This window comes from Aulonocara sp. 'chitande type north' Nkhata Bay, linkage group LG15 (genome assembly GCF_057382095.1).
Source record: "Aulonocara sp. 'chitande type north' Nkhata Bay isolate Kocher_YH1m ecotype deep benthic linkage group LG15, A_spYH_male_GT1.1, whole genome shotgun sequence".
Classification (NCBI taxonomy): Eukaryota; Metazoa; Chordata; class Actinopteri; order Cichliformes; family Cichlidae; genus Aulonocara; species Aulonocara sp. 'chitande type north' Nkhata Bay.
Window position 1 is genome coordinate 40,911,111 of NC_141358.1, and position 55,860 is coordinate 40,966,970.

General features: G+C 41.9%; 3 protein-coding genes across 3 annotated transcripts; all 3 read left to right on the forward strand.

The window, feature by feature from the left end:
• The first annotated feature begins 6,853 nt into the window (after positions 1-6,853).
• On the forward strand, positions 6,854-10,341 carry LOC147313702 (uncharacterized). Its single transcript, XM_086263454.1, has 3 exons — positions 6,854-7,005; positions 8,373-8,417; positions 8,500-10,341. The coding sequence occupies exons 2-3, from the start codon at positions 8,378-8,380 to the stop codon at positions 9,357-9,359; spliced, it is 900 nt and encodes a 299-aa protein (XP_086119580.1). The 5' UTR covers positions 6,854-7,005; positions 8,373-8,377; the 3' UTR covers positions 9,360-10,341.
• Positions 10,342-29,500: 19,159 nt separating this feature from the next.
• LOC147313703 (uncharacterized) lies at positions 29,501-32,987 on the forward strand. Its single transcript, XM_086263455.1, has 3 exons — positions 29,501-29,652; positions 31,022-31,066; positions 31,149-32,987. The coding sequence occupies exons 2-3, from the start codon at positions 31,027-31,029 to the stop codon at positions 32,006-32,008; spliced, it is 900 nt and encodes a 299-aa protein (XP_086119581.1). The 5' UTR covers positions 29,501-29,652; positions 31,022-31,026; the 3' UTR covers positions 32,009-32,987.
• A 17,527-nt stretch (positions 32,988-50,514) lies between these two features.
• On the forward strand, positions 50,515-53,876 carry LOC147313704 (uncharacterized). The gene is made up of 3 exons (XM_086263456.1): positions 50,515-50,666; positions 52,036-52,080; positions 52,173-53,876. The coding sequence occupies exons 2-3, from the start codon at positions 52,041-52,043 to the stop codon at positions 53,030-53,032; spliced, it is 900 nt and encodes a 299-aa protein (XP_086119582.1). The 5' UTR covers positions 50,515-50,666; positions 52,036-52,040; the 3' UTR covers positions 53,033-53,876.
• The last annotated feature ends 1,984 nt before the right edge of the window (positions 53,877-55,860 follow it).

Below are 55,860 nucleotides of genomic sequence, written 5' to 3' on the forward strand. Positions count from 1 at the left end.
AATGAATAGAATGAATGAAAGCAGATAATTCACACGAAGACATATTAAATGAAATAGAGAGATGCATAAGGTATATTAAGGTTGTGTCATTGTTCAGCCAAGGAAAGTGTGTGAAAAGGAAAATGTCTCCAGCTTGGGAAAGGGTGAAACTGCAGATCACCCGAAGCCCTTGATGGATACAAAATAAAATATCAATAAAATATTGTAATTTACTGTTGGGTCTGTGTTTCCACAAGCCCCGCTAATTCTAGAGACTTATTCATCATGAAGAAAACAAGACAGTCGATCGATCTATTATTTGCGCAAGGGAGGCCTCGTCTGTGTCTACCACGAAAATGACCCCCAGCTCTGACCTCCTCCTCGTCAGAACAAAGCCACGCCCCCTTGGTTCTAAGACAAAGCATTGTATGTATATGTGTAAGAGTGTGTGTGTGTGTGTGCGTGTGTGTGTGTGATCCTGCTGATCAAAGGGTCATATAACATAAAAGCACAGGAGGAACATCCTTGGTCATAAAGAGGGTAGTCTCCCCCACACCCTAGATGGTTCACCCTAGATAGCACAGTGAAGCCATACAAAGGGGAGGAATTTTCCCCACATCAAACAGACCTTCACAAGGGTGTTCCTGTGATAATAAACACTACCGCCCCCCTCCCAGAATCTTAAGGATCTGGGGGGGGGAGGACAGAAATAATTCCTTAAAACTATGTACAAATGGTAAACATAAAAATGACAAACATTTAACAATTCAGCTTAACATTTACCATTGCTGTTATATGTAAAAAAAAAAAAAAGATAATAACATTAATAATGACATAATATTAATATGAAGAGGCACCTTAGTCAGTTATGATGTGAGGTGGATAATTGTTAGAAGTAGTCTGCATCAAGCTTAAGGTTGCTCAAATTCAGTACAACGACATATGAGATGAAGAAAATATCTAAACTAATTAAGTGCATAGTGTCACGACCTGCGGGATCAGCATCTCTCCACTCCTAGCCCCCCTTCTCTTCTCTTTTTCCTCTCTCTCCCTCTCCCCTGTTTTGCCGGGGCGGAACTCATGGCGGGTTCACGCCCTCGGTCCACGCCTTCCCGGATCGTGCACACCTGGGCCTCATCAGACCAGCTGGTATATTAGAAGGAGGAGATCAGCTGTTCAACGCTGGATTGTTGTGAAGGCTCTTGTCAGTACACACCTAGCTCAAGTTTCCCGTGCCTCTGTCTCAGAGACTTAACGTGTTCTTTTGTTCCTAGATTCCCCGGACCCGTCCCCGTGTTTCCCCGTGTGGAGTGTGGAAGGAGTGGCAGGTCGCTAGCGGAGTGGAGAGAGGCTGTTCTGAGCGCGTGTGTGATTTCCCCATTTTCCCTGGAGCCCTGGACCCCTGCCCCTCACGTCTTGTATATAGCACTAACCTCGCACTGTCTGTACATACACTTGGTGAAGATCTGTAATAAACTATCTCTGTTTGAACGCTACCCAGGAGTCCTGCGAGTGGATCCTCTAAGCAACCCGTGACACAGAGGCATTTGACCTGCTTGAAAACCTGTCATCCTAGATGAGACTTTGCTGAGATATAGAGCACACCTATACTAACAACTAATAAGCTAAACCCTGTATGCAACAGCTAAAGCTACAAGATTAAGAAGCTGAATTAAATATGTGGACACTGCTAAGCTTTTTTTTAGAGCAGGAGCTGCATGATATTAAAGCTCACACATGCAGCTGTCTGTGAGCTCAGTTTTTTCCTCACACTTCTGATTTGTTTTTGGCAGCAGCTTTTTTCTTTTTGTGTCCTGACTCATGTGTGTAAAGCGTTCATGCCATCAGCAACTTGTTTTTGTTTGTTTGTGTTGTTGGTTTGAAAAATAAATAAATTTGTGATCATACTTGTGGATCACAGTGACACATAATGATTAGGCATATGATTTACTAATGTCTAGTTTTAGAGCTGTGAGCAATGCATCCACATTGAGATTAAAAGCCTGGTGCAGACTTTATATGAAGCTGCTATAGAAAGAATGGAACCTTGTGGGAAAAGTTCAAATAAAGAAGTTTTTTAAATCCTAACTTAAAAGTTTGAAATATGTAAGATGTGTGAATTCTTTGAAAAAAATAGAAATGATCTAAAATGCCTTAAATATCATCATCAGTGGCACACCAGTGGAGAGAGTGGACAGTTTCCGATACCTGGGTGTCCACATCACTCAGGACCTGTCATGGTCCTGCCACATCAACTCCCTGGTTAAGAAAGCCCGTCAGCGTCTCTTCTTCCTCAGAAGACTTAGAGACTTCCATCTGCCACTGAAGGTGCTCAAGAACTTCTACTCCTGCACCATCGAGAGCGTCCTGACGGCAAACATCTGCACCAAGCAGGACAGACGAGATCTGCAAAGAGAGGTGCGCTCAGCCGAACGCATCATTCAATCAGAGCTCCCTGACCTGCTGTCCATCTACACCAAGCGGTGCAAGTCCAAAGGTAGGAAGACTATGATGGACCTCTCCCATCCCAACAATGGACTCTTCTCACTGTTGAGGTCTGGGAAGCGCTTCCGCTCCTTTAAGGCCAAAACAGAGAGAATGAGGAGGAGCTTCTTCCCCCAGGCTATTCGGGCCCTGAACCAGGTGTAGGACTGGACTCTCCCAAACACGTCACTATAAGACTGGACTCTCACACACGTCACCACACATTTCCTATAATCCTATAATTCCTATAATTTATAATCTTTATAATCTTTATAATCTCTTCTGCTATTTGCACGTTCTTTACTGTAAATTCCTAAGTTAATTTGTAAATTTTGTAGTAACCTGTAAATTGTAAATATTGTAAAACTTTTCTTCTGTCATTTAATGGTCGGGCATTGTACAGCTGCAAGCCTTTCACCCCCATGTCATACTGTGTATGGTTGTGTGTGTGTGACAAATAAAATTTGAATTTGAATTTGAAATAAAAATGTAGTGTCGCATCTACAAAAAAAAAGAAGAAGAAGCATACAGTAACTTAAAACTAGCATTACAGACAAATACAGTTTTAGCATTGCCTGACTATGATAAGCCCTTCTACCTGCATGTAGCGAGTCATAGAAGCGAAACCGCTCACATCCTCATACTCAGCTCAAAGTGCAGAACTCACAGCAGTAATACGTGCATGTGAATTACACGAAGGGTAAGACATAAACATACACACAGACAGTCAGTATGTTTTTTCAGCAGTACATCACTTTGCAAAAATTTGGCAGAACAGAGGAATGATTACACTGGACACCCAGTACAAACACTATTAGAAGTAATAATATTGCCAAAACAGTTAGGGTTGTGTAAATGTGCTGCACATCAAAAAGATAAATCAGAAATAACTAAAGGCAATAACTTTGCAGATAAAGCAGCTAAGTTAGCCGCACAACAAACTGTAGACACATTAATGTCTGCATCCGCTATGCAAATACCATTTGACGTCCTTAAAGACGAACAAAGCGCAGCACCAACCACAGAACAAAAGAAATGGTTAAAGTGTGGAGCACAACTAAAAGATGATCTGTGAAGGAAAACCAATACTTCCTAAGTCCCTACACAGAACAGCAGCATTAGTGACCCATGGGGTAACCCATGTGTCATCAGGAGGGAGGCTCCAGATCATTATTACACACTTTTACACTCTAAATGTCGAAACTTCAGCAAAAGAATTTGTGAGAACATGCATGATCTGTCAAAAACACAATTCACGAGGCAGTCTGAGGACAAAAAGAGGACATTTCCCCACACCACCTCATCCATTTCACACCATTCATATGGACTTCATTGAATTAAGTGAAAGTCAAGGCTCAACATATGCTCTAGTGATTATAGACGTATTCTCAAAATGGCCAGTGAAAAAAAGCAGATGCAATCTCAGTTGCAAAATGCCTATGTAACCATTTCATTCCAACATATGGCATCCCTACTCTGATAAGATCAGATAATGGGACACATATTTTGTCAATGATGCGATCAGTAAAGTCTCTGAAGCACTAGGATTCAGCATAAGAAACCATTGTGCTTCTCACCCACAGAGTCCAGGCTTAGGCTTTGTGGGGATGAACAAAAGTATTTTACCAGCATAATATAATCTGCAGTATGATCATTGCTTTAACAATGTAACAGATAGCTTTAAGATGGCCTTAAGATGTTTATGCATACTGTTATCATATTAACTTTGTATTTCAGATGCAGTTATAATTATGTTATACACATTGCATATCTGCGCTTATTTTGAGTTGATGTTTGGTTCATTAAGGGTCTTAAGCTTCACTGGCGTGACTGTCCAGGTGATACATGCTGAGGGAAACTAGAACATAGAAGAAATTGCAATACATGCTTACAAAACACTTATATCAGGTTATTTTTATTATCATTGATAAGTTCATATTTTTGTATTAAGCTTTTAGTAGAGGTGCTTGATTAAAACATTTATTTAGTAGATGATATATACATAGTTTCAGTTCAGGTTAGTACATACATGAGAGTGGCTTCTGTCTCTCTGTCTGGTGAGAGGTCAGGAGCTAGTCGGCGAGGTGAAGTAGGGTGCAATTGTGGTTAGCACACACACACACACACACACACACACACACACACACACACACACACACACACACACACACACACACACACACACACTCAGTTAGAGAGAATCATTTATAGGTGAAAGTTTAAGCATGTTTTGCTTGGGGTTGCAAAAGGAGCAGTTTGTCGCAGAACTGCTGCTGATGTGTCTGGATGACAAGCGAGCATCCGGCAGTAACAGGATGTACCTGTTATGATGACGACGGCGGCGTTCTTTTTAAATTGTGTTAAAAGTCATTGTGGTTTTGACCTGATCTATGTATAAAATGTATCTGTGACGTTGAAGGGGCGTCATTAAATTTAAGCCCAGGTGATGTAAAATATCTGTTTATGCTTTGATTAAGTCGAAGATCAATTGCTGTCTGTGGTGATCTTCCCACGCGTGTTTTAAAATCATCGTTTGACTTCACCCGGCCGGATCAGTGTGGTTATTCTTCGATCCCCTCTTGTACCCTTCCTCAATATTGAACCCTTAACAGCTTAAAACAGAGACTCAGAAAATGCATGGAAGAGACAGGAAGACCATGGCCTGAATGCACAGGCCTAGTAAAAATGTGGATGAGATTAACACAAGGCTCTCAAAAACTTACACCATTTGAGGTTGTTCATGGGAGACCTTTTCCACTATCCTTAGACAAATCTGTCAGAGAAGCAACTCTGGCAGAATGGATGGCAAAACTATTAGAATTTGAATGTTATGTTTCTTTCCACTGTGTTCCTGTTAATGATAGACTACAGATTTACCCTAAATTACTAAAATATCAACATTTTAATGTGAGAATCAATTCTAGAACATAAATGACTGTATCGGAGGAATCAATATTTCAGTATTGATCCGCACATCACTAGTACAGGGCTCTGTGCTGGAAAGCTAGCCAGATGCACGTGTACAGAAACCGTGTGTGAAAAGTGGTCAATAAAGAGAAGCCGTAAAGCATTGTGGCGGAGGTGTGGTCCTGGGTGCGGCTGCAGGGGAGGAGTGGTGCAGTGGGCTCAACGGGGCGGTGCTGGAGATGCCGGTGAGAACAGCTGATGGCGATTTGGACTGATAATGGTTTCCCTCCCTTTTTATAGTGAGACGGAGAGGAGCGGAGAGAGAGGGAAATCAGCTGGGACCGACAGCTGTCAGACTGTGTTCAGTCATAACCTGGGAAAATTGTAAATAAATGTGGAACCTGGTGATAAAGACCTGTGTGTGTGTGTGTGTGTGTGTGTGTGTGTGTGTGTGTGTGTGTGTGTGTGTGTGTGTGTGTGTGTGTACCTGTGTATAGTGCATTTCACAAGCATGTTCATGCAAACATCGTCGGGTCTGCCGTGATATGTTTAACATGGGACTTTTGCTCCTGAACTTCTGCAGACCGGAGCTGTACGAAGTCACTTTCCTCTTTACGCAGGACTGTAAGCTGTCATCTGTGAGGTGTGAGCGGTGTTTGTTTTTATCATAGTTCAAGGTGTGGGATAGCTACTCAAATACATATGTGGAAGATCGACAATCAACAAATTAGGCATACTGGTAGACCGCTCTCATCAGAAACGCAAATAAATCTGCTCAGACATCATTAAATGTTCTGTTTTCTTCAGATATTTTTTTTCTTGCGTTTCTCCATACTTGGCCTACCTGGGGTTGAAAGTCTCGACAGGGGCGGATCTAGAAAAATCTTCTTATGGCGGCATGAGGGTGGCAAAGAAATCAAATGGAGGGGAAAAATCAAAGCCTTTTTTTTCAAAGACATACGCAGGTGGTTACATATGGTTAAAATGATTCAACTGCAGTAAGTGTGCACGTTTCTCATATCAATATAGTCCATTAGTTGATTATTGTCTGTAGCCCACATGATTAAACACTTTAGTTACATAAAACATGTGAGTTTAGATTTTATCTGCTGTATAGCCTGTATAATAAATTAATATGTAGCCCAATAAGCATAAAATCCAGAAAGCTACACAACATGGGGCGGTTCATTTACAAACACAGGTCTAACTTGAGTTTCACACAGTTTTTATTAGAAAACAGTCAAATTGTTAAATGTTTAAAGTACACAAAATGTCAGAAATCTGCACCGTCATGAACACAAATTTAAACCTAATTTTTCGTGAGTTGTTGATTAACCCTCCGAGGTCTAAATCCCACGTTGTGCACATCAACATCACACATTTGTACAAATAAAGACATGTTAAATATTAAGCTCTGGAAACAGCTTGGTTGTTTTTGTTTGGAACATGTTGTTTTGTTGCCATAGCGATGCCTCCAGGGAAAAGTTAGGGATTTAAGCATGTTTTGAACGAAAACATCAGCATATGAACACAAAACTGAAGAGACACTGCAACCGTATGAAAGCAGACCACTATTTAGTGACATTTCGACGTTTCCCTGAGGATTAACTGCTCTGTAATTTACCAAGAACTAAAGTAAGCTCAAATTTCACTTTACAAACTTAAGATCATTTACTTCAATATAAAGCCTGATTTTCCTGCCTGCCAGGACAGTATTTATGTACTTTACATTGTGCAAGACTAGACTATATTTTCCATCATAGAGAGGATGATGTGGATCTATTATTCAGGAAAACAAATGAAGACTTAACTATTTGTCAGCTGATGTAATATTTGACAAATTATACATAAATGAGAAAATGTTCTTAATCATATCTGAGTGACAGAAGCTCTTTTTAACACGATTATTTTCTTAATTTAGGAAAATAGAGAAGACTTAAGTTTTCAAATTCAAATTTTATTTGTCACACACACACAACCATACACAGTATGACATGGGGGTGAAATGCTTGTAGCTGTGCAATGCCCGACCATTTTGTTCTCCAACAAACTATTAGAATTTCTGAGAAACTGAGGCTGCGTCCACATGTACACGGCTGTTTCTGAAAGCGCAGCTTTGTCTCTGCATTTGGGCCTTTCATCCACACCTAAACAGCAGATTGAGTCACTGAAAGGTGAGATTTTTAAAAACTCCTGCCAGGGTGGAGATTTTTGAAAACGACGTTTTTGTGTTTAGGTGTGGACGAGGAAAACGGACATTTACTCAGGCAATGTCAAAAGTGTGCGCCGCTGTTGACGCTGTGGCCACGTTAGTGTTTACATGAGATCCATTTCTACAATGGCGGATGTAGACAACATACTGTGTCTGTTACTCTTAGTATCTGCAGTTTTTACACGCTTACATACACACACAGTTACTGTGCCTCCATTTAGAAACACAGAGGCATCAGACGTGGCTTCTACATTCAACACAGACGCTCTCCCAACCCAAATCCTGACGTCAGTTTGGAATAAATGTCATTTTAAAAAATGACATTTATGTATGCTGTATGCATTTTGTCCATTCCAAAGTTGTGAGTCTGTTCCAGCCAAAAAGCTGTCTTTAGTTATTAACATTTGAAACAATGAAGGCACGTGAAAGTAACACAAAATTAGCTGCTTTTCCAGAAAAAGACAAAAACTTCTCAGAAGTACGTAAGGTTTTGTGAGGTTTTCCCACCCAGGCTTCTAGACTTCTGATTGGCCAACATTTCCACACGGTTAAGATTTGGCGTGTTCTTGACAGCGTTTCAGTTTGTTTTTAGCGTTTACATGTGGAAGGAGATATTTTTTCAAAACTGCACATGTGGACTGGATTTTTTTTAAACGAAAAAGGAAAACGTGCGTTTTCAAACACAGCCGCGTACGTTCGGACGCAGCCTGAAGTCATCACAAAAAAAGCAAATTCTCTGAACATGCTGAGTTGAGGTTTACTGATCATTGTTGTTTTGTGTTCCTTGTAGTCAAAATGAGTGGAAGAGGAGATGGATCACACAATAACCGTCATGGTAAGCACATGTGCTCAGTCTTAAAAACAGATTTTCAGCAGATAGTTATGAATGCTAATTAAAAGATTAAATGATCTTGCAGGCCGACAGGTTAACCCACAAAGGTTTGAAAGTGGAGATCAGGAACCAGCTAATGAACCAGTTAATGGACCAGTTAATGGACCAGCTTTCGAGCCTATTCATGGACTCCGGGGCTTCCAGATCGATCTTTATTTTCTTCTCAATGATATGTTTTGGATGCTGAATGAGATAATAGATGTATTAGTGGAACAATATGTTAATTACCGTCACAATGCCAATGACAATAATGCCAACATTCAAAATATGAATGTGAGGGACAATAATGCCAATGCTGACAACAATGAACAGCACGAGGATCATAATGCTGTTGTTGTTGGTGGCATTGAAAATGAGGATTCTGATGAGGCATTTGAAGACTGTGAGGATGTTCACCAGTACATCCCAGAAGAGGATCCTCAGCCAGGTGTATCCAGGAGGAGGTCTAGAGAGATGGATGAAGCAGATGTGGAACCAAACAAAAGAATCAGATGGAGCGAGGAGTTTTCTGATGACGACTCTGACTTCTTCTCTGCTTGTGACACTGATAGCGAGGGCTGTCCTCAGCAGGTAACAGAAGAAGAACCGCAGCCTGGTGGATCCACGAAAAGGTCCAGAGAGGAAGATGTAGACGAAGAAGAGCATAATAGCAAAAAATCCAGGCTTGCAAACTCTGATTTGGGGACCAGCTCAGCTGTGTACGACCACTCTGAGAGCAGCAGTGATGAACTTTTTGAAGATGCGCACGAAGAGCTTGACAACCATGAAGCTGGAGGCTCGAGGAAGCGTTCCCGAGAGGACTTTGAGGAAGAAGAGGAATACTTGCCTGTTTGCCAACTTTGGAGGTGTTCAAATGAGTCCAGCAGCAGCAGTGATGAAGACTAACACTATTTCGACGGGTTTCTTCAGTATCCTTTTAGTAGGCTATGGCCTACTCAGGTGACCCTGAATCCTCCATGCTGCAATAAGCTGGGCATACACTGTGCGATTTCTTTCAGTCGCGTTATTCAGCTCCTGCTCAAACTGTACGCTTGACTCGCAGGGGTGAGAAGTTTGTGCCTCCATCGCTTGTGTCCAGATCACACACCGCACCGCCGTTCGACTCCATCTTTTCGCTCTCATTTCTGCGTTTGCGCGTGGGCAGTGTGAGACGCTGCGGTGACACCCTCAGGACGACCCACAGGATTTCAAACAGGTTTGGTTTTCTTGCGAGCAAACGATTGATGATCGGGAGCTGGTCGTGAGGTTTTAATTGCTTCTCATTACCCCGTTACCCTCGTTATGTAGACGATGCACGACACACGATTAAGGCCAAACTCGGGACGACTCCCAAAACGGTCGCACGACTGAAAAATCGGCTCAAAATGGGCCAAAAAGAGCACAGTGCATGCCCAGCCTAATGCTGCCGCGAGATTCCCATGATGCACTGGGTGTTTCTTCCTCACCCACTATGTTTAACAGACCTCTCTGTACTGAATTGTACTTGTTATTAACCTCTGGCTCTCTTCCACAGCATGTCTTTATCCTGTTTTCCTTGCCCCTCCCCAACCGGTCGCAGCAGATGGCCGCCCCTCCCTGAGCCTGGTTCTGCCGGAGGTTTCTTCCTGTTAAAAGGGAGTTTTTCCTTCCCACTGTCGCCAAAGTGCTTGCTCATAGGGGGTCATATGATTGTTGGGGCTTTCCCTCCCCTGTCTCTATCCTTCTTTCTATCTACCCCCCCCATCTGTCCTCTTAATCTCTTCTTTACAACCCCTCCCCCCCATTTTCATTTCCTCCATCATCTCTCTACCCTGTGTTCACTTTTGAGAACACAGGGTAGAGAGATGATAATAAAATGATAACAATAAACAAAATTGGCTACATTTTACATGTGTCGGATCAATGTCTTCATTTAAGTCTGTCTTTGTGTATAATATGCATACTTTACAGACATTGTTTGACTTGTTATCATTCAAGACCTGATGGAGAGGTTGGAGCTGTGCATGTTTAATGCTACGTTTCGATCAAGAAATGAACTTGTAGCATAAATGTCTACTCATCTGTGATTGTATTAATCATTTCAGCTTCATAAATCAAACTGACTCAATCACCAAAACCAAAACGGGGCTCACACAGTAGTGTGTCCTTGACACAGCTGGGTCAGATAACTCTAGTGAGAACGCGTTTGTGTACCATCACAGACTAACACATGTACATTATCTCATCAGCAGAGGCTTCTATAATCTTACATTTCATGGCATTTGCATTCTACAAGCTTATTTATTGAGAAGTCTCAATAACAGCATGTTTGTGCAGGTGCTGCTTTGTTGCACAGACACTAACTCACACCAATATTCCCCCTTTTCACAAAATAAGCATTCTGCTTCTCTTATCCTAAAGCGTCTTTAATCTTCCGTCAAATGCCATTGAGTATTACTTGATTCCACAAATTTAAACAACACTCTAATACCAAGTACGCCTGTAAAGATTCCCTAAAATGTTGGAAGTGTTTAGACATAAAATTCACGGAGGTTAAGGTAAGCTGAGAGAGAACAAGGGGTTTGGGGAAAACAACAATACTGAGGCCAGAAATGCAAAAGCATGTCTTTTTCTGGATTCATGTTCAAGGTGGGTATCGGTTTTCACAGGGTCTTCAAAACCCACAACAAACACACCTGTCGAGTTTCCAAGTGACAACAAAGAGCCATTTCAAATCTCAAAGCGGCTAAAAACCGCACACACCCACATTCCAGCTGACAAGCGGAGGATCGTTTTTTTCAGCTGGATTTTCGACCTGCCTTTCTGCCATTTCCACCCTTAAACGTAACTCCTCAGGTCATGACAGATAAGCAATCACATTCAAACGTCCTGGGAATATTACAAAACATGTATCTCATTGCCTCCTCTCTGTGTTGACCCATCTTGTGTTCATTCGCATTTGTGCTCCTCAGAAGAAGAAAACAAAACAAACAAAGTTTTTAGAGCCAGCCTCCACATACCTCTATTAATGATCCTTCTCATATTTTTGGACCTCAACTGGATCTTTGAAAACCTCCCAGTGAAGTCACTGGGATCCAACTTATCCACTAACAGACAGCCGATACGGTCCAGAACGATCCCATCCTGGCCTTCACTCTGGTTCACCCCCTGGTCCTGATTTTGGTTCAGACAGTGGCCACTGGAACGATCTGAAGCACTGCTTTCAGCCCCAAGGCTGGTGGTGCTTTTGACATCTTCTAGAGACATGTCTCACTATTTGCTCATTAGCCAGTCTCCACAGGAGCTCACCGACACCTCGTAGGATATTGTCAAAATGTGGCCCTCCTCAGAAAAGGAAAGACAACCTTACATTGTTCCACAGAAGCCTCAAAAGAAAAGAATCCTTGTTCCAGACAGGTAAAACTTGAAAAGAGGAAGGAAAAATATTTAAAAAGGACATTTTCATTTTCTTCATCACCTTTTTCCCCACATCTTGGTATCCAGTTTCCTTTCAGGGTTTATTCTCTTTATGTTGTGTTCATCCCGAGACACTGAGCTCATCGCTTTGTTGTTACACAGATCTCCTGAGAGTTCAGGTCTTCCTCTCAAAGCTCTTCCTCACAGTTGTTTAAGTTTTTTTTTAGTTTCTTATTTTATTTGAAAGCAGATTTCAGTTTTCTGTAAGACCTTTCCTTCTCTTTGCGTGCCACGCTTCAACTCTCACATGCTCTCGGAGCGTTTCTGTCTATTTCAGCCCTCTGAGGCACAGCTGTGTTTCTTCACTCTCACGTGGTGAAAAATAAGGGAGGGGGCCAATTCCAAGGACGCAGCTTGATTGGGTGGTTTGTTAAATCTGAGTGGTTCTTTTAGCCCCTCCACTCCTTTGCATTTTCTTCTTCTCTTTTTCCTCTCTAAGGCTACGTTCACTCTGCAGGTCTTGATGCTCAATTCCGATTTTTTGATCAAATCCTATTTTTTTGTCTGCTCGTTCACACTACAAATAAAATGAGACAGCAAACGCGCTCTAGTGTGAACCAAAGCGGCCGCATGCGCAAAAGAAGACGTCACACACAACGCGCTCTGTTTAGACCCAGAGCAAACAATACAGGGAGTGCAGAATTATTAGGCAAATGAGTATTTTGTCCACATCATCCTCTTCATGCATGTTGTCTTACTCCAAGCTGTATAGGCTCGAAAGCCTACTACCAATTAAGCATATTAGGTGATGTGCATCTCTGTAATGAGAAGGGGTGTGGTCTAATGACATCAACACCCTATATCAGGTGTGCATAATTATTAGGCAACTTCCTTTCCTTTGGCAAAATGGGTCAAAAGAAGGACTTGACAGCTCAGAAAAGTCAAAAATAGTGAGATATCTTGCAGAGGGATGCAGCAGTCTCAAAATTGCAAAGCTTCTGAAGCGTGATCATCGAACAATCAAGCGTTTCATTCAAAATAGTCAACAGGGTCGCAAGAAGCGTGTGGAAAAACCAAGGCGCAAAATAACTGCCCATGAACTGAGAAAAGTCAAGCGTGCAGCTGCCAAGATGCCACTCGCCACCAGTTTGGCCATATTTCAGAGCTGCAACATCACTGGAGTGCCCAAAAGCACAAGGTGTGCAATACTCAGAGACATGGCCAAGGTAAGAAAGGCTGAAAGACGACCACCACTGAACAAGACACACAAGCTGAAACGTCAAGACTGGGCCAAGAAATGTCTCAAGACTGGTTTTTCTAAGGTTTTATGGACTGATGAAATGAGAGTGAGTCTTGATGGGCCAGATGGATGGGCCCGTGGCTGGATTGGTAAAGGGCAGAGAGCTCCAGTCCCACTCAGACGCCAGCAAGGTGGAGGTGGAGTACTGGTTTGGGCTGGTATCATCAAAGATGAGCTTGTGGGGCCTTTTCGGGTTGAGGATGGAGTCAAGCTCAACTCCCAGTCCTACTGCCAGTTCCTGGAAGACACCTTCTTCAAGCAGTGGTACAGGAAGAAGTCTGCATCCTTCAAGAAAAACATGATTTTCATGCAGGACAATGCTCCATCACACGCGTCCAAGTACTCCACAGCGTGGCTGGCAAGAAAGGGTATAAAAGAAGAAAAACTAATGACATGGCCTCCTTGTTCACCTGATCTGAACCCCATTGAGAACCTGTGGTCCATCATCAAATGTGAGATTTACAAGGAGGGAAAACAGTACACCTCTCTGAACAGTGTCTGGGAGGCTGTGGTTGCTGCTGCACGCAATGTTGATGGTGAACAGATCAAAACACTGACAGGATCCATGGATGGCAGGCTTTTGAGTGTCCTTGCAAAGAAAGGTGGCTATATTGGTCGCTGATTTGTTTTTGTTTTTGAATGTCAGAAATGTATATTTGTGAATGTGGAGATGTTATATTGGTTTCACTGGTAAAAATAAATAATTGAAATGGGTATATATTTGTTTTTTGTTAAGTTGCCTAATAATTATGCACAGTAATAGTCACCTGCACACACAGATATCCCCCTAAAATAGCTCAAACTAAAAACAAACTAAAAACTACTTCCACAAACATTCAGCTTTGATATTAATGAGTTTTTTGGGTTCATTGAGAACATGGTTGTTGTTCAATAATAACATTATTCCTCAAAAATACAACTTGCCTAATAATTCTGCACTCCCTGTATTGTTTGACTGATGGCCCTTAATATAAAGACTTCGGACTTTACGTTTCCCAATTTTTGCTTTAAGTTATTTTGTTAATTACATAATAATGTAACTAACCTAATAATGATCCTTATTGCTGTTTTAGAGAGGAGCAGTGCTTCAAAGGATAGCTGCAGATTTCTGTCAGAATCTGCAGATTATACAGTACAAATAAAATGTTCACGTTTCTCCAATGTTGTCTTCCCAGCAGTTTCACCGGATGGTCAGGAAGCGTTCGCGATGTCTTCTCGGGCACTTCACTGGCGCTGATAGTTGGCGTCTGTCTTGTGTCGGTGACGTAAAAGATGGATTTAATGCGACTTGACCATCAAACAGCAGTCGCTTTCTGAAACATCAGATATGTATCGGATTCAGCACCACATACGAAAGTGACCCAGATCGGATTTGTGCCGTTCACACTGTCACACCATGATCGGATATGGGTCGCAGAGGGTCAAAAAAATCGGATTTGATGCACTTTCGCCTGCAGTGTGAACGCAGCCTAACTGCCATTCCTTAACTGTGATTCCTCCCCTGAGCATCCCTCTGTTTTTATCCAGTTTTATGTAGACTGCACAGCTTTTCAACCTTAGTTATCACAACACTGCCAACAAAGAAAGAAATGTGTCACTGCAAGTCAGAGGTGAAAGTTGAGCTGAGAAGACAAAGCGGTGCCATCCAGTCTCACGTTCAACATTCAGTCTGGATTGTAGAAACTACTTCCTCCCACATAGTGTGAGTCGGAGACTGTGCCACAATCAATTGTTTTTTGTGGGGTCTTTTATTATCATAGAATTAATTATTAATCTGAGAACGATGGTTATTTTAAACCCTATTTTTTCACATTTTCCTGCTGTGTACCTCTTACTTTAACCTCAGCAGCCCAAAGCAACCCCTTGTATTTCTTGTCTTATCAAATTGCACCATGTGGGACCTCTGTGACAGGGGACTTTTATCTAAAAGTTACATGTAAGAATCCTACATTCCAATTTACTTTATGAACAGTACAAAAGGATTAGCAATGAATTAAAAGTAAGTCACTAAATGTTAGAATTGGCTGGTTGGTGTGTGCTGAACAGGGCTGATACTTTATACATGCATGGCTTCATAAGACTGGTTGAAACAGGCAAAGTAACTGACATGTATGTTTACATTTACTGCATGTTTTACTTCTCAGAGTGAAAATGAAACGTTCACTTTTAGCAACTGCATTTTGCGCATGCTTTCAAAACTACTTAGATTTTTGTTTTGTAATGTAAAAGTATGAACACCACACTGTACACTGCATACAAGGTTGTATGCAAAAGAACTGCATTCCATACATGCGTGTAATTATTTTTAGTAAGTGCTGGGGAAGTATCAAAGGCTTGATTGTCAGACTAATAATTCATTTTTGTTGACTTAAAGTAAAACATCAAAGTGATTAAATTGATTAAAACAGCCTGTATAAGTGAAAAGATGTGTCACGAGTTTAAAATTGATCAGGTTTAAAAGTTGTACCAATGCACCACTGCAATGACCATATTATGTCTGCCAGACCCCCACGACCCCCACCTCCTTATTGTGATATTTTGCCTCAGGCTTTCTGCAGGTCTTTGGAAATACGTTTTTAACTCATTTTCAGTGCGGTCCTTGTCTCTGACCATGTCTTTTAATTGTTAAGCCCCTTCACACAAAACTAAGAACCATTCAAACATAAGGCACCTAACTCAAGGGATGAACTGGTGTTATGTCTACACATAAGACAACTTGCTAAAAAGAACTATACATAGTATCTGTTGGGGGAAAACTCTGTAAAAGACCCAGGAGAAATAAAGACACAATGAGACAAAGTTACTTTCTTTATCAAACGTGTACACGGGTGAGCTGCTAAGAACAACTCACACCATGCACAGTGGCTTGGTAATTTTTATAGGCACAGAGCACAGAGACAGTGAGAACAGGATAACAAATAATAAACAGATAAAATAAAACAACTCCATATATGGTGCTAGTCTCGTCAGCAGAGAGCTAGGGAAGATAAAACAATCTAAAACAATATGTCCCAGAAACAAGATGTGTTTGCTGGGAAAGTCTAAAAAGATCATTCTAAACTAATCTAACCATAGGCAGAGGGCAGACAAAAGGCATCTTTGTACATTTAAAAGAAGGTAAAGAAACATAGAATCATTTTTCCTGTAACATTCCCTCCTGTTTTAACTTATTTTAAATGTATACAACAATTGTCTGTGAAGGTTATTTATTAAGTATCTTAAGCAATTTTTTAATTTTCAAAATGTCAGCATAGCAGAAATGGAAGTCATCTGGTCTAAAGAATAAAACAAAAGAAAATAATAAAAAGAAAAACATAGTAAATGAAAATCATAGTAAATGAAATAACAAGTGGAATAAACAAGAAAAAATAATAAAACTAAAACTACAAAAAATAAAAGGATGAAAACTAAAATGAAAACTTTGTATTTAAAAATGATGAAAACTTCATATGTAAAATGAAAACTTCAAAAAAAATACAAGGATGAAAACCTTATACTTAAAATGATGCAAACCTTAAATTGAAAACTTTATATGTAAAATAATGAAAACTTCATATTTAAAATGAAAACTTCAAAAAATAAAGGATGAGAACTTCAAAAAATAAAAGGGTGAAAACCTTATATTGTACCTGCATAAACTACTAATGTGTTAATCAGTGCATGATCACTTGAAAAAGGCAGAAGTCATTTTTAATCACCACGTCATTCATTAGCAGTTATTACAAGTTCTCCTCTAACAGAATTGCAACGGGATGCTGTTCTTCTTTAGGCACGGCAACATAAGCAGTCATTGTAGTTGTTATCATCTTTGAAATCATTACTCTTAGACATGGCGGTGTAGCTGCTCCAGATGTGTGGTCAGTGACATATTTTTGCAGAATGGACAAATTCTGCAAAGTTTCATAAATGTCTCCTCCAGTTTCGTATCCATCAGGGATAAAAGTGCAACATGTTTCCCCGATCAGCTTGCAAACTCCTCCTTGTGATGCTGTTAGCAGGTCTAGTGTCAGTCTGTTCTGCAGCACCATCGTTCTGATGGCCTGCTGTTCTCCTGCTAAGGCGGTTCCCAGGGTCTTAGTCAAGTTGATGTGTCGTAGCAGAGCATATTGGTTGATTTCCACATGATCCCGCACCTCGGCAACTCCAATGCCGGGGATCAAGCTCTGTAAGAATTTCACTCCTCCTCAGATGCGAAACTCTGGTTCCTTTACTGCTTGGTGCCGTCCGTGCACATCCTGTCTGGTAATGAGTCTTTGTTTGTAGTGGCATTCGGTAGCTGTAGTTGGAGCGACAGTTGAGGCTCATCAGTGTCGCGTTACTGGCACAGGTTTCGTTGAGTGAACAGTCCATACACTTCCTCTCGTTCCTCGGTGGGCAGAAAGTGTATATGTATTTGCATAGCAGTCAGTTTTATTATTCAAGTAAGCTGTAGTGTTCATAAACTGCCACCAGAAATTAGTGGCATAGCCATGGGGAAACTTGGTGTACTTTCCTTTGTCATACAGTGTCTGCCTTTTCTCCATATAACGTGACTTGTTGTCCCTCACGGAAGCAAAGGTGAGGAGCCCGGCCATGGTCAGGGCCGCTGCAGTTGTTAAGAGCCACCACCTCATGACGACGGAACACACCCTCCTGTCGCGAGTAGACCCCCCGGCCAGGAAAGCTGACCCCTCCACCGGGCGAGATCACAACAAGTGGGCAAGCCTGCCGTCAGCTGTGTTTAGATGGCTTCACTTACTCGCCTGCAGTGACTCTGATGGATGCAAGATGGTCGTTCCGCTATTTTGCAAGCTCCAGTTTTTCCTTTGGAGCACTTTGATCAGAACCCAGTCACCGGGCTGTGATCTGCAAGACACTTGATAGACATCATTACGTTCTTCGTCATTTACAATCATCTCTTTATTTTCCTACAACTTAGACATACATTTTGCTACTGAAATTGTATCTGCCTTTTTCACTGGGTAGATTTCTGGCCACTTTGAGAATACATCTATAACCACTAGGGTGTATTTTTACCCTTGGCATTCATTTAGCTCAATAAAGTCCATATGGATTGTGTGGTCTCAGGTTTCCCTGAGCATTACATTTTTGACACGTCATGCATGTTCTGACAAATTGTTTTGCTGAGGTTTCAAAATTTACAGTGTAGAATTTACAGTGTAGAAATGAGAGTATTGTGTAGAATTTACAGTGTAGAAATGAGAGTATTGTGTAGAATTTACAGTGTAGAAATGAGAGTATTGTGTAGAATTTACAGTGTAGAAATGAGAGTATTGTGTAGAATTTACAGTGTAGAAATGAGAGTTGACAATACTGGTCAGTCCCCCCGTTGACAAATGCGTACAGCCATGAGTCACTAATGCCGCCATTTTGTGGAGGAATTTTGGCAACACTAGCTTGCCATAACACATCATTAAGTCGTTTGTCAGAACTGCACCGTGTTTTAGCCATTTTGCCTGCTCTGCTGTGCTTGCTGCTTTTTGTTCATTTTTCAACACATCCAGTGGAATCTGATGTGTGTTTACTGCCATCAATGTGATGTTTGCCTGTTGTGCCGCCTATTTTGCTGCTCTGTCAGCAAAATTGTTGCCTGTAGTAATGAAAGAGTCAGTAGGCGTTGTAAGAGGTTGGCATGCTGGTTTGCCAGTTGGTGTAATCATTCCTCTGGTTTTCCAGATTTTTTGCAAAATGATGCACAGCAGAGAAAACATACTGGCTGTCTATATAAATGGTTATTTGTTTATCTTTGTGTATTTCACATGCGCAACAATCTCGTGTGAAGTGACCTTCCTCTCCACGGTTCTAGCAGGCGTTGTCTCTATGTTATCTGCTGTTTCTGCGTGGCTGTCTGCGGCCTTGGTGTTTGTGACTTTGCTCGCCTCTCTGTTCCTGATAGCCACCTGCGAATTAGTGTTTTAGTCTGTTGTCAACAGTCAGCCTTATTTTTAAGTTACAGAATGCTTCTCCCTTTTTTTGTTTTTTGTTTTTTTGTTTGGGAGAATAGATGCAACTCTACATTTTCACTTAAGGCAGTTTTAGATAATTTCTAGTTCTTCAAACAATGCATGGATCTCACACATTTCAAACTTTCAAGTTAGGGTTGTTTCCCATTTATACAAATATATATATTTAACTTTGCATTGCTCACAGCTCATAGCTCACAGCTCTAAACCTAGGCATTTTTCAATCATATGCCTAATCACTATGTGTCATTGTGATTCTCAAGTATTGTCACAAGTTCGTTTAAATTCATTTCCAAAACCAACAAAATAATCAAACAAAACCAAAAAACATAAACGTGTCAGGACACAAAAGAAAAAAAGAAAAATGCTGCCACCCGAACAAGGCAGAAGTCTGCATATGTTGGCTTGTAATAGCATGCAGCTTGTAACATGGTAGACTAATGTGCCTGTGTTAATTCAGCTCCATATTATTGTGTGAAGTTGCACTGGGTTGGGAGTGGTTTTGTGTGTGTCACATTTTTGGTGAGCCAATGGCTGGAATGGGGTTGGACTAATTAGAGGCAGGTGTACTTGATTGCACTGATACACCGGTCTTCTTATAGCCCACACTACAAACACTGCTGTTTTGTTTTGTCTCTCTGTGCAGGTATGTAATGTGATGAAATCAGATATGTTTGGGATGGATGGGTTTTGCCCTATGAATTTTATATTAGGTGTGTCGTTTTGTCTCTCTGTGCAGGCCAGGGCCTATTATATGCCACAGCCTAAAGGCTGCAGGGTTGCAGAGGCTTGAGTGACCACTGACTATATGCTTGCAGGGTGGTGGGTCTCCAAGGACAACTTCTAACCCTGTTAAAGGCAACATGTGGAGTGCAACTTGGCTGTGTGGCATAGCTGGCTCTGGCCTTGGGACTGTGTGTTTTTATACAATTCATAAGTGGGACACTGGACTGTTTTATCTTTTATCTCCTGATATATTTTTTGTCAATAAATTATCTTTTAGAATTTTATTGACTGACATCTTTTTGCCCACGACTGAGACGGTTGGTCAGACCTAGAGTCTTTCTTTGGGTGTGTTACAGCAGCTTCTGCTCTAAAAGAAACAAATAAATAAAAAGAAAAGAAAATGTGTAACATGCTCATCAGCTTAGCAGTGTCTACATATTTAATTCAGCTTCTCAATCCTGTAGTTGTAGCTGTTGTCTACAGGGTTTTGCTTATTGGTTGTTATTATAGGTGTGCTCTATATCTCAGCAATGTGTCATTCTAGGATGATAGGTTTCAAGCTGGTCAAGTGCCTCTATGCACTTCATTAGTTTAGTTATTCTCTGTATTGTCTTCATCTCACATGTCATTACACTGAGTTTCAGCAAACCTTAAGCTTGATGCAGACTACTGCTTAACAATTATCCACCTCACATCATAACCGATTAAGGTGCCTCTTCATATTAATATTATGTCATTGTTAATATTATACCCTTTGTCTTATATAACAGCAATAGCATAATATTTTATCAGTGTGTACCACTATACTACTCCTGAGCCAATTTGTTAGTTAGGATCATCTTATTCAGCAAACAGATAATTTAGAATTCATCCAATCTGCGGTCACATTTGTTCTCTCTGTTGCATGGCGGACCAGGCAGTTCTATTATATTATTTAGATTTTATTTTGTATCCATCAAGGGCTTCAGATGACCTGCAGAATCATCCTTTTCCCAAGGTGGAGACAGTTACCTTTTCACACACTGTCCTTGGCTGAACAATGACACAGCCTTAATATACCTTATTTATTTTATTAAAATATTTTCGTGTGAATTATTTGCTTTATATTCATTTTATACATGCTGGGCATGGTCATCATGCCAACTGTGTTTCATTGTTAATATCACTTTACAGGTTGTTATCCTTGCTATTATTAATTTCAAATACTCTAAAGATAATTTCTACTGTAACTTTCCCTTTGTTCATCTTTATTTCGTACTTTTTATATTTATATCTACTCAGTGGGGTCTGTTTTCAACCCTTTTAAACTACTACAAAACTACTGTGATCTCTAGTTTTCACTTAATAAGGGATTATTAAGTTCTTCCTGATATGGGTGGTGCTGCAGATGCGGCTGCAGGAGTGAGTGATGGTTTACTAAAAGGATTGTGGGAACTGCACAGTGTCTCGTCTTCTGGTTTTACTAAACTGGCAGTTGAGTTCTGTTCTTCTGACTGTTTATATTTTGTTTTCTTAAATCTCTCAGTTTACAGACACTGTTTTTGTCCGGCGTCTGGACTTTTCTTTTCTCACCACTGCTCGTCAGCAGGAGTGAGTTTTAATTTCGCTTGCTTGATTACCCGTCTTATTTATGTATTTACTTATTTTTGTTTAAGTAATATATACACAATACAGCTGCTATCACCTTCGCTGGTATTAGAGACGAGAGTGGTTGCTCACACGCCCTTCTACTTTCGGACTATTTCCAAAAGCGGTGTGAACTTTACGAGACGGAACTCGACCGTTCTCTCAACTCACCAGCACGTCAGTGAATAGCAGTAAAAGAAAAACACAGTAGGAGCAGCTCAGTCTCTTATTGGACCGTGAAAATTCAGCTTGCTCCGTTAATTAAAACAATACACACACACACATTCACATTCACACTTATTCGCGCGATCGGAACCCTTATCATAAGGGGAGCTGCCAGTCTTTCTGTAGACGAGCTACTTATTCCCTAGACCCTGTCTAGACCCAGCTGGGGGAGCTACCCAGAGCTCCAAACCTAACCCACAAGAGTGGGGAGCTTCCAGTCGACGAGCTCCAAGCTACCAGCCGACGAGCTACTTTAAACCCACAGAGGTGGGGAGCTTCCAGTCGCGACGAGCTACTTTCGCTATTTTAAATTCCCTGAATTTAAAATACGCTTTTACGCAAGATTGTGTCAGTGTGTCTGTATCTACCTGGTCGGTGTCGCCGGGTCTGGTCCACCTCGATCGGGCCCCACCACCGTGGGTCACTTTCTAAGACGTTGGCCAAGACCCGAATTTAACGCTCTTGGTCTTTTTCCACACACCTGGTGTGTGGGCTGTCGACAGGCGAACAACGTGGACTGGTCACGGAGATGGGACACGATGGAGGTGATCCGGCTCGAAGGACCAAGAAATGTTGGGGGAAAACTCTGTAAAAAACCCAGGAGAAATAAAGACACAATGAGACAAAGTTACTTTCTTTATCAAACGTGTACACGGGTGAGCTGCTAAGAACAACTCGCACCATGCACAGTGGCTTGGTAATTTTTATAGGCACAGAGCACAGAGACAGTGAGAACAGGATAACAAATAATAAACAGATAAAATAAAACAACTCCATATATGGTGCTAGTCTCGTCAGCAGAGAGCTAGGGAAGATAAAACAATCTAAAACAATATGTCCCAGAAACAAGATGTGTTTGCTGGGAAAGTCTAAAAAGATAATTCTAAACTAATCTAACCATAGGCAGAGGGCAGACAAAAGGCATCTTTGTACATTTAAAAGAAGGTAAAGAAACATAGAATCATTTTTCCTGTAACAGATAACAACCTGTAAACTGGTATTAACAATGAAACATAGTTGGGATGACGACCATGCCCAGAATGAATAGAATGAATGAAAGCAGATAATTCACACGAAGACATATTAAATGAAATAGAGAGATGCATAAGGTATATTAAGGTTGTGTCATTGTTCAGCCAAGGAAAGTGTGTGAAAAGGAAAATGTCTCCAGCTTGGGAAAGGGTGAAACTGCAGATCACCCGAAGCCCTTGATGGATACAAAATAAAATATCAATAAAATATTGTAATTTACTGTTGGGTCTGTGTTTCCACAAGCCCCGCTAATTCTAGAGACTTATTCATCATGAAGAAAACAAGACAGTCGATCGATCTATTATTTGCGCAAGGGAGGCCTCGTCTGTGTCTACCACGAAAATGACCCCCAGATCTGACCTCCTCCTCGTCAGAACAAAGCCACGCCCCCTTGGTTCTAAGACAAAACATTGTATGTATATGTGTAAGTGTGTGTGTGTGTGTGTGTGTGTGTGTGTGTGTGTGTGTGTGTGTGTGTGTGATCCTGCTGATCAAAGGGTCATATAACATAAAAGCACAGGAGGAACATCCTTGGTCATAAAGAGGGTAGTCTCCCCCACACCCTAGATGGTTCACCCTAGATAGCACAGTGAAGCCATACAAAGGGGAGGAATTTTCCCCACATCAAACAGACCTTCACAAGGGTGTTCCTGTGATAATAAACACTACCGCCCCCCTCCCAGAATCTTAAGGATCTGGGGAGGGGAGGACAGAAATAATTCCTTAAAACTATGTACAAATGGTAAACATAAAAATGACAAACATTTAACAATTCAGCTTAACATTTACCATTGCTGTTATATGTAAAAAAAAAAAAAAAGATAATAACATTAATAATGACATAATATTAATATGAAGAGGCACCTTAGTCAGTTATGATGTGAGGTGGATAATTGTTAGAAGTAGTCTGCATCAAGCTTAAGGTTGCTCAAATTCAGTACAACGACATATGAGATGAAGAAAATATCTAAACTAATTAAGTGCATAGTGTCACGACCTGCGGGATCAGCATCTCTCCACTCCTAGCCCCCCTTCTCTTCTCTTTTTCCTCTCTCTCCCTCTCCCCTGTTTTGCCGGGGCGGAACTCATGGCGGGTTCACGCCCTCGGTCCACGCCTTCCCGGATCGTGCACACCTGGGCCTCATCAGACCAGCTGGTATATTAGAAGGAGGAGATCAGCTGTTCAACGCTGGATTGTTGTGAAGGCTCTTGTCAGTACACACCTAGCTCAAGTTTCCCGTGCCTCTGTCTCAGAGACTTAACGTGTTCTTTTGTTCCTAGATTCCCCGTGTTTCCCCGTGTGGAGTGTGGAAGGAGTGGCAGGTCGCTAGCGGAGTGGAGAGAGGCTGTTCTGAGCGCGTGTGTGATTTCCCCATTTTCCCTGGAGCCCTGGACCCCTGCCCCTCACGTCTTGTATATAGCACTAACCTCGCACTGTCTGTACATACACTTGGTGAAGATCTGTAATAAACTATCTCTGTTTGAACGCTACCCAGGAGTCCTGCGAGTGGATCCTCTAAGCAACCCGTGACACAGAGGCATTTGACCTGCTTGAAAACCTGTCATCCTAGATGAGACTTTGCTGAGATATAGAGCACACCTATACTAACAACTAATAAGCTAAACCCTGTATGCAACAGCTAAAGCTACAAGATTAAGAAGCTGAATTAAATATGTGGACACTGCTAAGCTTTTTTTTAGAGCAGGAGCTGCATGATATTAAAGCTCACACATGCAGCTGTCTGTGAGCTCAGTTTTTTCCTCACACTTCTGATTTGTTTTTGGCAGCAGCTTTTTTCTTTTTGTGTCCTGACTCATGTGTGTAAAGCGTTCATGCCATCAGCAACTTGTTTTTGTTTGTTTGTTTGTGTTGTTGGTTTGAAAAATAAATAAATTTGTGATCATACTTGTGGATCACAGTGACACATAATGATTAGGCATATGATTTACTAATGTCTAGTTTTAGAGCTGTGAGCAATGCATCCACATTGAGATTAAAAGCCTGGTGCAGACTTTATATGAAGCTGCTATAGAAAGAATGGAACCTTGTGGGAAAAGTTCAAATAAAGAAGTTTTTTAAATCCTAACTTAAAAGTTTGAAATATGTAAGATGTGTGAATTCTTTGAAAAAAATAGAAATGACCTAAAATGCCTTAAATATCATCATCAGTGGCACACCAGTGGAGAGAGTGGACAGTTTCCGATACCTGGGTGTCCACATCACTCAGGACCTGTCATGGTCCTGCCACATCAACACCCTGGTTAAGAAAGCCCGTCAGCGTCTCTTCTTCCTCAGAAGACTTAGAGACTTCCATCTGCCACTGAAGGTGCTCAAGAACTTCTACTCCTGCACCATCGAGAGCGTCCTGACGGCAAACATCTGCACCAAGCAGGACAGACGAGATCTGCAAAGAGAGGTGCGCTCAGCCGAACGCATCATTCAATCAGAGCTCCCTGACCTGCTGTCCATCTACACCAAGCGGTGCAAGTCCAAAGCTAGGAAGACTATGATGGACCTCTCCCATCCCAACAATGGACTCTTCTCACTGTTGAGGTCTGGGAAGCGCTTCCGCTCCCTTAAGGCCAAAACAGAGAGAATGAGGAGGAGCTTCTTCCCCCAGGCTATTCGGGGCCTGAACCAGGTGTAGGACTGGACTCTCCCAAACACGTCACTATAAGACTGGACTCTCACACGCACCACCACACATTTCCTATAATCCTATAATTCCTATAATTTATAATCTTTATAATCTTTATAATCTCTTCTGCTATTTACACATTCTTTACTGTAAATTCCTAAGTTAATTTGTAAATTTTTGTAGTAACCTGTAAATTGTAAATATTGTAAAACTTTTCTTCTGTCATTTAATGGTCGGGTATTGTACAGCTGCAAGCATTTCACCCCCATGTCATACTGTGTATGGTTGTGTGTGTGTGACAAATAAAATTTGAATTTGAATTTGAAATAAAAATGTAGTGTCGCATCTACAAAAAAAAAGAAGAAGAAGCATACAGTAACTTAAAACTAGCATTACAGACAAATACAGTTTTAGCATTGCCTGACTATGATAAGCCCTTCTACCTGCATGTAGCGAGTCATAGAAGCGAAACCGCAGTAATACGTGCATGTGAATTACACGAAGGGTAAGACATAAACATACACACAGACAGTCAGTATGTTTTTTCAGCAGTACATCACTTTGCAAAAATTTGGCAGAACAGAGGAATGATTACACTGGACACCCAGTACAAACACTATTAGAAGTAATAATATTGCCAAAACAGTTAGGGTTGTGTAAATGTGCTGCACATCAAAAAGATAAATCAGAAATAACTAAAGGCAATAACTTTGCAGATAAAGCAGCTAAGTTAGCCGCACAACAAACTGTAGACACATTAATGTCTGCATCCGCTATGCAAATACCATTTGACGTCCTTAAAGACGAACAAAGCGCAGCACCAACCACAGAACAAAAGAAATGGTTAAAGTGTGGAGCACAACTAAAAGATGATCTGTGAAGGAAAACCAATACTTCCTAAGTCCCTACACAGAACAGCAGCATTAGTGACCCATGGGGTAACCCATGTGTCATCAGGAGGGAGGCTCCAGATCATTATTACACACTTTTACACTCTAAATGTCGAAACTTCAGCAAAAGAATTTGTGAGAACATGCATGATCTGTCAAAAACACAATTCACGAGGCAGTCTGAGGACAAAAAGAGGACATTTCCCCACACCACCTCATCCATTTCACACCATTCATATGGACTTCATTGAATTAAGTGAAAGTCAAGGCTCAACATATGCTCTAGTGATTATAGACGTATTCTCAAAATGGCCAGTGAAAAAAAGCAGATGCAATCTCAGTTGCAAAATGCCTATGTAACCATTTCATTCCAACATATGGCATCCCTACTCTGATAAGATCAGATAATGGGACACATATTTTGTCAATGATGCGATCAGTAAAGTCTCTGAAGCACTAGGATTCAGCATAAGAAACCATTGTGCTTCTCACCCACAGAGTCCAGGCTTAGGCTTTGTGGGGATGAACAAAAGTATTTTACCAGCATAATATAATCTGCAGTATGATCATTGCTTTAACAATGTAACAGATAGCTTTAAGATGGCCTTAAGATGTTTATGCATACTGTTATCATATTAACTTTGTATTTCAGATGCAGTTATAATTATGTTATACACATTGCATATCTGCGCTTATTTTGAGTTGATGTTTGGTTCATTAAGGGTCTTAAGCTTCACTGGCGTGACTGTCCAGGTGATACATGCTGAGGGAAACTAGAACATAGAAGAAATTGCAATACATGCTTACAAAACACTTATATCAGGTTATTTTTATTATCATTGATAAGTTCATATTTTTGTATTAAGCTTTTAGTAGAGGTGCTTGATTAAAACATTTATTTAGTAGATGATATATACATAGTTTCAGTTCAGGTTAGTACATACATGAGAGTGGCTTCTGTCTCTCTGTCTGGTGAGAGGTCAGGAGCTAGTCGGCGAGGTGAAGTAGGGTGCAATTGTGGTTAGCACACACACACACACACACACACACACACACACACACACACACACACACACACACACACACACACACACACTCAGTTAGAGAGAATCATTTATAGGTGAAAGTTTAAGCATGTTTTGCTTGGGGTTGCAAAAGGAGCAGTTTGTCGCAGAACTGCAGCTGATGTGTCTGGATGACAAGCGAGCATCCGGCAGTAACAGGATGTACCTGTTATGATGACGACAGCGGCGTTCTTTTTAAATTGTGTTAAAAGTCATTGTGGTTTTGACCTGATCTATGTATAAAATGTATCTGTGACGTTGAAGGGGCGTCATTAAATTTAAGCCCAGGTGATGTAAAATATCTGTTTATGCTTTGATTAAGTCGAAGATCAATTGCTGTCTGTGGTGATCTTCCCACGCGTGTTTTAAAATCATCGTTTGACTTCACCCGGCCGGATCAGTGTGGTTATTCTTCGATCCCCTCTTGTACCCTTCCTCAATATTGAACCCTTAACAGCTTAAAACAGAGACTCAGAAAATGCATGGAAGAGACAGGAAGACCATGGCCTGAATGCACAGGCCTAGTAAAAATGTGGATGAGATCAACACAAGGCTCTCAAAAACTTACACCATTTGAGGTTGTTCATGGGAGACCTTTTCCACTATCCTTAGACAAATCTGTCAGAGAAGCAACTCTGGCAGAATGGATGGCAAAACTATTAGAATTTGAATGTTATGTTTCTTTCCACTGTGTTCCTGTTAATGATAGACTACAGATTTACCCTAAATTACTAAAATATCAACATTTTAATGTGAGAATCAATTCTAGAACATAAATGACTGTATCGGAGGAATCAATATTTCAGTATTGATCCGCACATCACTAGTACAGGGCTCTGTGCTGGAAAGCTAGCCAGATGCACGTGTACAGAAACCGTGTGTGAAAAGTGGTCAATAAAGAGAAGCCGTAAAGCATTGTGGCGGAGGTGTGGTCCTGGGTGCGGCTGCAGGGGAGGAGTGGTGCAGTGGGCTCAACGGGGCGGTGCTGGAGATGCCGGTGAGAACAGCTGATGGCGATTTGGACTGATAATGGTTTCCCTCCCTTTTTATAGTGAGACAGAGAGGAGTGGAGAGAGAGGGAAATCAGCTGGGACCGACAGCTGTCAGACTGTGTTCAGTCATAACCTGGGAAAATTGTAAATAAATGTGGAACCTGGTGATAAAGACCTGTGTGTGTGTGTGTGTGTACCTGTGTATAGTGCATTTCACAAGCATGTTCATGCAAACATCGTCGGGTCTGCCGTGATATGTTTAACATGGGACTTTTGCTCCTGAACTTCTGCAGACCGGAGCTGTACGAAGTCACTTTCCTCTTTACGCAGGACTGTAAGCTGTCATCTGTGAGGTGTGAGCGGTGTTTGTTTTTATCATAGTTCAAGGTGTGGGATAGCTACTCAAATACATATGTGGAAGATCGACAATCAACAAATTAGGCATACTGGTAGACCGCTCTCATCAGAAACGCAAATAAATCTGCTCAGACATCATTAAATGTTCTGTTTTCTTCAGATATTTTTTTTCTTGCGTTTCTCCATACTTGGCCTACCTGGGGTTGAAAGTCTCGACAGGGGCGGATCTAGAAAAATCTTCTTATGGCGGCATGAGGGTGGCAAAGAAATCAAATGGAGGGGAAAAATCAAAGCCTTTTTTTTTCAAAGACATACTCAGGTGGTTACATATGGTTAAAATGATTCAACTGCAGTAAGTGTGCACGTTTCTCATATCAATATAGTCCATTAGTTGATTATTGTCTGTAGCCCACATGATTAAACACTTTAGTTACATAAAACATGTGAGTTTAGATTTTATCTGCTGTATAGCCTGTATAATAAATTAATATGTAGCCCAATAAGTATAAAATCCAGAAAGCTACACAACATGGGGCGGTTCATTTACAAACACAGGTCTAACTTGAGTTTCACACAGTTTTTATTAGAAAACAGTCAAATTGTTAAATGCTTAAAGTACACAAAATGTCAGAAATCTGCACCGTCATGAACACAAATTTAAACCTAATTTTTCGTGAGTTGTTGATTAACCCTCCGAGGTCTAAATCCCACGTTGTGCACATCAACATCACACATTTGTACAAATAAAGACATGTTAAATATTAAGCTCTGGAAACAGCTTGGTTGTTTTTGTTTGGAACATGTTGTTTTGTTGCCATAGCGATGCCTCCAGGGAAAAGTTAGGGATTTAAGCATGTTTTGAACGAAAACATCAGCATATGAACACAAAACTGAAGAGACACTGCAACCGTATGAAAGCAGACCACTATTTAGTGACATTTCGACGTTTCCCTGAGGATTAACTGCTCTGTAATTTACCAAGAACTAAAGTAAGCTCAAATTTCACTTTACAAACTTAAGATCATTTACTTCAATATAAAGCCTGATTTTCCTGCCTGCCAGGACAGTATTTATGTACTTTACATTGTGCAAGACTAGACTATATTTTCCATCATAGAGAGGATGATGTGGATCTATTATTCAGGAAAACAAATGAAGACTTAACTATTTGTCAGCTGATGTAATATTTGACAAATTATACATAAATGAGAAAATGTTCTTAATCATATCTGAGTGACAGAAGCTCTTTTTAACACGATTATTTTCTTAATTTAGGAAAATAGAGAAGACTTAAGTTTTCAAATTCAAATTTTATTTGTCACACACACACAACCATACACAGTATGACATGGGGGTGAAATGCTTGTAGCTGTGCAATGCCCGACCATTTTGTTCTCCAACAAACTATTAGAATTTCTGAGAAACTGAGGCTGCGTCCACATGTACACGGCTGTTTCTGAAAGCGCAGCTTTGTCTCTGCATTTGGGCCTTTCATCCACACCTAAACAGCAGATTGAGTCACTGAAAGGTGAGATTTTTAAAAACTCCTGCCAGGGTGGAGATTTTTGAAAACGACGTTTTTGTGTTTAGGTGTGGACGAGGAAAACGGACATTTACTCAGGCAATGTCAAAAGTGTGCGCCGCTGTTGACGCTGTGGCCACGTTAGTGTTTACATGAGATCCATTTCTACAATGGCGGATGTAGACAACATACTGTGTCTGTTACTCTTAGTATCTGCAGTTTTTACACGCTTACATACACACACACAGTTACTGTGCCTCCATTTAGAAACACAGAGGCATCAGACGTGGCTTCTACATTCAACACAGACGCTCTCCCAACCCAAATCCTGACGTCAGTTTGGAATAAATGTAATTTAAAGAAATTACATTTATGTATGCTGTATGCATTTTGTCCATTCCAAAGTTGTGAGTCTGTTCCAGCCAAAAAGCTGTCTTTAGTTATTAACATTTGAAACAATGAAGGCACGTGAAAGTAACACAAAATTAGCTGCTTTTCCAGAAAAAGACAAAAACTTCTCAGAAGTACGTAAGGTTTTGTGAGGTTTTCCCACCCAGGCTTCTAGACTTCTGATTGGCCAACATTTCCACACGGTTAAGATTTGGCGTGTTCTTGACAGCGTTTCAGTTTGTTTTTAGCGTTTACATGTGGAAGGAGATATTTTTTCAAAACTGCACATGTGGACTGGATTTTTTTTAAACGAAAAAGGAAAACGTGCGTTTTCAAACACAGCCGCGTACGTTCGGACGCAGCCTGAAGTCATCACAAAAAAAGCAAATTCTCTGAACATGCTGAGTTGAGGTTTACTGATCATTGTTGTTTTGTGTTCCTTGTAGTCAAAATGAGTGGAAGAGGAGATGGATCACACAATAACCGTCATGGTAAGCACATGTGCTCAGTCTTAAAAACAGATTTTCAGCAGATAGTTATGAATGCTAATTAAAAGATTAAATGATCTTGCAGGCCGACAGGTTAACCCACAAAGGTTTGAAAGTGGAGATCAGGAACCAGCTAATGAACCAGTTAATGGACCAGTTAATGGACCAGCTTTCGAGCCTATTCATGGACTCCGGGGCTTCCAGATCGATCTTTATTTTCTTCTCAATGATATGTTTTGGATGCTGAATGAGCTAATAGATGTATTAGTGGAACAATATGTTAATTACCGTCACAATGCCAATGACAATAATGTCAACATTCAAAATATGAATGTGAGGGACAATAATGCCAATGCTGACAACAATGAACAGCACGAGGATCATAATGCTGTTGTTGTTGGTGGCATTGAAAATGAGGATTCTGATGAGGCATTTGAAGACTGTGAGGATGTTCACCAGTACATCCCAGAAGAGGATCCTCAGCCAGGTGTATCCAGGAGGAGGTCTAGAGAGATGGATGAAGCAGATGTGGAACCAAACAAAAGAATCAGATGGAGCGAGGAGTTTTCTGATGACGACTCTGACTTCTTCTCTGCTTGTGACACTGATAGCGAGGGCTGTCCTCAGCAGGTAACAGAAGAAGAACCGCAGCCTGGTGGATCCACGAAAAAGTCCAGAGAGGAAGATGTAGACGAAGAAGAGCATAATAGCAAAAAATCCAGGCTTGCAAACTCTGATTCGGGGACCAGCTCAGCTGTGTACGACCACTCTGAGAGCAGCAGTGATGAACTTTTTGAAGATGCGCACGAAGAGCTTGACAACCATGAAGCTGGAGGCTCGAGGAAGCGTTCCCGAGAGGACTTTGAGGAAGAAGAGGAATACTTGCCTGTTTGCAAACTTTGGAGGTGTTCAAATGAGTCCAGCAGCAGCAGTGATGAAGACTAACACTATTTCGACGGGTTTCTTCAGTATCCTTTTAGTAGGCTGATGGCCTACTCAGGTGACCCTGAATCCTCCATGCTGCAATAAGCTGGGCATACACTGTGCGATTTCTTTCAGTCGCGTTATTCAGCTCCTGCTCAAACTGTACGATTGACTCGCAGGGGTGAGAAGTTTGTGCCTCCATCGCTTGTGTCCAGATCACACACCGCACCGCCGTTCTACTCCATCTTTTCGCTCTCATTTCTGCGTTTGCGCGTGGGCAGTGTGAGACGCTGCGGTGACACCCTCAGGACGACCCACAGGATTTCAAACAGGTTTGGTTTTCTTACGAGCAAACGATTGATGATCGGGAGCTGGTCGTGAGGTTTTAATTGCTTCTCATTACCCCGTTACCCTCGTTATGTAGACGATGCACGACACACGATTAAGGCCAAACTCGGGACGACTCCCAAAACGGTCGCACGACTGAAAAATCGGCTCAAAATGGGCCAAAAAGAGCACAGTGCATGCCCAGCCTAATGCTGCCGCGGGATTCCCATGATGCACTGGGTGTTTCTTCCTCACCCACTATGTTTAACAGACCTCTCTGTACTGAATTGTACTTGTTATTAACCTCTGGCTCTCTTCCACAGCATGTCTTTATCCTGTTTTCCTTGCCCCTCCCCAACCGGTCGCAGCAGATGGCCGCCCCTCCCTGAGCCTGGTTCTGCCGGAGGTTTCTTCCTGTTAAAAGGGAGTTTTTCCTTCCCACTGTCGCCAAAGTGCTTGCTCATAGGGGGTCATATGATTGTTGGGGCTTTCCCTCCCCTGTCTCTATCCTTCTTTCTATCTACCCCCCCCCCATCTGTCCTCTTAATCTCTTCTTTACAACCCCTCCCCCCCATTTTCATTTCCTCCATCATCTCTCTACCCTGTGTTCACTTTTGAGAACACAGGGTAGAGAGATGATAATAAAATGATAACAATAAACACAATTGGCTACATTTTACATGTGTCGGATCAATGTCTTCATTTAAGTCTGTCTTTGTGTATAATATGCATACTTTACAGACATTGTTTGACTTGTTATCATTCAAGACCTGATGGAGAGGTTGGAGCTGTGCATGTTTAATGCTACGTTTCGATCAAGAAATGAACTTGTAGCATAAATGTCTACTCATCTGTGATTGTATTAATCATTTCAGCTTCATAAATCAAACTGACTCAATCACCAAAACCAAAACGGGGCTCACACAGTAGTGTGTCCTTGACACAGCTGGGTCAGATAACTCTAGTGAGAACGCGTTTGTGTACCATCACAGACTAACACATGTACATTATCTCATCAGCAGAGGCTTCTATAATCTTACATTTCATGGCATTTGCATTCTACAAGCTTATTTATTGAGAAGTCTCAATAACAGCATGTTTGTGCAGGTGCTGCTTTGTTGCACAGACACTAACTCACACCAATATTCCCCCTTTTCACAAAATAAGCATTCTGCTTCTCTTATCCTAAAGCGTCTTTAATCTTCCGTCAAATGCCATTGAGTATTACTTGATTCCACAAATTTAAACAACACTCTAATACCAAGTACGCCTGTAAAGATTCCCTAAAATGTTGGAAGTGTTTAGACATAAAATTCACGGAGGTTAAGGTAAGCTGAGAGAGAACAAGGGGTTTGGGGAAAACAACAATACTGAGGCCAGAAATGCAAAAGCATGTCTTTTTCTGGATTCATGTTCAAGGTGGGTATCGGTTTTCACAGGGTCTTCAAAACCCACAACAAACACACCTGTCGAGTTTCCAAGTGACAACAAAGAGCCATTTCAAATCTCAAAGCGGCTAAAAACCGCACACACCCACATTCCAGCTGACAAGCGGAGGATCGTTTTTTTCAGCTGGATGTTCGACCTGCCTTTCTGCCATTTCCACCCTTAAACGTAACTCCTCAGGTCATGACAGATAAGCAATCACATTCAAACGTCCTGGGAATATTACAAAACATGTATCTCATTGCCTCCTCTCTGTGTTGACCCATCTTGTGTTCATTCGCATTTGTGCTCCTCAGAAGAAGAAAACAAAACAAACAAAGTTTTTAGAGCCAGCCTCCACATACCTCTATTAATGATCCTTCTCATATTTTTGGACCTCAACTGGATCTTTGAAAACCTCCCAGTGAAGTCACTGGGATCCAACTTATCCACTAACAGACAGCCGATACGGTCCAGAACGATCCCATCCTGGCCTTCACTCTGGTTCACCCCCTGGTCCTGATTTTGGTTCAGACAGTGGCCACTGGAACGATCTGAAGCACTGCTTTCAGCCCCAAGGCTGGTGGTGCTTTTGACATCTTCTAGAGACATGTCTCACTATTTGCTCATTAGCCAGTCTCCACAGGAGCTCACCGACACCTCGTAGGATATTGTCAAAATGTGGCCCTCCTCAGAAAAGGAAAGACAACCTTACATTGTTCCACAGAAGCCTCAAAAGAAAAGAATCCTTGTTCCAGACAGGTAAAACTTGAAAAGAGGAAGGAAAAATATTTAAAAAGGACATTTTCATTTTCTTCATCACCTTTTTCCCCACATCTTGGTATCCAGTTTCCTTTCAGGGTTTATTCTCTTTATGTTGTGTTCATCCCGAGACACTGAGCTCATCGCTTTGTTGTTACACAGATCTCCTGAGAGTTCAGGTCTTCCTCTCAAAGCTCTTCCTCACAGTTGTTTAAGTTTTTTTTTAGTTTCTTATTTTATTTGAAAGCAGATTTCAGTTTTCTGTAAGACCTTTCCTTCTCTTTGCGTGCCACGCTTCAACTCTCACATGCTCTCGGAGCGTTTCTGTCTATTTCAGCCCTCTGAGGCACAGCTGTGTTTCTTCACTCTCACGTGGTGAAAAATAAGGGAGGGGGCCAATTCCAAGGACGCAGCTTGATTGGGTGGTTTGTTAAATCTGAGTGGTTCTTTTAGCCCCTCCACTCCTTTGCATTTTCTTCTTCTCTTTTTCCTCTCTAAGGCTACGTTCACTCTGCAGGTCTTGATGCTCAATTCCGATTTTTTGATCAAATCCTATTTTTTTGTCTGCTCGTTCACACTACAAATAAAATGAGACAGCAAACGCGCTCTAGTGTGAACCAAAGCGGCCGCATGCGCAAAAGAAGACGTCACACACAACGCGCTCTGTTTAGACCCAGAGCAAACAATACAGGGAGTGCAGAATTATTAGGCAAATGAGTATTTTGTCCACATCATCCTCTTCATGCATGTTGTCTTACTCCAAGCTGTATAGGCTCGAAAGCCTACTACCAATTAAGCATATTAGGTGATGTGCATCTCTGTAATGAGAAGGGGTGTGGTCTAATGACATCAACACCCTATATCAGGTGTGCATAATTATTAGGCAACTTCCTTTCCTTTGGCAAAATGGGTCAAAAGAAGGACTTGACAGCTCAGAAAAGTCAAAAATAGTGAGATATCTTGCAGAGGGATGCAGCAGTCTCAAAATTGCAAAGCTTCTGAAGCGTGATCATCGAACAATCAAGCGTTTCATTCAAAATAGTCAACAGGGTCGCAAGAAGCGTGTGGAAAAACCAAGGCGCAAAATAACTGCCCATGAACTGAGAAAAGTCAAGCGTGCAGCTGCCAAGATGCCACTTGCCACCAGTTTGGCCATATTTCAGAGCTGCAACATCACTGGAGTGCCCAAAAGCACAAGGTGTGCAATACTCAGAGACATGGCCAAGGTAAGAAAGGCTGAAAGACGACCACCACTGAACAAGACACACAAGCTGAAACGTCAAGACTGGGCCAAGAAATATCTCAAGACTGGTTTTTCTAAGGTTTTATGGACTGATGAAATGAGAGTGAGTCTTGATGGGCCAGATGGATGGGCCCGTGGCTGGATTGGTAAAGGGCAGAGAGCTCCAGTCCCACTCAGACGCCAGCAAGGTGGAGGTGGAGTACTGGTTTGGGCTGGTATCATCAAAGATGAGCTTGTGGGGCCTTTTCGGGTTGAGGATGGAGTCAAGCTCAACTCCCAGTCATACTGCCAGTTTCTGGAAGACACCTTCTTCAAGCAGTGGTACAGGAAGAAGTCTGCATCCTTCAAGAAAAACATGATTTTCATGCAGGACAATGCTCCATCACACGCGTCCAAGTACTCCACAGCGTGGCTGCAAGAAAGGGTATAAAAGAAGAAAAACTAATGACATGGCCTCCTTGTTCACCTGATCTGAACCCCATTGAGAACCTGTGGTCCATCATCAAATGTGAGATTTACAAGGAGGGAAAACAGTACACCTCTCTGAACAGTGTCTGGGAGGCTGTGGTTGCTGCTGCACGCAATGTTGATGGTGAACAGATCAAAACACTGACAGAATCCATGGATGGCAGGCTTTTGAGTGTCCTTGCAAAGAAAGGTGCTATATTGGTCGCTGATTTGTTTTTGTTTTGTTTTTGAATGTCAGAAATGTATATTTGTGAATGTGGAGATGTTATATTGGTTTCACTGGTAAAAATAAATAATTGAAATGGGTATATATTTGTTTTTTGTTAAGTTGCCTAATAATTATGCACAGTAATAGTCACCTGCACACACAGATATCCCCCTAAAATAGCTAAAACTAAAAACAAACTAAAAACTACTTCCAAAAACATTCAGCTTTGATATTAATGAGTTTTTTGGGTTCATTGAGAACATGGTTGTTGTTCAATAATAACATTATTCCTCAAAAATACAACTTGCCTAATAATTCTGCACTCCCTGTATTGTTTGACTGATGGCCCTTAATATAAAGACTTCGGACTTTACGTTTCCCAATTTTTGCTTTAAGTTATTTTGTTAATTACATAATAATGTAACTAACCTAATAATGATCCTTATTGCTGTTTTAGAGAGGAGCAGTGCTTCAAAGGATAGCTGCAGATTTCTGTCAGAATCTGCAGATTATACAGTACAAATAAAATGTTCACGTTTCTCCAACGTTGTCTTCCCAGCAGTTTCACCGGATGGTCAGGAAGCGTTCGCGATGTCTTCTCGGGCACTTCACTGGCGCTGATAGTTGGCGTCTGTCTTGTGTCGGTGACGTAAAAGATGGATTTAATGCGACTTGACCATCAAACAGCAGTCGCTTTCTGAAACATCAGATATGTATCGGATTCAGCACCACATACGAAAGTGACCCAGATCGGATTTGTGCCGTTCACACTGTCACACCATGATCGGATATGGGTCGCAGAGGGTCAAAAAAATCGGATTTGATGCACTTTCGCCTGCAGTGTGAACGCAGCCTAACTGCCATTCCTTAACTGTGATTCCTCCCCTGAGCATCCCTCTGTTTTTATCCAGTTTTATGTAGACTGCACAGCTTTTCAACCTTAGTTATCACAACACTGCCAACAAAGAAAGAAATGTGTCACTGCAAGTCAGAGGTGAAAGTTGAGCTGAGAAGACAAAGCGGTGCCATCCAGTCTCACGTTCAACATTCAGTCTGGATTGTAGAAACTACTTCCTCCCACATAGTGTGAGTCGGAGACTGTGCCACAATCAATTGTTTTTTGTGGGGTCTTTTATTATCATAGAATTAATTATTAATCTGAGAATGATGGTTATTTTAAACCCTATTTTTTCACATTTTCCTGCTGTGTACCTCTTACTTTAACCTCAGCAGCCCAAAGCAACCCCTTGTATTTCTTGTCTGATCAAATTGCACCATGTGGGACCTCTGTGACAGGGGACTTTTATCTAAAAGTTACATGTAAGAATCCTACATTCCAATTTACTTTATGAACAGTACAAAAGAATTAGCAATGAATTAAAAGTAAGTCACTAAATGTTAGAATTGGCTGGTTGGTGTGTGCTGAACAGGGCTGATACTTTATACATGCATGGCTTCATAAGACTGGTTGAAACAGGCAAAGTAACTGACATGTATGTTTACATTTACTGCATGTTTTACTTCTCAGAGTGAAAATGAAACGTTCACTTTTAGCAACTGCATTTTGCGCATGCTTTCAAAACTACTTAGATTTTTGTTTTGTAATGTAAAAGTATGAACACCACACTGTACACTGCATACAAGGTTGTATGCAAAAGAACTGCATTCCATACATGCGTGTAATTATTTTTAGTAAGTGCTGGGGAAGTATCAAAGGCTTGATTGTCAGACTAATAATTCATTTTTGTTGACTTAAAGTAAAACATCAAAGTGATTAAATTGATTAAAACAGCCTGTATAAGTGAAAAGATGTGTCACGAGTTTAAAATTGATCAGGTTTAAAAGTTGTACCAATGCACCACTGCAATGACCATATTATGTCTGCCAGACCCCCACGACCCCCACCTCCTTATTGTGATATTTTGCCTCAGGCTTTCTGCAGGTCTTTGGAAATACGTTTTTAACTCATTTTCAGTGCGGTCCTTGTCTCTGACCATGTCTTTTAATTGTTAAGCCCCTTCACACAAAACTAAGAACCATTCAAACATAAGGCACCTAACTCAAGGGATGAACTGGTGTTATGTCTACACATAAGACAACTTGCTAAAAAGAACTATACATAGTATCTGTTGGGGGAAAACTCTGTAAAAGACCCAGGAGAAATAAAGACACAATGAGACAAAGTTACTTTCTTTATCAAACGTGTACACGGGTGAGCTGCTAAGAACAACTCACACCATGCACAGTGGCTTGGTAATTTTTATAGGCACAGAGACAGTGAGAACAGGATAACAAATAATAAACAGATAAAATAAAACAACTCCATATATGGTGCTAGTCTCGTCAGCAGAGAGCTAGGGAAGATAAAACAATCTAAAACAATATGTCCCAGAAACAAGATGTGTTTGCTGGGAAAGTCTAAAAAGATAATTCTAAACTAATCTAACCATAGGCAGAGGGCAGACAAAAGGCATCTTTGTACATTTAAAAGAAGGTAAAGAAACATAGAATCATTTTTCCTGTAACAGATAACAACCTGTAAACTGGTATTAACAATGAAACATAGTTGGGATGACGACCATGCCCAGAATGAATAGAATGAATGAAAGCAGATAATTCACACGAAGACATATTAAATGAAATAGAGAGATGCATAAGGTATATTAAGGTTGTGTCATTGTTCAGCCAAGGAAAGTGTGTGAAAAGGAAAATGTCTCCAGCTTGGGAAAGGGTGAAACTGCAGATCACCCGAAGCCCTTGATGGATACAAAATAAAATATCAATAAAATATTGTAATTTACTGTTGGGTCTGTGTTTCCACAAGCCCCGCTAATTCTAGAGACTTATTCATCATGAAGAAAACAAGACAGTCGATCGATCGATTATTTGCGCAAGGGAGGCCTCGTCTGTGTCTACCACGAAAATGACCCCCAGATCTGACCTCCTCCTCGTCAGAACAAAGCCACGCCCCCTTGGTTCTAAGACAAAGCATTGTATGTATATGTGTAAGAGTGTGTGTGTGTGTGTGTGTGTGTGTGTGTGTGTGTGTGTGTGTGTGTGTGTGTGTGTGTGTGTGATCCTGCTGATCAAAGGGTCATATAACATAAAAGCACAGGAGGAACATCCTTGGTCATAAAGAGGGTAGTCTCCCCCACACCCTAGATGGTTCACCCTAGATAGCACAGTGAAGCCATACAAAGGGGAGGAATTTTCCCCACATCAAACAGACCTTCACAAGGGTGTTCCTGTGATAATAAACACTACCGCCCCCCTCCCAGAATCTTAAGGATCTGGGGAGGACAGAAATAATTCCTTAAAACTATGTACAAATGGTAAACATAAAAATGACAAACATTTAACAATTCAGCTTAACATTTACCATTGCTGTTATATGTAAAAAAAAAAAAAAGATAATAACATTAATAATGACATAATATTAATATGAAGAGGCACCTTAGTCAGTTATGATGTGAGGTGGATAATTGTTAGAAGTAGTCTGCATCAAGCTTAAGGTTGCTCAAATTCAGTACAACGACATATGAGATGAAGAAAATATCTAAACTAATTAAGTGCATAGTGTCACGACCTGCGGGATCAGCATCTCTCCACTCCTAGCCCCCCTTCTCTTCTCTTTTTCCTCTCTCTCCCTCTCCCCTGTTTTGCCGGGGCGGAACTCATGGCGGGTTCACGCCCTCGGTCCACGCCTTCCCGGATCGTGCACACCTGGGCCTCATCAGACCAGCTGGTATATTAGAAGGAGGAGATCAGCTGTTCAACGCTGGATTGTTGTGAAGGCTCTTGTCAGTACACACCTAGCTCAAGTTTCCCGTGCCTCTGTCTCAGAGACTTAACGTGTTCTTTTGTTCCTAGATTCCCCGGACCCGTCCCCGTGTTTCCCCGTGTGGAGTGTGGAAGGAGTGGCAGGTCGCTAGCGGAGTGGAGAGAGGCTGTTCTGAGCGCGTGTGTGATTTCCCCATTTTCCCTGGAGCCCTGGACCCCTGCCCCTCACGTCTTGTATATAGCACTAACCTCGCACTGTCTGTACATACACTTGGTGAAGATCTGTAATAAACTATCTCTGTTTGAACGCTACCCAGGAGTCCTGCGAGTGGATCCTCTAAGCAACCCGTGACACAGAGGCATTTGACCTGCTTGAAAACCTGTCATCCTAGATGAGACTTTGCTGAGATATAGAGCACACCTATACTAACAACTAATAAGCTAAACCCTGTATGCAACAGCTAAAGCTACAAGATTAAGAAGCTGAATTAAATATGTGGACACTGCTAAGCTTTTTTTTAGAGCAGGAGCTGCATGATATTAAAGCTCACACATGCAGCTGTCTGTGAGCTCAGTTTTTTCCTCACACTTCTGATTTGTTTTTGGCAGCAGCTTTTTTCTTTTTGTGTCCTGACTCATGTGTGTAAAGCGTTCATGCCATCAGCAACTTGTTTTTGTTTGTTTGTGTTGTTGGTTTGAAAAATAAATAAATTTGTGATCATACTTGTGGATCACAGTGACACATAATGATTAGGCATATGATTTACTAATGTCTAGTTTTAGAGCTGTGAGCAATGCATCCACATTGAGATTAAAAGCCTGGTGCAGACTTTATATGAAGCTGCTATAGAAAGAATGGAACCTTGTGGGAAAAGTTCAAATAAAGAAGTTTTTTAAATCCTAACTTAAAAGTTTGAAATATGTAAGATGTGTGAATTCTTTGAAAAAAATAGAAATGACCTAAAATGCCTTAAATATCATCATCAGTGGCACACCAGTGGAGAGAGTGGACAGTTTCCGATACCTGGGTGTCCACATCACTCAGGACCTGTCATGGTCCTGCCACATCAACTCCCTGGTTAAGAAAGCCCGTCAGCATCTCTTCTTCCTCAGAAGACTTAGAGACTTCCATCTGCCACTGAAGGTGCTCAAGAACTTCTACTCCTGCACCATCGAGAGCGTCCTGACGGCAAACATCTGCACCAAGCAGGACAGACGAGATCTGCAAAGAGAGGTGCGCTCAGCCGAACGCATCATTCAATCAGAGCTCCCTGACCTGCTGTCCATCTACACCAAGCGGTGCAAGTCCAAAGCTAGGAAGACTATGATGGACCTCTCCCATCCCAACAATGGACTCTTCTCACTGTTGAGGTCTGGGAAGCGCTTCCGCTCCTTTAAGGCCAAAACAGAGAGAATGAGGAGGAGCTTCTTCCCCCAGGCTATTCGGGCCCTGAACCAGGTGTAGGACTGGACTCTCACACGCACCACCACACATTTCCTATAATCCTATAGTTCCTATAATTTATAATCTTTATAATCTTTATAATCTCTTCTGCTATTTGCACGTTCTTTACTGTAAATTCCTAAGTTAATTTGTAAATTTTGTAGTAACCTGTAAATTGTAAATATTGTAAAACTTTTCTTCTGTCATTTAATGGTCGGGCATTGTACAGCTGCAAGCATTTCACCCCCACGTCATACTGTGTATGGTTGTGTGTGTGTGACAAATAAAATTTGAATTTGAATTTGAAATAAAAATGTAGTGTCGCATCTACAAAAAAAAAGAAGAAGAAGCATACAGTAACTTAAAACTAGCATTACAGACAAATACAGTTTTAGCATTGCCTGACTATGATAAGCCCTTCTACCTGCATGTAGCGAGTCATAGAAGCGAAACCGCTCACATCCTCATACTCAGCTCAAAGTGCAGAACTCACAGCAGTAATACGTGCATGTGAATTACACGAAGGGTAAGACATAAACATACACACAGACAGTCAGTATGTTTTTTCAGCAGTACATCACTTTGCAAAAATTTGGCAGAACAGAGGAATGATTACACTGGACACCCAGTACAAACACTATTAGAAGTAATAATATTGCCAAAACAGTTAGGGTTGTGTAAATGTGCTGCACATCAAAAAGATAAATCAGAAATAACTAAAGGCAATAACTTTGCAGCTAAAGCAGCTAAGTTAGCCGCACAACAAACTGTAGACACATTAATGTCTGCATCCGCTATGCAAATACCATTTGACGTCCTTAAAGACGAACAAAGCGCAGCACCAACCACAGAACAAAAGAAATGGTTAAAGTGTGGAGCACAACTAAAAGATGATCTGTGAAGGAAAACCAATACTTCCTAAGTCCCTACACAGAACAGCAGCATTAGTGACCCATGGGGTAACCCATGTGTCATCAGGAGGGAGGCTCCAGATCATTATTACACACTTTTACACTCTAAATGTCGAAACTTCAGCAAAAGAATTTGTGAGAACATGCATGATCTGTCAAAAACACAATTCACGAGGCAGTCTGAGGACAAAAAGAGGACATTTCCCCACACCACCTCATCCATTTCACACCATTCATATGGACTTCATTGAATTAAGTGAAAGTCAAGGCTCAACATATGCTCTAGTGATTATAGACGTATTCTCAAAATGGCCAGTGAAAAAAAGCAGATGCAATCTCAGTTGCAAAATGCCTATGTAACCATTTCATTCCAACATATGGCATCCCTACTCTGATAAGATCAGATAATGGGACACATATTTTGTCAATGATGCGATCAGTAAAGTCTCTGAAGCACTAGGATTCAGCATAAGAAACCATTGTGCTTCTCACCCACAGAGTCCAGGCTTAGGCTTTGTGGGGATGAACAAAAGTATTTTACCAGCATAATATAATCTGCAGTATGATCATTGCTACACATGTTTCTTTTCCAAATATTTATTTATAAGTGACTTATTTATGTATGTATGTATGTATGTATATATATGTATATATTGTACTATTCTTAGTTAGCGTATTGTCTGTCTTGTCTTAATGTTGGTTTAAAATGGAGCACTGTAACAAAAAATAATTTCCCCCAGGGATCAATAAAGTATTCTGATTCTGATTCTGATTAACAATGTAACAGATAGCTTTAAGATGGCCTTAAGATGTTTATTGTAGCGGTAGACTACTGTTCCCATAAGGCTGTGTGTGGGGGGAGCTTCCGGGTTACGAGTAAAGTTGGAACACATCACCCGAACACGCTGCGTCCAGTGTCATCATTTATACGTGGTGTCAGAAGTGCGAACGGCGGTCTCCACAGTTTTTTTTTTTCTTCTTCTTCTTTTTCGAGTACAGTACGGTGCAGTTAACTGCGAGAGAAGTTTTCGCATCGATAACCCGAACAAGACCGGCAAGCAGGTGAAGCGTGGCCGAGGCTGTGACCGGCGCTAGCAACAGGGCGCGTGCGCGCGCGCGGTCGAGCACGAGCTTCACATGTCGGAAGGAGGAGACGAGGTCGGCGCACCGGAAAGCTTGGATTCTGAACGCGAGGAAGCCAGGGATCCACACGTCACGATGGCGACCACGGTACAAATAACACCCCCAGAAACATTTGACTTTTCTCATCCTGCCGAATGGCCAAAGTGGATCAGAAGGTTCGAAAGATTTCGCATTGCAACTGCTCTTGATAACAAATCAGACGAGTATCAAGTTAACGCACTCCTGTACGCTATGGGAGACGCTGCTGATGATGTTTTGGCAGTTTTACCACTGTGCGATGCAGATAAAAAGAAATATGCAACTGTCAAAGAGGCATTTGACAAACATTACGTAGGAAAACACAACGTAATTTTTGACAGAGCACAGTTTAACTCCAGACGGCAACAGGAAGGGGAAAGTACAGAGTCGTTCATCACTGCTGTGCACAAACTTGCAGAAAATTGTGCATTTGGAGCACTCAAAGACGAACTCATAAGGGACAGAATTGTAGTTGGCATAAAAGACAAAAGACTGTCCGAGCTGCTGCAAATGGACTCAGAGTTGACTCTTGCTAAAGCCATTGAGAAAGTTAGGCAGAGCGAAACGGTAAAGAAACAACAATCAATACTTCACAGCAGCGCGGCAGTGGAGAAAACAATGAACATGGACACAATACGGACAAATACAACACGCGGGAAAACGCAGACGTGGCAGAAGAAGGAACAAAAGCCAATCAAACAAAGTGGAAAGGAATGTGGCCGCTGTGGTCGCAAGAACAAACACTCATGGAAAGAATGTCCAGCCAAAGAGGTACAGTGTCGAAAATGTCAGAAAAAAGGGCACTTTGCTGCGGTCTGTCGCAGTAGTGAAGCTACAGCACTACGCGAAGTGACAGAAAATCAGAAAGATGCAGACAGCGAGGATTGTGTGTTCTTGGGTGAAGTAGAGACTGGGAGGTCACAGCCCTGGGTGCAAAAGGTCAAGTTAAATGGGGAAAATGTATATTTTAAACTTGACACAGGGGCGGATGTTACATCTATTCCAGAGGGTTTGTACAGTCCAGACAGGGATGATAAGCTGCAGAGACCCAGAAAGAAGTTACTAGGGCCGGGCAGTAACCCACTTAATGTTAAAGGCTGCTTCGAGGCACAGCTAGCAGTAAAAGGGCGCAGTGTTTCTCAAGACGTCTACCTTGTGTCAGGTCTAGTACAGCCACTGCTAAGCAGGCCAGCGTGTGAGGCTCTGGGTCTTGTGTACAGAGTAAGCACAGTAGAGGAATCGGTGACAGACTTCAGGGCAGCATACCCAGACGTTTTTAAAGGTTTAGGCGTGCTGAGGGAGCCTTATCACATTGAGATAGAGCAAGGAGCTGTACCAATAGCCCTATCTGCCCCAAGACGTGTTCCTCTTCCCCTCAGAGATGCAGTGAGAAATGAGCTGCACAGAATGGAAGAAATGGGAGTTATCTCCAAAGTCACTGAGCCTACAGAGTGGTGTTCTGGCATGGTAGTGGTCCCCAGACCAGCAGGAAAGCCCCCCAGAATATGTGTGGACCTCACACCCCTGAACACAGTAGTCAAAAGAGAAAGACACATCCTCCCAGCAGTAGATCAAACACTAGCGATGATGAAAGATGCTAAAGTGTTCACAAAGCTCGACGCCCGGTCTGGATTCTGGCAAATTCCGCTCACGCCAGAGTCAAGGCCACTCACTACCTTCATCACGCCTTTTGGAAGGTTTCAGTTCAACCGCCTTCCTTTTGGCATTGCATCGGCGCCGGAACATTTCCAAAGGCAAATGTCACAGATGCTGGAAGATTTTGAAGGGGTGATTTGTCACGCCGATGATGTGCTTGTATACGGCAGAGACAGGCAGGAGCACGACCAGAGGTTGCACTGTGTGCTCCAAATGTTTCATAAGGAGGGTCTCACTCTGAATGAGAAGTGTGAGTTTGCTAAAAGTCAAATAATCTTTGTGGGACACAAAGTGTCAGCAACAGGCATTGAGGCTGATCCCAACAAGATAACAGCAATCCAGCAGCTGCCGCAGCCTCAGAGTGTGGAAGATGTGCGCCGTCTCATGGGCATGGCCAACTATCTTGCCAAGTTTATGCCACAATTAGCCACAATCACCACACCATTAAAGGAACTGCTAAAAGACAGAAATGACTGGATATGGGCGGAGCCACAGGAAACAGCATTTAGGAGACTAAAAGGGATATTAAGCTCTCCAGAAGTGCTCGCTCAGTACTCCAACTCAGCAGATACACGAGTCGCTGCAGATGCATCGCCATACGGTGTCGGGGCTGTTCTCACTCAGAAACAGTCTGACAACTCCTGGCGACCGGTCACATATATCTCAAGAGGTCTCACAGACACAGAGAAACGCTACGCGCAGATAGAAAAGGAGGCGCTCGCTGTAACGTGGGCGTGTGAACGACTGTCATCTTACCTCATGGGCTTACAGTTCACTCTAATCACAGATCACAAACCCCTGGTCCCTCTTCTGAGCACAAGAGGCCTGGATGACCTGCCTCCACGCATCCTGAGATTCCGCCTCAGGCTGCTGCGCTTTACTTTCACCATTGTCCATGTTCCAGGGAAAAACCTTGTCACTGCTGATGCTCTCTCACGAGCACCGCTGGCGGGGCCTCCTTCTGCTGGGGCATCTTCAGCTGGAAAAAGAGGTGGAGGTTTTCGTGGACGGTGTAGTTTCCCATCTCCCAGCAACAGATAAAAGGCTGGAGGAGATTAAGTTGGCGCAGGAAATGGATGACCTGTGTAGAAAGGTGGTGTATCAATGTGGGACAGGCTGGCCAGAAAAAGGTAAACTAGATCCAGAGTTAAAGGGATACTGGCAATACAGAATGGACTTCAATCTAGTCCATGGTCTTCTCATGAAAGGGGAGAGACTTGTGATACCACCTCAAATGAGAGCGGAGGTTTTGTCACGTTTGCATGAAGGCCACCAGGGCGTTTCAAAATGCAGGGCCAGAGCAAAAGAGTCTGTGTGGTGGCCGGGCATCTCAACCCAAATACGTCAAATGGTAGACAGGTGCGAAACATGTCAAAAACATAGGTTACAGTGCCGTGAACCAATGCTGGCAACTCCTGTTCCCGACCGCCCATGGCAAAAAGTCGGCATGGATCTGTTCGAGTGGTCAAAGAAACACTTCCTGCTGATTATTGATTTTTTCTCAAGGTACATTGAGATAGCTGAACTGAGACACACAACTGCAGAGGTCACTATTAATGCTGTAAAAGAAGCCTTTGCAAGACATGGTGTTGCCGAGACTGTGGTATCGGATAACGGGCCGCAGTTTTCATCAGAACAGTTCAAGCACTTTGCCAAAGAGTATCAGTTCGCACATGAAATGAGCAGCCCTAGGTACCCCCAAGCCAACGGGGAGGCAGAACGCGCTGTTCGTACCATTAAAGACTTGTGGAAAAAGGACTGTGACTACACCAGAGCACTGCTAGCGTACAGGGCCACCCCACTGGAACATGGGCTCTCGCCGGCGCAGTTGCTTATGGGGAGACACCTGCGGACCACGCTGCCACAGGCTGTGGCAAAGCTGGTGCCAAGGTGGCCTGACCTACAGGCTTTTCGAAAAAAAGATGAGGAGGGGAGGCGTGAGCAGGCAAAACACTACAACCGCAGACATAGAGTCAGACCACTTCCGGAACTATCGTCAGGACAGAAAGTGTGGATTTCCACGGAAGGAACTACCGGAGCAGTAGTTGGACCTGCCAGTGCTCCCAGATCCTATGTGGTAGAGACAGACAGGGGTTTTCTGAGGAGAAATAGGAGCCACCTCAGACCAACAGGGACTATTACCAGATCTGGTCGAGTGGTGAGACCTCCTGAAAGACTGGATGTGTAATTCTCTGAAGTTATCCATTCATGCCCTATTCAAAGCTGGGTTAAGCTGTCAGAGATGTTTACAATAATGTGTTTTGTTTAAATGTAAGTGAACAAATGAGGGATGTGTATAATTTTCATGTTTCATGATGTTCCCCATTTCTGTTCTAGTGAGCTGTTTGAGACGTTATGAAGTATGTCTTTAGCTAGAAGGAGGAGGTGTAGCGGTAGACTACTGTTCCCATAAGGCTGTGTGTGGGGGGAGCTTCCGGGTTACGAGTAAAGTTGGAACACATCACCCGAACACGCTGCGTCCAGTGTCATCATTTATACGTTTATGCATACTGTTATCATATTAACTTTGTATTTCAGATGCAGTTATAATTATGTTATACACATTGCATATCTGCGCTTATTTTGAGTTGATGTTTGGTTCATTAAGGGTCTTAAGCTTCACTGGCGTGACTGTCCAGGTGATACATGCTGAGGGAAACTAGAACATAGAAGAAATTGCAATACATGCTTACAAAACACTTATATCAGGTTATTTTTATTATCATTGATAAGTTCATATTTTTGTATTAAGCTTTTAGTAGAGGTGCTTGATTAAAACATTTATTTAGTAGATGATATATACATAGTTTCAGTTCAGGTTAGTACATACATGAGAGTGGCTTCTGTCTCTCTGTCTGGTGAGAGGTCAGGAGCTAGTCGGCGAGGTGAAGTAGGGTGCAATTGTGGTTAGCACACACACACACACACACACACACACACACACACACACACACACACACACACACACACACACACACACACACTCAGTTAGAGAGAATCATTTATAGGTGAAAGTTTAAGCATGTTTTGCTTGGGGTTGCAAAAGGAGCAGTTTGTCGCAGAACTGCAGCTGATGTGTCTGGATGACAAGCGAGCATCCGGCAGTAACAGGATGTACCTGTTATGATGACGACGGCGGCGTTCTTTTTAAATTGTGTTAAAAGTCATTGTGGTTTTGACCTGATCTATGTATAAAATGTATCTGTGACGTTGAAGGGGCGTCATTAAATTTAAGCCCAGGTGATGTAAAATATCTGTTTATGCTTTGATTAAGTCGAAGATCAATTGCTGTCTGTGGTGATCTTCCCACGCGTGTTTTAAAATCATCGTTTGACTTCACCCGGCCGGATCAGTGTGGTTATTCTTCGATCCCCTCTTGTACCCTTCCTCAATATTGAACCCTTAACAGCTTAAAACAGAGACTCAGAAAATGCATGGAAGAGACAGGAAGACCATGGCCTGAATGCACAGGCCTAGTAAAAATGTGGATGAGATTAACACAAGGCTCTCAAAAACTTACACCATTTGAGGTTGTTCATGGGAGACCTTTTCCACTATCCTTAGACAAATCTGTCAGAGAAGCAACTCTGGCAGAATGGATGGCAAAACTATTAGAATTTGAATGTTATGTTTCTTTCCACTGTGTTCCTGTTAATGATAGACTACAGATTTACCCTAAATTACTAAAATATCAACATTTTAATGTGAGAATCAATTCTAGAACATAAATGACTGTATCGGAGGAATCAATATTTCAGTATTGATCCGCACATCACTAGTACAGGGCTCTGTGCTGGAAAGCTAGCCAGATGCACGTGTACAGAAACCGTGTGTGAAAAGTGGTCAATAAAGAGAAGCCGTAAAGCATTGTGGCGGAGGTGTGGTCCTGGGTGCGGCTGCAGGGGAGGAGTGGTGCAGTGGGCTCAACGGGGCGGTGCTGGAGATGCCGGTGAGAACAGCTGATGGCGATTTGGACTGATAATGGTTTCCCTCCCTTTTTATAGTGAGACGGAGAGGAGCGGAGAGAGAGGGAAATCAGCTGGGACCGACAGCTGTCAGACTGTGTTCAGTCATAACCTGGGAAAATTGTAAATAAATGTGGAACCTGGTGATAAAGACCTGTGTGTGTGTGTGTGTGTGTGTACCTGTGTATAGTGCATTTCACAAGCATGTTCATGCAAACATCGTCGGGTCTGCCGTGATATGTTTAACATGGGACTTTTGCTCCTGAACCTCTGCAGACCGGAGCTGTACGAAGTCACTTTCCTCTTTACGCAGGACTGTAAGCTGTCATCTGTGAGGTGTGAGCGGTGTTTGTTTTTATCATAGTTCAAGGTGTGGGATAGCTACTCAAATACATATGTGGAAGATCGACAATCAACAAATTAGGCATACTGGTAGACCGCTCTCATCAGAAACGCAAATAAATCTGCTCAGACATCATTAAATGTTCTGTTTTCTTCAGATATTTTTTTTCTTGCGTTTCTCCATACTTGGCCTACCTGGGGTTGAAAGTCTCGACAGGGGCGGATCTAGAAAAATCTTCTTATGGCGGCATGAGGGTGGCAAAGAAATCAAATGGAGGGGAAAAATCAAAGCCTTTTTTTTTCAAAGACATACGCAGGTGGTTACATATGGTTAAAATGATTCAACTGCAGTAAGTGTGCACGTTTCTCATATCAATATAGTCCATTAGTTGATTATTGTCTGTAGCCCACATGATTAAACACTTTAGTTACATAAAACATGTGAGTTTAGATTTTATCTGCTGTATAGCATGTATAATAAATTAATATGTAGCCCAATAAGTATAAAATCCAGAAAGCTACACAACATGGGGCGGTTCATTTACAAACACAGGTCTAACTTGAGTTTCACACAGTTTTTATTAGAAAACAGTCAAATTGTTAAATGCTTAAAGTACACAAAATGTCAGAAATCTGCACCGTCATGAACACAAATTTAAACCTAATTTTTCGTGAGTTGTTGATTAACCCTCCGAGGTCTAAATCCCACGTTGTGCACATCAACATCACACATTTGTACAAATAAAGACATGTTAAATATTAAGCTCTGGAAACAGCTTGGTTGTTTTTGTTTGGAACATGTTGTTTTGTTGCCATAGCGATGCCTCCAGGGAAAAGTTAGGGATTTAAGCATGTTTTGAACGAAAACATCAGCATATGAACACAAAACTGAAGAGACACTGCAACCGTATGAAAGCAGACCACTATTTAGTGACATTTCGACGTTTCCCTGAGGATTAACTGCTCTGTAATTTACCAAGAACTAAAGTAAGCTCAAATTTCACTTTACAAACTTAAGATCATTTACTTCAATATAAAGCCTGATTTTCCTGCCTGCCAGGACAGTATTTATGTACTTTACATTGTGCAAGACTAGACTATATTTTCCATCATAGAGAGGATGATGTGGATCTATTATTCAGGAAAACAAATGAAGACTTAACTATTTGTCAGCTGATGTAATATTTGACAAATTATACATAAATGAGAAAATGTTCTTAATCATATCTGAGTGACAGAAGCTCTTTTTAACACGATTATTTTCTTAATTTAGGAAAATAGAGAAGACTTAAGTTTTCAAATTCAAATTTTATTTGTCACACACACACAACCATACACAGTATGACATGGGGGTGAAATGCTTGTAGCTGTGCAATGCCCGACCATTTTGTTCTCCAACAAACTATTAGAATTTCTGAGAAACTGAGGCTGCGTCCACATGTACACGGCTGTTTCTGAAAGCGCAGCTTTGTCTCTGCATTTGGGCCTTTCATCCACACCTAAACAGCAGATTGAGTCACTGAAAGGTGAGATTTTTAAAAACTCCTGCCAGGGTGGAGATTTTTGAAAACGACGTTTTTGTGTTTAGGTGTGGACGAGGAAAACGGACATTTACTCAGGCAATGTCAAAAGTGTGCGCCGCTGTTGACGCTGTGGCCACGTTAGTGTTTACATGAGATCCATTTCTACAATGGCCGATGTAGACAACATACTGTGTCTGTTACTCTTAGTATCTGCAGTTTTTACACGCTTACATATACACACACAGTTACTGTGCCTCCATTTAGAAACACAGAGGCATCAGACGTGGCTTCTACATTCAACACAGACGCTCTCCCAACCCAAATCCTGACGTCAGTTTGGAATAAATGTCATTTTAAAAAATGACATTTATGTATGCTGTATGCATTTTGTCCATTCCAAAGTTGTGAGTCTGTTCCAGCCAAAAAGCTGTCTTTAGTTATTAACATTTGAAACGATGAAGGCACGTGAAAGTAACACAAAATTAGCTGCTTTTCCAGAAAAAGACAAAAACTTCTCAGAAGTACGTAAGGTTTTGTGAGGTTTTCCCACCCAGGCTTCTAGACTTCTGATTGGCCAACATTTCCACACGGTTAAGATTTGGCGTGTTCTTGACAGCGTTTCAGTTTGTTTTTAGCGTTTACATGTGGAAGGAGATATTTTTTCAAAACTGCACATGTGGACTGGATTTTTTTTAAACGAAAAAGGAAAACGTGCGTTTTCAAACACAGCCGCGTACGTTCGGACGCAGCCTGAAGTCATCACAAAAAAAGCAAATTCTCTGAACATGCTGAGTTGAGGTTTACTGATCATTGTTGTTTTGTGTTCCTTGTAGTCAAAATGAGTGGAAGAGGAGATGGATCACACAATAACCGTCATGGTAAGCACATGTGCTCAGTCTTAAAATGGATGAAAAACAGATTTTCAGCAGATAGTTATGGATGTTAATTAAAAGATTAAATGATCTTGCAGGCCGACAGGTTAACCCACAAAGGTTTGAAAGAGGAGATCAGGAACCAGCTAATGAACCAGTTAATGGACCAGTTAATGGACCAGCTTTCGAGCCTATTCATGGACTCCGGGGCTTCCAGATCGATCTTTATTTTCTTCTCAATGATATGTGTTGGATGCTGAATGAGCTAATAGATGTATTAGTGGAACAATATGTTAATTACCGTCACAATGCCAATGACAATAATGTCAACATTCAAAATATGAATGTGAGGGACAATAATGCCAATGCTGACAACAATGAACAGCACGAGGATCATAATGCTGTTGTTGTTGGTGGCATTGAAAATGAGGATTCTGATGAGGCATTTGAAGACTGTGAGGATGTTCACCAGTACATCCCAGAAGAGGATCCTCAGCCAGGTGTATCCAGGAGGAGGTCTAGAGAGATGGATGAAGCAGATGTGGAACCAAACAAAAGAATCAGATGGAGCGAGGAGTTTTCTGATGACGACTCTGACTTCTTCTCTGCTTGTGACACTGATAGCGAGGGCTGTCCTCAGCAGGTAACAGAAGAAGAACCGCAGCCTGGTGGATCCACGAAAAAGTCCAGAGAGGAAGATGTAGACGAAGAAGAGCATAATAGCAAAAAATCCAGGCTTGCAAACTCTGATTTGGGGACCAGCTCAGCTGTGTACGACCACTCTGAGAGCAGCAGTGATGAACTTTTTGAAGATGCGCACGAAGAGCTTGACAACCATGAAGCTGGAGGCTCGAGGAAGCGTTCCCGAGAGGACTTTGAGGAAGAAGAGGAATACTTGCCTGTTTGCAAACTTTGGAGGTGTTCAAATGAGTCCAGCAGCAGCAGTGATGAAGACTAACACTATTTCGACGGGTTTCTTCAGTATCCTTTTAGTAGGCTGATGGCCTACTCAGGTGACCCTGAATCCTCCATGCTGCAATAAGCTGGGCATACACTGTGCGATTTCTTTCAGTCGCGTTATTCAGCTCCTGCTCAAACTGTACGATTGACTCGCAGGGGTGAGAAGTTTGTGCCTCCATCGCTTGTGTCCAGATCACACACCGCACCGCCGTTCGACTCCATCTTTTCGCTCTCATTTCTGCGTTTGCGCGTGGGCAGTGTGAGACGCTGCGGTGACACCCTCAGGACGACCCACAGGATTTCAAACAGGTTTGGTTTTCTTACGAGCAAACGATTGATGATCGGGAGCTGGTCGTGAGGTTTTAATTGCTTCTCATTACCCCGTTACCCTCGTTATGTAGACGATGCACGACACACGATTAAGGCCAAACTCGGGACGACTCCCAAAACGGTTGCACGACTGAAAAATTGGCTCAAAATGGGCCAAAAAGAGCACAGTGCATGCCCAGCCTAATGCTGCCGCGGGATTCCCATGATGCACTGGGTGTTTCTTCCTCACCCACTATGTTTAACAGACCTCTCTGTACTGAATTGTACTTGTTATTAACCTCTGGCTCTCTTCCACAGCATGTCTTTATCCTGTTTTCCTTGCCCCTCCCCAACCGGTCGCAGCAGATGGCCGCCCCTCCCTGAGCCTGGTTCTGCCGGAGGTTTCTTCCTGTTAAAAGGGAGTTTTTCCTTCCCACTGTCGCCAAAGTGCTTGCTCATAGGGGGTCATATGATTGTTGGGGCTTTCCCTCCCCTGTCTCTATCCTTCTTTCTATCTACCCCCCCCCCCCCCCCCCCCCCCCATCTGTCCTCTTAATCTCTTCTTTACAACCCCTCCCCCCCATTTTCATTTCCTCCATCATCTCTCTACCCTGTGTTCACTTTTGAGAACACAGGGTAGAGAGATGATAATAAAATGATAACAATAAACACAATTGGCTACATTTTACATGTGTCGGATCAATGTCTTCATTTAAGTCTGTCTTTGTGTATAATATGCATACTTTACAGACATTGTTTGACTTGTTATCATTCAAGACCTGATGGAGAGGTTGGAGCTGTGCATGTTTAATGCTACGTTTCGATCAAGAAATGAACTTGTAGCATAAATGTCTACTCATCTGTGATTGTATTAATCATTTCAGCTTCATAAATCAAACTGACTCAATCACCAAAACCAAAACGGGGCTCACACAGTAGTGTGTCCTTGACACAGCTGGGTCAGATAACTCTAGTGAGAACGCGTTTGTGTACCATCACAGACTAACACATGTACATTATCTCATCAGCAGAGGCTTCTATAATCTTACATTTCATGGCATTTGCATTCTACAAGCTTATTTATTGAGAAGTCTCAATAACAGCATGTTTGTGCAGGTGCTGCTTTGTTGCACAGACACTAACTCACACCAATATTCCCCCTTTTCACAAAATAAGCATTCTGCTTCTCTTATCCTAAAGCGTCTTTAATCTTCCGTCAAATGCCATTCAGTATTACTTGATTCCACAAATTTAAACAACACTCTAATACCAAGTACGCCTGTAAAGATTCCCTAAAATGTTGGAAGTGTTTAGACATAAAATTCACGGAGGTTAAGGTAAGCTGAGAGAGAACAAGGGGTTTGGGGAAAACAACAATACTGAGGCCAGAAATGCAAAAGCATGTCTTTTTCTGGATTCATGTTCAAGGTGGGTATCGGTTTTCACAGGGTCTTCAAAACCCACAACAAACACACCTGTCGAGTTTCCAAGTGACAACAAAGAGCCATTTCAAATCTCAAAGCGGCTAAAAACCGCACACACCCACATTCCAGCTGACAAGCGGAGGATCGTTTTTTTCAGCTGGATGTTCGACCTGCCTTTCTGCCATTTCCACCCTTAAACGTAACTCCTCAGGTCATGACAGATAAGCAATCACATTCAAACGTCCTGGGAATATTACAAAACATGTATCTCATTGCCTCCTCTCTGTGTTGACCCATCTTGTGTTCATTCGCATTTGTGCTCCTCAGAAGAAGAAAACAAAACAAACAAAGTTTTTAGAGCCAGCCTCCACATACCTCTATTAATGATCCTTCTCATATTTTTGGACCTCAACTGGATCTTTGAAAACCTCCCAGTGAAGTCACTGGGATCCAACTTATCCACTAACAGACAGCCGATACGGTCCAGAACGATCCCATCCTGGCCTTCACTCTGGTTCACCCCCTGGTCCTGATTTTGGTTCAGACAGTGGCCACTGGAACGATCTGAAGCACTGCTTTCAGCCCCAAGGCTGGTGGTGCTTTTGACATCTTCTAGAGACATGTCTCACTATTTGCTCATTAGCCAGTCTCCACAGGAGCTCACCGACACCTCGTAGGATATTGTCAAAATGTGGCCCTCCTCAGAAAAGGAAAGACAACCTTACATTGTTCCACAGAAGCCTCAAAAGAAAAGAATCCTTGTTCCAGACAGGTAAAACTTGAAAAGAGGAAGGAAAAATATTTAAAAAGGACATTTTCATTTTCTTCATCACCTTTTTCCCCACATCTTGGTATCCAGTTTCCTTTCAGGGTTTATTCTCTTTATGTTGTGTTCATCCCGAGACACTGAGCTCATCGCTTTGTTGTTACACAGATCTCCTGAGAGTTCAGGTCTTCCTCTCAAAGCTCTTCCTCACAGTTGTTTAAGTTTTTTTTTAGTTTCTTATTTTATTTGAAAGCAGATTTCAGTTTTCTGTAAGACCTTTCCTTCTCTTTGCGTGCCACGCTTCAACTCTCACATGCTCTCGGAGCG

Bases quoted from the DNA above. Each gene is read 5' to 3' on its own strand.
- LOC147313702 (XM_086263454.1), top strand. From the start codon at position 8,378: ATGAGTGGAAGAGGAGATGGATCACACAATAACCGTCATG. The intron at 8,418-8,499 runs GTAAGCACATGT...ATGATCTTGCAG, and splicing joins ATCACACAATAACCGTCATG to GCCGACAGGTTAACCCACAA.
- LOC147313703 (XM_086263455.1), top strand. From the start codon at position 31,027: ATGAGTGGAAGAGGAGATGGATCACACAATAACCGTCATG. The intron at 31,067-31,148 runs GTAAGCACATGT...ATGATCTTGCAG, and splicing joins ATCACACAATAACCGTCATG to GCCGACAGGTTAACCCACAA.
- LOC147313704 (XM_086263456.1), top strand. From the start codon at position 52,041: ATGAGTGGAAGAGGAGATGGATCACACAATAACCGTCATG. The intron at 52,081-52,172 runs GTAAGCACATGT...ATGATCTTGCAG, and splicing joins ATCACACAATAACCGTCATG to GCCGACAGGTTAACCCACAA.